The 62,118-nt window shown below is 34.6% G+C and overlaps 2 protein-coding genes across 5 annotated transcripts; both read right to left on the reverse strand.

Moving 5' to 3' along the window:
• Positions 1-10,392: 10,392 nt before the first annotated feature.
• LOC138705968 (uncharacterized) lies at positions 10,393-19,991 on the reverse strand. 2 transcript variants are annotated; one of them, XM_069834794.1, is made up of 5 exons: positions 19,662-19,991; positions 19,269-19,394; positions 17,462-17,713; positions 15,050-15,633; positions 10,393-11,136 (listed from the first exon to the last, which is right to left on the reverse strand). In XM_069834794.1, the coding sequence occupies exons 3-5, from the start codon at positions 17,702-17,704 to the stop codon at positions 10,752-10,754; spliced, it is 1,212 nt and encodes a 403-aa protein (XP_069690895.1). In that variant the 5' UTR covers positions 17,705-17,713; positions 19,269-19,394; positions 19,662-19,991; the 3' UTR covers positions 10,393-10,751. The 2 variants fall into 2 exon arrangements, with proteins under 2 accessions (XP_069690895.1, XP_069690894.1); XM_069834793.1 differs by having other exon boundaries at positions 19,269-19,438.
• Positions 19,992-24,246: 4,255 nt separating this feature from the next.
• Positions 24,247-54,213, reverse strand: LOC138705967 (uncharacterized). 3 transcript variants are annotated; one of them, XM_069834790.1, is made up of 5 exons: positions 54,011-54,188; positions 49,631-49,905; positions 34,239-34,502; positions 27,417-28,012; positions 24,247-24,872 (listed from the first exon to the last, which is right to left on the reverse strand). In XM_069834790.1, the coding sequence occupies exons 2-5, from the start codon at positions 49,883-49,885 to the stop codon at positions 24,488-24,490; spliced, it is 1,500 nt and encodes a 499-aa protein (XP_069690891.1). In that variant the 5' UTR covers positions 49,886-49,905; positions 54,011-54,188; the 3' UTR covers positions 24,247-24,487. The 3 variants fall into 3 exon arrangements, with proteins under 3 accessions (XP_069690891.1, XP_069690892.1, XP_069690893.1); XM_069834791.1 differs by lacking the exons at positions 49,631-49,905; positions 54,011-54,188 and adding an exon at positions 37,024-37,173; XM_069834792.1 differs by lacking the exons at positions 24,247-24,872; positions 27,417-28,012; positions 34,239-34,502 and adding exons at positions 40,601-43,242; positions 46,571-47,157 and having other exon boundaries at positions 54,011-54,213.
• Positions 54,214-62,118: the final 7,905 nt, after the last annotated feature.

Raw genomic sequence — 62,118 nt, forward strand, 5'->3', positions numbered from 1 at the left:
CTGAAGAAAGAATGATACTGAAATTGATCAGGAAGAGAAAAAGGAATTGATTGGGTCACCGGCTGAGAAGAAACTGCCTACTGAAGGATGCACTGAAAGGAATGGTGAACGGGATGAGATTTCGGGCACAAGAAGGTATCAGATAAAATATATGGATCATATACAGAGACTAAGAGGAAGGTAGAAAATAGGAGCTTGGAGAATGTTGGGTTTGCAGTAAAATACTTGCCTTTGGGCAGAATAGTGTGAATGAATATTTTACATTAACAGCTGTAATATTAATATTTCATTTTCTTCATTTAGAAAACGAAACTTTTTATATCCAAGGCCTACGAAAATGGTATGAAAACTGGGATAGAGGGGATCGTATTCAACACTGTAAGCGTACTCAATTCGATAGGAATAGGCCTACTCCATGAAAATAAAGGAATTGAACCGGAAGAGTTATTTCGAATACTGTGGACAAACGAGGTCCATTTTACTCTCAATGGTGGAGTTAATACGGATAATTATTATTATCGAATAAGGACAACAGACAATCCACATCCACACACTTAAAATTCTTAGCACATTCCATAGCCTCTTAGTCAATCTTGATTAGACCTACTCAATTTGTTCGGCAGTTTTATTATTTGAACTATGTTACCTACTTTGTAATAACCCTATGGAATTCTTGTGTACAAATTATACATTTTATACTTTAATTTTTTACAACCACCACCACCACCAGTAGCAAAGTTATAAAATTTCTATGCTTCTAAATATAAAAGTACAGACCTAGTATATCCCTACCTAAGGTAAGAATCAGGGTCCGCTTAAATACATAGAGAGAGTAGGAGCAAAGCAAAAGAAATACCAGTCACATAAATATAAATTGAAATATACGTACACGCATGAAAGTACGAATACACGTATATAGTGTTGCAAAAATATTACATACTATCAAATATAAATGTCAGAGTCATTAAAGTTAGCAGAAAAAAATGGCAATGTCGATAAATATTGGTGGACAAGAAAGTACTGGAACATTAAACACCATTAGTTCAAATTCCCTTTTAAACTATTACCAGTACTTAAATTGATTAAAACGGACGATTGAAAATATCGAATCCTACGCATGAATTTAATTTGATTCAGTAAAAAAACAGATTAACTTCTCAAAGATACATTTTCAGACTAATTTAAAACGCGAACTTAAAAAAATACTCCGATTTCTACTCATATTAGAATCTTACGACTTACCTCAGTGCTGTCTAAACTTACATTGCTACTTTCGAGCTGCAGCGGAGAGAACGGAGGGTAGTTGATGTCGCTAGTTGTCCCTCAACGTTATATGCTAAACAGAGTGTGTCGAAATAAAATATATTTTAAATTTATAAGAGTCGCGTGTCCATTAAACTTTACCTTTGTAATTCGAAAGCTCTGGATTTCTCCTAACACGGATCTAAGTGGAGAGCAGAAAAAAAGAGGATACGAAAACATAGTTCATTAAAAAATTAGGCTTACATATTATGAAACGCTTGGTAAATATTTTATTGGTGGGAGTAGTGATTTAGGATTAATGTAATTTTCTTCGAATTTGCGGGTTTGTGGGTAAATAAATAAATAAATAAATATGTAAATAAATGAATAAAACTAAATAAGCACAGAAATACACCCTATAAGCCTATAAGAAATTAAATGAATGTATGAATAAATAAATAAATCTATGAATGAATTAATGAGTAAATGAATAATTAGATAAATAAATAAATAAATAAATAAATAAATAAATAAATAAATAAATAAAATAAAATAAATAAATAAATCTGATTGAATGAATGAATATATAATTCTTCCCTGGAATACGTAATTTATTAAGTATGTCCATAGAATAGACAGATGTAACTTAGGCCTATATGCTGTCGCAAAATCCTGATCCTCTGGGAAACTGTATGAGGCAAAATATACAAAAATTATCCACATATTCTAGAAAAAATAAACAATACGGTAGTATCCGAGAAAAACATCTCAACAGAAAACGCAGCGAGTTATGTCACTTCTTAAAGAAGAGAAATGCGACAAATTTTTGGAACAAGAAAACAGAAAAGTTCAGCATCCTTTGTGCGACATCCATGGTGGGCAAGGGCCTATCAAGCGAATTCTAGCCTCACGATCATCTGTCTCAGCAGAGGTGAACGATCATTCCACCAGTAAGGAGATAACGTACATATAGTACGATGATCCTCCCCTCCGTTATAGTTGGAATTCGTATCTGGATTTCGCTACTCATTGTAACTCCCCAAATAATCACGAAGCTGTGTAGGCATCAGTCTCATATGCTGAGTAAAATTTGGGAAAAATTTCCCTCATAAGGAATTGAACCAGCGCTCATTCCGTTTCCATGTCTTAAGTCGTCTAAGGTACGACGTTTTAGACAATGCTGTACGCTGCGCGACCAATTTTAACAAATCTTTTCTTTATTTGACTGAGTGAAGGATTGCTTATTATTTATTTAGCAGTATTTTACATTAATAGTTTGTGGTGTGCCGAATTATCTGTAATGCACGGCGTATCACCGAAAGAAAGTTCTCTGTGAAAGAGGTATCTGCGAACGGTTCAGTCGAGATCTGAGTAGCCGCGTTGCGGTTTCTCTACAGTCTATTCACTCAGAGGAAAATTTTCCATGAAATTGGAAATGTTAGCAGTGAGAGATATGCCACATTCACGTAATTAAATATAATGTAATATGTTAACAGAACGCTAAAAGTAACTCAATTTTATTTTTTTGACAACGACATAGTTTCCATTCCTCAATAAACACCTTTAGAATATTGTAAGTCGCCAGTGTTATAAAACATAAGTTATAGTTCCATTGTTTCAAAGTTTTCTAACAGTAGGTACAATACTCATAATAGAAGTTCTCTAGTTTGTTATTAACATTAAATTCTTAATTATGATGAATGACACTCCAAAAAATACTATTTTCTTAAGAAGTGCGGTATGTGTAGATCTAATTATTTTTAAAGTAATATTTAATAAATTAAGTGCGTTTGCACCTCGGTACAAGAAAAAAGAATAACGTATGCAGCAATATTTATGGCATTTTATTTGAAGAATTTCATCTGCAAATTAAATATAGGCGGCATCTGTCTGCGGGAGCTGCACATGTCCAGCGAAGCGGAATGCGGGTGACCGGGTCAGTGTAGCTCCCTTGGATAGATGGCGCCTTGGTGAGTAGTGGAATCGCCTGCGGTATGTCCTCTGGTTGAGGATGTAGCAGATCCAGACACATGAATTGCGAACAGGTGCCATCGATATGAGGAGGCCGCAGAACAATGTCACAGGCAGGCGGAGGATCAGATCTCCAGTCAGAATTGGATGCTGTGGCTCAATCGATACAATGATACCACGCAGTGACTCATATGCTTGAAGAGTGATTCTAAATGGTCTCAACAATCATTCTAACATAAGTAGGTTGCACAATAAGACTAAGGTTGCGGGCCCTTCTCCGAAAAAAAAAAGAAAGTAATTAATTTTACAGCCAACCCTATTTTGAAATAAACAACGAAAAACTTCTTCATCGTAGTTCTGAAATTCTTGTTAAATTGAGCACTACACATCTCATAGCATATCTCATTCTCCATGATTTCTTCTATGTCATTGATCGCATTTGCTTCAGCTAAGACTTGAGATAGAACAATGCAAGCGATAGTGACTCCATACAAAGCATTCTTGTTGAAGTCACGCTTGAGCTCTTAGAATGAATGTGCACTATGTGCAGATAGAGAAGCACTTAACGCTGAGCGATACTCTTCAATGAGAATTATTACGTTATACTACAATTTTTCATTCGAATTTTTGAAGACAAAACGCATTATATCCACACCGGCGACGTCCAATGGCACAGCTGAAAATCTAGGAAGCTGAACTGAATGCATTTGAATCGCCGTTGTTGGAAATAATAAATATTACAAGAGAAGCTAGACAGAAAGCAACTACTTTACAAATCACACTGAACAGTTTAGAATTACAATCGTAATTTTTCAAGATATTAATCGAAAATGTATTGTATTGTATTCACAAGCTTCGAAAACTGTATATAATTAATTATATCGTACTTCTCAAGGGACGGTAGGACTGAGTTTTGAATTTTTTTTTGCAATTTTGATTCGATTTATTTCACTTTTTAACTGTTTGTTAGGAACATAAAGAATAAGGTGTGTGAAAATTTTGAGCTCAATCGGACTGATAGTTTAGAAGTTAATTTTATTTTAATTACGCAAATTAGTGATACAGCCTAATTAAAATGTTCCATACACATCTCATTATATTTAAATACATAAATTTCATACTTTTTCATAAGGACCCTGATTCATCTTAAAGTTGCGAAATCCATTATATCTGAGCTAGTTTAGGCACAATAAAATTTTTAAAATCAGACATTTATTTATATTGTTGATTTACGTAATAATTGTTTTAGCTCCTAATTTTCAAGTGACTTAACATTTCTCGAAGTCAGATCTCAGATAATATATGCACGAACATGTACGAGCATTTTCATTGAATTTCGTGCACGCGGAGCATTTTAACATAAAAATGTAGTTTCTAGAAAAATACAAATTTGTGAAAAGAGATACAATACTGACATATGGAGCAGTCGCTTCTGGATCTCAAAGAAGACGTAGAGGCAAAAAACTTCCTACTATCAACATCCAAATTGCCCAAGGAATATTATCGTACATAAAAACAAAATTGTTTATATTTTTTACTTGAAAAAACTCAGTCCTAGTGTTCCTCAAGAAACAACATGGTTTGCAGTACCGAACATTATACTGAATATAATAAATATAATATGAAATTTATTGGATAATATTCACTAGCTATTTTCAGAAGAAAAACAAAAAGTGATTGCAGTGTAATTTAGCAAACATTTAATTCTTTTATAGACAAACGAAAGTTGACTGGACCCTCTACCAAGCGTGGAAGTAGGTACAGCTGTCAAAAAAAAAATGGCCGCACTCGTGAACAGCGAATATTTTCTAAGTCCACTTCGGATGACGGTGATGTTACACGGTGCAATGCACTTGTAGAAGCAGTTTCGGAACTATGGAGTTATTCGATATCTTCGTCTCGTAAAGAAGCGGAAGACATCTCGCTTAATGATTCGAAAATTGTGAGTTCGAGTCTTGTTCAATTTATCATTTTATTTTGTTATCGTTCGTTAGCAATATAAATAATATCCAAGTTATTATTTGTATTCTGTTATCGCTCTTTAGCGATATAAATAATATTAAGTTATCATTTGTATTCTGTTGTCGTTCTTTAGCGATATAAATAATATTATCTGCGTATCTACTCCTACTAGCTGAAACCACATTTACAAGAAATATTAATCACTATCGATTAGTAGGGATCAGGTATCTTTTAACTCCAATGTACTACTACTACTACTACTACTACTACTACTATTACTACTACATCAGCGGCAATCGTTACACAAAGAGTGCTATGAACCATTTGAATTGTAATTCGACACGTTCTGCCTCTTTTTCTACCAGATATATTTGTCATTGTCGTCGCTAAAGAAACTGAAAAGAAGCGTAGATGTATTTATTATACTTTATTCATGAACAAATAGTTTTTATATATTTTAAATCTACCACATGGGGCCAATAATATTACCCCACCATTCGAAGGAAACCCAGTTAACATTTTTTAGCACAGTAACACACCGCTCTCAGACGCGACTGAAACTACGATTACAAGGTTAAATACTTTAATGAACAGACCACTAAGATAAATCAATGAAGCGGAGGATAAGTTTTGTAAAAGCGAAATATCAATAAATGTGGTAAATATTTGCCATGTGAAAGCTGAGTTATGTCATGTCTACAGTCTGGCGAGCAGACATGTTAACTGTATAGTTAAATCGTCTCTCTGCTAGTCTAATCTGTGAGTGGAAAAGGTTTCTGCGTTGAGGTGCAATGCACAGAACGGAAGGCATTGAAGTCATGTCTCCTGTGGCTGAACCGGACCTCACGATTCTAGAGCACGTGTTTCACAGTTGAGAAGACACTGCAGAGTTTAGTTATCTAATACGTTTAATATCAAATTATTGCCCTTTGTGTAAATATTTTACTTCCTTCTATTTTCATGTCTTTCCTTTATTTGCCATTATACATTTACTGTAGAGAATGTAGACTAAAGTGATGATCACACGTGTATTTACTAATAAAACTCGCCTCTATTTGTTTCGTTTATCCAATGTCAGATGTTTTATTCTTTGATCATTACATGGAATGATTGGAAATACCGAGACGTTGTGCAATTATTACTAAACTATCCTTAAGACAGAGAAACAAATTAATTACTTCGCTCTTATATGCAAGATACTATGTTAACGTCTGTATCTCTTAGCTCTGATTCAACCAGTGTTTTTTTTTTAATTGGTTATTTTATCAACTGTTATATTTATCTAGCGTGTGAGTGAAATGAAGGTGATAATGCAAGCGAAATAAGTTCAGAATCCAGCGCGCGAAAGTTATCCAGCATTTGGTTTTAATGGGTTAAGGGAAAGCCCCGAAAAAATAAAATAAATAAATGAGAAAAAAAAAACAAAAAATAGGTTCATTCATACAGAATGAAATTAAATAAATGAAAAAGGGATATTTTCATTATCACTGTTAATTTATCGGATATGACGTAATCATTTCGGTCGCAACCGAAGTCTAATAATTTCCGTTCCACAAAATCCCTCCATATTTTTCTGTTACTTTAGGATGAATATAATTATATACATCTTGATTACACAACTTTTAACACTATATCACTCGGAATATGTATTATATGTCTTTCTCGTGTTAAATTCTATCGTACCTGGTTAACATGTTTCGGCCTGTTATGGGCCTTCTTCAGAACTGGTTGTTGCTGTTCTTGGCGCCCCATAGGAAACAAAACAGAAGGCGCCAAGACCAGCAACAACCAGTTCTGAAGAAGGCCCATAACAGGCCGAAACATGTTAACCAGGTACGATAGAATTTAACACGAGAAAGACATATAATACATATTCGAAGTGAATATATATGTTACATATCATAAATAAGTGTTGTAATAATATATATATAATTTGCAGCTATTGAATGACAAGAGCTAACTTAAAAAAATGTTGGTCATATAGAGGTCTTCACTCCATAAATATTTTCCCACTAAGTTTTCCGTTGAAGGCGCAGTTCTGCAGATAACAAGTAGGCCCTAGTTTTCATTGAACATTTGAAAGAGGAAAAAGATTCGAAGACGATTTTAATTAAATCGAAAACTTGTGACATTTTAAAACGGATAATCCCTTATACGGCACAATAGAAGTATTATATTTGAAATAAGGAATTTTCTGTTGAATTAACTCGTTAATAATGAGTAAGATGCAATGTATGCTGGAACATTTCTAATAATTTAAAAGCAGCTATACACAGAGAGGTATTCAGTTGGCGAACACTTTATTGTATTCCTCTGAAAATCTGAATGACTTCATAATAAATTTCAAGATTTTATATATTTATATCCTCCTTCTTGATGCTCCATATTACACACGAATTACAGTTCATACTCAGTGCTTTCTTGTAACAGTTTCTTTTTTTAATAACGCTGTCCTTCCACAGTATTCTAAAAATGTTTTATCATTAGATAACAATGAAGAAATAAACATTAAATTATCATGTTGTGCACAAAAATCAACTGAAATGGTTTGGACTTGTCCAAGTATTGCCACTTCTTTAACCCACGAATAACAAAAAATGAAGGAAAGACCGCAAAAAAGCTTATTAGAGATATAACGGATTCCGGAGACAATAGATTATACTGATAGGAAAATTTCGACGGATAAGTGTATATGAAGAATCAAGGCATCTGGCATTTTACAAGACATCTCGAATAATGTTCATTTGGTGAACTAGTTACAATCAGGTTTGATTAATTTATCATATTTTTGGGGAGGAAATGTGTTGGGACTCGATCAACTCACATAGACGTACTAAAAAGCATTTGAATCCGAAGATAGGAAATGGGAGGAAAGACAACTCCAGACGTTGATGACCAACTATTTTTTACATGAAGATATATTTAATCTTATCTGAAATATATGGAATTTTTAATATGAAATCTCGAAAATTCTGAAATAACTGTCCATTTATGGTGCAATTAACAATTAAAATTAATACATTATTGGTTTTTGGATGGACCAAGACATGTGAAGCCGGAATAAACCAATCTTGGTTTATATAGAGCTATTATCATCATACGTCCCAGAAAAGAATGGCCGGCCAATCGGCTGCACACTGCGTGGTTTCCGCCGAGCGCATAACCATTTCTCCTGCGCTTCTCCAATACATAACAGTACTAACAATAATTGTTCAATAATTTGGACTTACCATGCTCACAGTCGCTGCTGAAAATGGCTCCCGTTTGCCGCCGTACACAACAGACATCTTCTGATAAACGAATGAACAACACTCTGAAGTTCCACATCATTGAAAGTTTGGATTTCTTCTCCTATATAATCTTTTAGTTCATCTATAGAATGAGGATTTTTCTATAAACCTTTTCTTTAGTGTTCCCCATTTAATAAAAGTCACAGGGTGTTGTATCTGGGCTTTGTGGAGGCCACAAATTATTACTGATTAGTCTCGTAACGAAAATACTCCCAATTCCCTCATTGACATGGCAGCTGTATGAGCAGTGGCGGAATCTTGTTGGAAATAAACTGACAATCGTTCCGCATAAGAACACTACGTTTTCTGCTTGATTTTCGATTCTTCACCGAGCCTGTTTCTTTAAATCGTTTAGCGAGTGGTCTAATTGTTTTGGCAGAACGCGTAAGTCTGTTTGGAAACTTTATTCGAAATTTTTTCCTCTTGTTTTCGTACACGACCTTCTGCCTTTTACGTACGTATTGTACATATACCCACGTTACACACGTTCACACAGTGAGAATTTGTTGCTAGGCATTACCTTAATACAAAATAATCACTAAACTTTATACACTAACATTGTACACTTGAAGAATCGAGAGTTTCATTATACGACTTCTAATTATCTTAAAGATTTTGAGAACCACGAGAAAATGTTCAGAAAAGAATTAACCAAATTTCTACATACTCATACCTTCTACACAATTGATGAATTGTTTATGCTTGTGAATTGAATTATTCAACTCAACTAAAATATGTTTTTATATTGACTTAATCTGTTTACTATGCATTGTATATTTTTGTCTAGCATTGAATGGTAGTCTGTATAGCTCAATTGATGAATTGTATATGCTGTAAATTGTATAGTAGTCTGTATAGCTCAACTGATGAATTGTTTATGATTATAAATTGAATTAATCTACTTGATATTAATTGCAAAAATTTGAATAGCTTAATGAAAGTATGCTACTTTGTATTGTATATATTTCTATAGTTTTGGCCGATGAATTGTATATGCTTTAAATTGAATAGTAATCTATATAGCTCTATTGATAAATTGTTTGTGTTTGTAATTCGAAGTAGTTTGCATGATATGTATTATCAATTTCTGTATATCACAACTGGTGGAATTGTTTATGCCTTAAATTTAATTAACTTGTTTTGTATTATACATATAGCTCAACTGATGAATGATCGTTTGCGTTTGTAAATTTAATAATCTGATTGGCTATGTATTGTATACTTTTAGTAGAGCCATCGATGTAGCTCAGTCGGCAGACTCGCTGGGCTGCTGATCCGGAGCTGCGTTCGGGCTTGGATTGGATTCCACCTTTGGTCTTCGGTTTCTTCCGAGGTTTTCCACAGCCGTGGGACTGAAGCCGGATGGCCTATGGCGAGTCCTTGGCATCAACCTCTTTGATTTGATTACCTGGTTGGGGTTTTTCCGAGGTTTCCCCCAACCAAAAGGCAAATGCAGGGTAATATTTTGGCGAATCCTCGGACCTCACCTCATCTCACTACATCTCGCCAAAATGTAAAAAATTGCAGAAAATTGTAGAAAATTACTAAATTGTAAAACTATAAAAATTTGTAAAAATTGTAAAATTTTGACTTGTTCCACATCTTAAAGGTTAGCGCGCGGCGGAAACCACGCAGGGTGAGGCTGGCTGGCCGGCCGGCCGCTCTTTTCCGGGACATATGATAATAATAGCTCTGTGCAATGAAGCTTATGATGATAATGATAAAGTATTGAGTTCTGACATGTTACACTAGAATTTCCCAAATCTTCAGAATAAGGAATAAAACATCAATAAAAATTGATTGTAAAGAAACTAATATAGTATTGTAAAAGAAAGATAGTTACTATGGTACGGTATTATGATGGTTATGGAAGAAAATACTACGAAGAAGAAAGGAGGGGTCAGAAGACCAACTACGATGGTAAGATTTACATCAACTTGAAAATCGAAGTTTAAAAGAAAATGATTGTATGGAAAGTCTTTTACACGTAAAATATATTGGAATAACATGTATTATAATCCATAGTACATCAGGTAACATTTACATACTATAAAATGTGCTCAGAAAACATATCGAATTATAGTTTTCACAGCCAAACTTATTGATTATATATAATACACCTAATTTTCTATGATAACAGATTAGGGTTTGCTTTATTTGTAGTACTTCATCACATCATCTAATAATAAGTTAGATTATTCTTAAGAACAGTAGATAAATTATAAGAAATGGAGGAAACAACAAATTACTAAATATAAATGAGTAATATATTAAAATGTCAAATTCTTAAAGCCAACCTTTTCTCTCAAATATAGGCAGTAATTTTCTCAGAACTTGCTTGTACTGATCACTGAAATAAACAGATTCTCCATCTTTCACCAGTTTCTCCATATCAGGAACTTTATTTCGATCGGAAAGCATAATGGGCAGCACAGTGAGAGCCATAGCTACTGTGTATCTTCCCTTCTTTTCCATCTGCTTGTGGAGTTGTTCTAGGGTTGGATGAAGCTGTTCATATCCAAGCAAGGCAAAGGTCTTCCCAAGAGTTTTGTGATATTCCCGTACAAGAATGTCGTGTTTGTCTAGCAGATCAAGCTCTGTACTTGTGTTCAGAAAATACTGCAAGTCCTGTGCTGCGTTGCTGAAGTAGGACAACTGAAAGTCTACAAATCTGAAATAACAATTTTAGAAATTAGGCTCTGCGTTTATATCATGTCACATCAACTTGTGTTTTCAGACAAGGCTTTGTTTCATTTCCATGGACATGTAAATATCCGAAACAACAGTTGTTGGAAATCCAAAAAAAAACTTAACTTTCTTTATGAAGAGCTTCCTAGCTTCCTCATGAAGTGACAATAGGAGGATAGTGCTAATATGATCCTTTTTTAACAAAATATTAATGTCGAGATATAAGTAGAAATTATTATCCTTCACTTTTGGGAGAGTTAATAGAGCGTAAGCATCTTTTACCTTTATAACAGAATTCTACGACAACACTTACAGCCGACTATTTCAATGAACAAACTTCATAGAATATTTTAGGATAGAATTATCAGTAAGAATGTGTGAACCTCGCGATCCCCGATCTAAGCCTCTGTACTTTTTATCTCTGGAGAACTGTAAAATAAAAGGTGTAAGCACAAAAATAATTAATTCACATATCCTGGAAGAACTAAAAGGTAGCATCCTAGAAAACATGGCCTATATCTATCTCTCAAGAAGAACTGCTGCGAGTTATGTATCACTTCTTAAACAAGTGTTGGCAGATATTTGGACGATGAATGCAGACAGTGTCAGCATCTCCTTTTTTAATTTGGGGGAGTAAGAGGTGTTTATATTTAGTAATGATTAATAGATTGTGGTATGTCCAAAAATTGAAATTGTGTAGCGTATCACCGATAACATGCTCTCTGTCTAACCGAAGCTTACGAGTAACTAGGACGAGAGAGAGGCACGTTGCCACGTTGCGGTTTCTCTATAAATAGTGATCCAGGTGTAAACTAGTTTTGCTATTCCTTCGCCTGAAATCCTGCTAATATATTTATAATACTTCTTGTGTTAGATAATATTTATGAAAATATCTGCACCTCTAGCTCTAATTTAATCACATTGCAGGTACATATTTTTTTTCTAATATCAAATCCGTTATTTTGAAACGTTTGATTATTGACATTAAAACAAAATTTAATTAGGAGAGAGAAATGGTGGAAATTATTGTAACTTTAGTAGCATTAGCAGTAGCAGCAGCAGTAGTAGTAGTAGTAGTAGTAGTAGTAGTAGTAGTAGTAGTAGTAGTAGCAGAAATAGTAGTACAAGCAGCAATAGTAGTACAAGCAGCAGTAGCAGTAATAGTAGCGAAGCAGTGGTGGTAGTAGTAATAGCAGTAACAGTAGGAGCAGTAGCAGTAGTAGCAGTTACAACTGTAGTAGTGATGGTAGTGGTAGTAGCAGCAGTAGTAGCAGAATCGATAGCAGTCGCAGCATCAGTAACAGTATTAGCAGTAGTAGGAGTAGTAGCAAAAATATTAGTAATATCGAAATTCAATTCGGACGATAAATGTTCCAGGAATCACAGTTTTCTTTCCGTGTCGAAGGATGTCATGCTTAGCATTTTATATCCCATTAAATTCTATTGTTCTAGACAGGATTTACAAGGCGAACTTGAGATCCAATGGTTAGCATGGAATTCTCTAGGCTGTCGAGGACGAACTAATGGTTTTATGAAACTTAATTTATGTTCACTTTGTAGCTTTGCTTTTTAAGATCTTATGTAACCTATTTCAGAGAGATTAAAACGTGTAACTTCATTTTCCAAATCTTCAGCCTTCGTGCAAGAAACGTGACAACGAAAGCAGCTCAAAGACAACTTTTTTAAGTGACTCAACCTTGAGTAATGAACTTCAGTTTCGTTTGTTACAACGTAAAACACATAATGATGGAGCATGCGTGCTTTACACAAATTATATAATGCCAACAAGCATTGTGGCTATCACATTCGTACTACAGTGGATAAAGCTGTTATATCCATTGGGACATAGGCCTACAAAGAAACACAGCGAATTTTGCATAATGTTACATACACTAAATCAATTATTCTCTCTCCAGCTAATGTATTCAACCAGAAAAGTTGGATTAAGATATTTATACAATTATAGAATATTAACTAGGACTATAATTTGAATTCGTACACATCATGTGAATTACACTGTGAAATGGAGTTGTTTAGTAACTGATATCATGGCTGCGTTTTTATAGATCTGTTGTAAATGTCCTGTCTTATTATTACAATACAGCTAACATAGATTTTTAACTGTTAATAAGATTTTGGAATAATTCTCTTGTTCCAATAAAGCAGCTCTCAAAGGGCGAACTCTTACCTCTGGTTTCGCATTCACATGTTAAACCCCCAAATAACAAGAAGAATCAACATCTCTCCCAATGTCATATACAAAGGTTGCTCACTAAGTAAATTTCCCTGTTTTGCTAAGGGGTTTATGTATTACTTATGCATAAATTACAGTTACAACGTTGAACTGCAAACTGATTACTAGTTTTGTACATAGTCTCCTAGGAGATTTACACATTTGTCTCATTGCGACATAAACTTGAAGATTCCGTTCCTGTAGAAACTCGAACTTTGATGTTTCAACCAATCCAGGAGAGCATCCTGTACAGTTGTATCATCCAAAAATCACCTTTCTCCAACACATTTCTTCAGTGGCCCAAAGAAATGAAAATCAGATGGAGCTAAATCCGAGCTGTAAGGAGGATGATCCACAATGTTCCAGTGAAAGAACCGCGAAAGTTCCTGTGTTCGCTGTGCAATGTCAGTTTTGACTATGGATAGAAAACCAGGACTCTTTTGTTGTAATGCTGCACAGTACCTGTCAGTTGTGAATGTTTCAGTCCCCATGGACTCAAGGTGAAGGAGAATTGGATTGTGTACATTAGAGGTGGGATAAACTGTTCTTTTTAAGAAACAGTTTCGACTGTAACTGTTTCTTGAACGAAGTTGTTCCAAAATAACAGTTTCATAACAATATGTTGACAACATCAGTGCCAACTGTTCCAACTGTTTCAACTCCTCATCTGCTTCAGGAACATGTTTCAAAGCCCTTGAATCGTCTTTAAATCAGCTGTTCAAAGATTATGACGACGAAAGTCATTTTTCGTAGGTTAATGTTAAAGAGTACAGTAAATAACTGCAATTCAAAATGAATCGATTTTAGTAAAAATAACGCATATAGCCCTACAAAAGTTTAATAACGATAAGACAATAACCGATAATATTTTCACGGTGTAAGCCTATTAATAATTAGCACTATGTTTGGGCACTATGTACATATTCTCCATCAATGGACGGCTAATAATAATAATAATAATAATAATAATAATAATAATAATAATAATAATAACAACAATAATAATTACTATTAATATCACATTTATTGGGGAATTTGATTCTTAAAATTGAATTGCGCTGTCCTACATAGGCTACTGTTACACAAAGGTAGTGTGGAACATCGAATTTGTATCTTCTTTCGATTGGAGGTCGATGATAGCTTTACACGTGCTCTTTGCAGCCAGCAAAGAACATGAATGCTGTTTAGAAATTGAACTGTTTATCCCTTGGAACCATGTAGGACGTTGAAGTGATCACTGGAGTAGTATAAAACTCTTGGAATAATTGGAATAGATTATTTCACGAAACTGTTTCGATACGAAACAATTTCAACTGTGGAACAGTTTCAAAAAAATTGTTCCAGTTTTTTTTACCCATCTCTGGTATATATCTTACACACAGGAAAAAAAAAGTTCTTCTAATATGAAAGGAACTAATTATTACCGAGGGAACCTTACATAATGATCAACTATCGTAAATTATTTATCAATTTACATTGTTCGATTAGCAGACTGACAATGCATTTGATGTATTCTGTATTTTCTTTGATACCTTGCAATTCCTATCTGTAAATAGTTGTTCAATGAGATATTTCACTACTTATCTTACAAATAATTAACCCATGTTGAATCTTACACTACTTTTAACACTTGAATATAAATGATTGATTAACAATAGACTACCTTAAGTCCACCACGTCTCCTGTGTCTTCAGAGTACCGGAACATTATGTTGTTCACCCAAAGGTCTCCGTGGAGAAATACGTTGAAATCATTTCCATCTACTGCAGCGTCCTTAATTAAAAAGTCCACAATTCCATCGGAAAATGCATGAAGTTTCCCTGAATAAATATTCTTATATTTAGGCCACTTGTCTACTTCTGCCGCCAAGTTTTTCGCACCCACTTCGAAAAACTGTGTAAGTGCCTTTCGACGTTTCTCATCAAACAGACTCTCATACTTCTGGAACAATTCGGGATTTTTTTGATGAAGAATTGCTGATACCGCGTGACATCTCGCTAGCTTCCTCATAACCAAAAGACAATGCTGCAAATCTAATCCACGTGTTCTTTCCGCAGTTCTGAATCCCTTTTCTTTCAAATCCTCCAGTACTAAAGCGAATGGGAAATTTGTGTGAATGTAGAAACATTTAGCTGCGAAAGGTTGGAACTCTGCCGATGATGTCTGCTCCAGGAGTTGATGGATGGCAGGCATAATTATTTCCAATGCCTCACTTTCTCGTTGAAAAGTTTTAGCCTCGGACATAACCTGCAAATTTAAAATAGAAATTACAGTCATGCAAGTAACATTTAGGCCTAAATAGTTTACAATAAATAATGTGGTAAATTATTATCAGATACTATTATGTATATTATTGTCAAATGCTAATGCTTCTAGTTACAAATCCAAGTTATCTGATTCGATTCCCAAGGAGAAAGCAGGCATTTATGAGACTCATAAGGGGTTGAGAGTACATATTTTGTTTCATTTTTCTCATTTGTTTTCTTAAACTATAGTGATTTATTAAGCAGATCACTAGACAAAGTGTCGATTCTTGTCAAAGGCTAATCTAAGTTTATGGAAACTATTTCGTTTATATGACGTCATTATATTTTCGACCAATGAAGTGTAATAAAGTTTCGAATTCCAACCAAACACAGTCATACATCGCGATAATTTCTGCAACTAAATTTACCACTATCAATTTATCGCATGGTCATTCTTTTGTTTAGCGTGAGTCACCAACTGTTTCCCCGTAAATCGATGAACATGAATACATTGTACGATGAAAGAGTAATGGAACGGAGAAAAATTCTCTCCGGCGCCGGGATTTGAACCCGGGTTTTCAGCTCTACGTGCTGATGCTTTATCCACTAAGCCACACCGGATACCACCCCGGCGTCGGACAGAATTGTCTCTGATTAAGTTCCAACTCTTGGGTTCCCTCTTGTGGCCGCCCTCTGCACTATGTCATAGATGTCTATGAACGTAGGACCGAAGTCCACACATGTGCTGAGGTGCACTCGTTATGAGTGACTAGTGCTGAGGTGCACTCATAACGAGTGCACCTCAGCACATGTGTGGACTTCGGTCCTACGTTCATAGACATCTATGACGTAGTGCAGAGGGCGGCCACAAGAGGGAACCCAAGAGTTGGAACTTAATCAGAGACAATTCTGTCCGACGCCGGGGTGGTATCCAGTGTGGCTTAGTGGATAAAGCACCAGCACGTAGAGCTGAAAACCCGGGTTCAAATCCCGGCGCCGGAGAGAATTTTTCTCCGTTCCATTACTCTTTCATCGTATGATGACGCAGAATATCTGCATGGAAATATCATATGTACTTCGGTACATTAAAATAATATATATGAATACATTGTAGGCCTACTAAATAAAGTAGGAAATCTAACTTTCACGTCTACATCTTCATCTTCTTATTCCATGTCCATTGTATCTAAAGAAAATGGCACTCCTTCATAACAGTTGTTCATTTAATTAATGTATTAATCAGGTTATTATTTTGTAATTATATTATAAAATGTTTGAATTAAATTATGATTTCACCAGATAATGAAAATGTATTTCTGTTACAATAACAAGAGAAAAGCGCAGTACATGTAATTAAAATTGTTAAACTTATAATCAATATGCATCTATGTATGACTTGAGGCTTTCCCGGCGTTTGATGTAGAATAACTCTTCTCGGGTTCTCAGGCAGGTGAGTTGGAGATTTGCTTCCAAGCTTTCGACGGCTAGCTCTGCCATCTTCTTCATCCCTTCATCGAAAGCTTGGAAGCAAATCTCCAACTCACCTGGTTGAGAACCCGAGAAGAGTTATTCTACAATATGCATCTATTTCAAGTTCACAATGTCTGAATAGTTTAAGTATTTATAAATATACAATTGTTAACATTTTGTGAGCGAATTTTAGGGATATATTATTTACATTTTTATTTTATTCACGAAATAGTCCTAACAAAAGGTCTCGAGGTCTGAGATTACTATAGATAATTTAGAGACCCAAATACCAAAAAATGGGCAGTTCAATGAATTAATAGTTTTTGTTTATATGGACATACATAAGATGGATTACTAACCTTAGATATTTCTTCTTCTTCTAATTCTGACTTGATAACTAGTGAGGTCTTATGTGATTGACTTCCGCGGGTGAAGAATATGGTGACTCTGTACATATTACTACCATAATTTTCTCCATCAACAGTGGCACGGGTGACCTCATATGAGGTTATAGTGATACTGTGGTTCTCATATCCTGACCGGAGAGCAGTCTCCAAGAAGGATTTGTTGATCCACTTCGGTGTGTAAATTGTTTCACTCATCGTTCGCACCTGTAAATAAGATTCAAGGAAAGATCAAATTTAAAACCACTTTAAGATCGTATTTTTATCCGTAGATTCGGGTTTTGTTTAAAAGGGTCCTCTTTATAGTCCCACATATATAGGTTAATCAATATGTTGTGTTTTATTTCGTAGGTTCAATTCCTTTGTAATACTTACCTCACAGCCCAGATATTTAAAATCCTTGGCTTGTTCAATATTATTCTTAATTGTTACTTCGGTTTTTTTTAATTTGTTTCCCTGGAAAGCCTAAATGTTTTATTTTTCTGGTGAAATTGTGAAATTATATTTTGAAACTGTCTTTTTTAGTTCACGAATTTCATTAAGTATACTTACTTACTTACTGGCTTTTAAGGAATCGGAGGTTCATTGCCGCCCTCACATAAGCCCGCCATTGGTCCCTATCCTGAGCAAGATTAATCCATTCTCTATCATCATATTCCACCTCCCTCAAATCCATTGTAATATTATCATCTCATCTACGTCTCGGCCTTCCTAAAGGTCTTTTTCCCTCCGGCCTCCCAACTAAAACTCTATATGCATTTCTGGATTCGCCCATACGTGCTACATGCCCTGCCCATCTCAAACGTCTCGATTTAATATTCCTAATTATGTCAGGTGAAGAATACAATGCGTGCAGTTCTGTGTTGTGTAACTTTCTCCATTCTCCTGTAACGTCATCCCTCTTAGCCCCAAATATTTTCCTAAGCACCTTATTCTCAAACATCCTTAATCTCTGTTCCTCTCTTAAAGTGAGAGTCCAAGTTTCACAACCATACAGAACAACCGGTAATATAACTGTTTTATAAATTCTAACTTTAAGATTTTTCGACAGCAGATTGGATGATAAAAGTTTCTCAACCGAATAATGACAGGCATTTCCCATATTTATTCTGCGTTTAATTTCCTCCCGAATATAATTTATATTTGTTACTGTTGCTCCAAGATATCTGAACTTCTCCACCTCTTCAAAAGATAAAGTTACAATTTTTATATTTCCATTTCGTACAATATTCTCGTCACGAGACATAATCATATACTTATTTGAAGGATTCATAACAAGCTGTTTTTTACGGTGATGGGTTGTTAGCCCTTCTCCCAACCCCCAAGCTGGAGGATGGATTTGATTAAGTATTAAATATAAAAATATATGATGCTACCACATCCATTGACACTAAGGCCTGGACCGATAGATGTTTCCTTAGATGCATATCAAAGCCGCCGCGTGGTTATACAGAGCAGGTTAGACTGAGACACCCGGTATAATTCTTTACTTTGTTGCAAACTCATTCTTACATTCCAAAACCAAAAGAAAGTTGGATGAAGTCCAACTATTTTAATTTATCAGTAGGTTCCGTACATAAACAGTACAGGAAAGTTTTAAATGTTATGAACTGCTAAACTTATATAAGCACCCGTGTGATAGAGCACAGTCCGGGAACTGAAGGTCGAATACTGTTTTGTTCTATTTTCAACGCTTTATTTAGAAAAAACATTTCCCCAAGACCTTAGTTCTTATGTACTGTAAATGAATTAAGCTACTCACCTGAGCAATTCGTTAACCTTGAGCCAGTGCCAGCAGGATCGACAACATTGAACAGCTGATATCAGTTACTTGCTTAAACTTAGTCTGTTATGCTTTCTGCAGCGTCGGCTGTCTTCATGTTTAACACTTAAAATCAAAATGGTAGAGGTTATCGGATTAAAGGCTATTACCTACGATACAAATAAGACACTTTATTATATTAAGAATAAAGTGTGAAAAAGAATAAAACCTCATTAAACTTCAGCGACTCCATAAATTATTAAGCTCATGTACCATCTGTAAGAGTTCGGTAACTTACAGTACAAGAATTATACTCTATACAAATATATGTGTATTTTATGTTTTCACGCATGCACTTAATACAAATAAGTAAATAACATACAAATTACTTACCTCTAGACGGAGCAAAATATAAACGTTCCGGCGAGTCTGAATTCTCTCACTCTACTGACGTTGTAGAGCCATATAAAGTTGTTAGAAGAGTTAAGTGTTTCGTAACAAGCAAGTTACAAGCGTTATGTCAACATCTAATAATAATTTGAATTGTAAATTTAATCTAACCTTCATTAAACGTAACACATTTTGAGACAAGACAAACAAGAAGGCTTAAGATTAACGATGAAGTAGGCAAAGGCACTGCTTATGAGCTTCAGAATTAATTCTTTGGTCGGCGAGAAAAGGCACATAAGTCGACAAAATTAATTTTTGAGGAGAGACTTTTTTTTTTAATTTACTCCTAACTAAATGTAAGTATAGTAATGAAATTCATGTATGTTGGTGAAAGTAAGACCCTTTTCCATTTGACGTATAAGAAATTTTATTATTTAAAAACTTAGAAGAAATACTTGACTTATGTGATTAGGTACAACAGTAAAATAGACTTTTTTTGACTTGTGTGCCTTTTCCCACCGGCCAAAGAATTTATCTCATAACTAAAGCTGAGACATGTAGGACTGCAAGACAATATCAAGTTAACTGTATTGCGATGTTTGTCGAAGGTAAATAGTATGAAGGGGTGGGGGAGGGTTGCGTACAGGCATGCGACTCAGGCAACAGAACACATTTACGTTGTGTAGTGAACAGACCTCCAGGGTTGTATTGTCTATCTTACGTAGCGTGTAATATTTATAATGGCAGAACCATCAAGTATATAGATAGTAAACAGGTTGATGGAGGAATTAGACACATAACATTTCGCAGTAAGTGGGGTAAATATTCTATGAAATTTATGTAGCACAGAAATTAAAGGTAAAAGACGTAAATTCGTAACACAACATTGTAACACGAAAAACATAAAGCACTGATGACAGTTTCAACTGAGGAAGAAGGACAAGAATCGCATGTAAGTTAGAATTCAATGTGTACCACACAAAGATTTTTTTTACGATTTATGTAAAATGATGGTATGTGTCAACATACCAATAAATAACGTTGAAAATACACACTTTAGAAGCTTTATGCGGAAATACGTGAAAATGAAACTCCCTAGTCAATCAACTTTACAGAAATACTATACAACGAAATGCTATTATAATGCTTTAGCCTATCTCGCATACGACTAAGTATAGGCTTAAAATTTGTATTTCATCAATGAAATCACACACGCTGCTGGACAATTTGTTCCAAACGTCGTTACGGACATTCTTCCACCACACAAACCCAATAAAACGTTTTTATTAACCTCTGAAATTCTTGAGAAAGTGGATCATTTAAATATAATCAAAGTTTTGAAACGCCTATTACCCTCTTATGGCCAGACGAAATAAAAAATGATAATGTATAGTTATTTTCAACACGGATGTTAGCCTATATGTTAAAAGTTGGTAAGGAACTTCAACTACTTTAGCCGAAAGTTATTCTAGCCCATGGACTACATCAAATAGTCGAAGAAGTTCGCTCCTGCTGCAGTGATGTGAGCAGTTTCATATCGAATGTCAAAGAAATATGTTTAAGGCACCAGGACCGGTTACTAAATTCAGTGAAATACCTCCTGGAGCCCCTCTACAGCTGCAACCCATTGTAATGAGATGGTGGACATGGCTGGATGCTGCAGTCTATTTTGCTACACATTATAAAAGGTTTCAAGACGTAATCAAAACGTAGGTAGTGTTGACTGCAACAGACTCGAAAATCCAGTAATGATGACATGATCTGAGCTCCAGTTTATTTGACATGTGAGTATACACCTTATTCTCTGTTGTTTACTCTATAGGACAGCGTACAAAGTCTGTACACTGACCTCCCCCGCTCTCTGTACTTGCTAATTTGCTATGCTATAGTTTGGGTGTACGTAACTTAACGACAAACGTCCTAGATGTCTCAGCTTTACTTATAACAAACTGTTGTCTGTTGAGAATAACGTAACTTCCTAAGATATTCCGAATGTAATAACGATTATGTCTATGTTTAACAACGATATATTATCTTGGGTGCTATTGATGATTGTTATTTAACCCTGCAGTGCTTCGTAATGAGACTTTAGACACAGCCCTTCGTATTTAATTTTTGAATAATTTTTTTTAAGTTTTGTAAGACTTCATTACGTGTGAGTGAATTTTTATATTGACCAGTAATGTTCTAAGAAACGATGAGGATTTGAAACTCGTAATAACAAATCATCTAATGAGGATTCTCCAATTACATTTTTTGCTCCGAATAGGTAGAATTCGCAACTAAAAGTAGAACTCAAAATGCACTATATTAACAGAATTACGAAAGACAACAGGCAAAGAGAGCACAATCTGAGGAAACTAAAAATGCCCCATTAGCCCCACGCGGCCGAGCGAAACAGATCCAGCAGAAAACGATGAAAACCGACCGATGCGATGCGGTAGCGCAAGACTGATGCAGCGCCATCCGTGCATTTCGAACTGGAGGCTCAAGGTCACATACAAACGTACAAACCACGCACGAGTCACTGAACTGAAAACGTGACCTGAAACACTGGTAATACTGGCTGTCCCAGCTGACTTTAGTTGAGGAGAATGGTCCAGGATTGGCAAATGCAAATGACCTTGCGTCGGTAGTTCAAAATGCACTGATAATAGTGGCGCAGGAATTAAGCAAACGGCGGAAGATGAAACCGTACGTGTACGAGTTCAGCCATAAGCGCTGTGGCATTACTGAACAAGCCAGCTGTTTTAATTATTTGGGTTGTCTGTCTATTACATAGTTCCCTTTGAGAAAAGAGTCACGGACTGGGGAGTGTCATCGCACGCAGGCCGCTTGAATGGGCCCATTATACTACCCGGAATGGAACGATGTGAATGCTCTAAGACCCTCCGAGGGTCGCCACTGAGCTCCCCTATTGCCTGCAGAATACCTTTTATCTTTCCACGTAGGCAACACTATGGCCCCTCATTTAGGGAGTCAGGTCTCTTACATGAAAAATGAAGACATTAATATAAAAATCAATACATTTAGTCAATATTGTGGTACATTAAGACGAACACTTCTAAAAAAAAAAGAGTAAGGAAAGGTAATTACACACACATATGTAAATTTGGCCATTCCTCTCTTTATATATAGATCTTATTTTACGACGCTTTTCAACTGTTGCGGCTAAATAGAGTCTGAATGAGATGAAAGTGATAATGCCAACGAGATGAGTCCAGAGTCCAGCGTCGAAAGTTACCTAGCATTTGCTCTTACTGAGTTGAATGAAAACCCCGGAAAAACCTCAACCAGGTAACTTGTTCAACCAGGATTTGAACCCGGGCCCGCTCGTTTCACGGCCAGGCGTGCTAACCATTAAACGATGGACTATAAATCTGGAAGTTGGACACCTTAAGAAAACTGAAATAAAAAGAATAGGAACTTAAGAAATTTGGTTCTTGAGGTCTGTAGTTGGATATACACTTTTAGAAAAAAAAAAAAAAAAAGGCAATGATAATCTAGTATATACAGAACTAGGTATAAATATAGTAGTATTAAAAATTATAGGAATAAATGGAAATAACATATTATCAAGAACGGAAAAAAACAGACCATGAAAAGCAATACAAAATACACCTCTCAAGGATACCGAACTATAGGATATCCAAAGATTTGATCGAAAAATAAATAATAATAAATTTAGAAACGAAATTATAAATACCACGACTAATGTAATTTGGACGCGGAATGGACCAAAAGGGGCCGTAATCGTGATTGATGTTGATGATAATAATAGTATTACTTATAATTATTATATAATAATAATGATTATTATTATTATTATTATTATTATTATTATTATTATCATCGTCATTATTGTTATTGTTTAGTCAACTGTCCAAAGACAGGTCTGAACCTCAGAAGTGATACCAACATAGCACCACTTATGAGGCAACTAGGCCAGGAGATTATGGGGTACGGTGGCCAGTTCCTTTCCTCCTCCATTGCATACATCGCCGATTAGCTACATATTACACTAATCAGACTTCAAATGGATACAAAAATTTGTTCTTCCTCCGACACACATCGTCAAGTGAGATGTACTGCCTGATAATAGATTTACATATCAGGAAGAATTTCAATCAGAGGTTTTTATTATTAATCTATTAATTTAATACTAATCTTACCCATAACTGGTGGTCTGACATAATCTGGAGGTGTAATTTCCTGTACTCTTCGAGAACGTCTTCATTCTCTGCTCATTTTTAATAATGTATATATTCTACATGAAAGCAGCTTTCTTAAGTTGTTTCAGTAAAACAATTATGTGCTACAGTTACTAAAATATACAATGAACTTCACTTTAATCCAAAGAAACTCTAAAACAAAAGTGCACATGCAATATCTTCAGAATATTAAAAATAATAGTACCAATACTGTCTATTTTCCGAATTCAACCACGGATGTTTCTCATTTCAAATTTTGAAACACATGATACTATTCTGGTGTACACTTTATTTCATTGTAAAATAATGACGAAGCTTCTAATATGGTTACATTATTTTTAAATGGCATCTCGATAATGTCTATAAAACAACGTGTATACACTAAATTAATAATTGTTTATTGCTTTTAATTTCAATCATGTTAACTATAAAAACAAATACTTACTCATAAAATTAATAAAGATACAGCTGAATCTCAACAATACTGCACACTCTTGTGAAAAAATGTCCCTTCTGACTTGTACAGGTCACACAAATACGTTAATGGTCACTACAAGCAATATAACATTTATTTAAAAAAATGTTCATCGAGAATTCCATAAAGCAACTCGAACCATATTACAACCAACCCTTTTCTTCAAAGAGCGGCAGGAGCTTCATTAATGCTTCCTTGTACAATTCACTATAATAAATGGTATCTCCATTTTTCATAATTTTTTCCATGTCAGGAATATTTTGTCGGTCCGCAAGGACAACAGATAAAACCGTGCAGGCCGTAATAACTGCGTATCTACCCTTCTTTTCCATTTGTTTATGTAAGTTTTCTAGAGACGGGTGAAGATGTTCATAACCAAGTAAAATGAATGTCTCCCCTAGAATTCTATGGTATTCCTCTACAAGATGGTCGTGTTGATCCAGAAGTTCGAGCCGTGGACTTGTATGCAGAAAATACTGCAGATCTTGCGCGGGGCTGGTGAAGTGACACAACTGTAAGTCCACGAATCTACAAAACAAGAAAGATGTTAAATGTTCTAAAATTTTAAAATATATGTTTTTAATGCATGCTGGCAAGAAACAAAAGTGATTTCAGAAAAGGAAGATCATGCATATACAATATGTTCACAGTTAAACAAGTAATGGAGAAAAGAAGAGAGAATAATCTAGAAACTCATATGGAATTCATCGATTTTGATAAAACTTTTGATCGAGTTAATAGGGAAAAACTTTGGCAAATATTAATGAGTAAAGGATATTCTCACACTTTATAAATGTAATAAGGAAATTATATGAAGAAACAAATATAATCATTGATACAGAATTTAAAAGAACAAAAAAAAAAAAAAAATAAATAAATAAAAAATAAAAACTAATTTAGGCCTAAGATCAGAGTGTAGTTTATCTCTCACACACGCACGCACGCACGCACACGCACACATACACGCTCTCTCTTTAAATAAATGGAATTTATTAGTAAACCCAAGAATTAAAATTAGCAATACTACATGCATAAATTAATAATCTGTTGTTTGCAGATGACCTGATAATAATCCAACAAAATGAGGATGATTTACAAAAATTCATTTATCAGCTAAATGAAGTATGTAAGTATGTATTACGATTTTGAAATATCAATTATTGTATACAAAAATTATAGCTTTTAGAGACAAATATCCTATGACATCGAAAAGTGTTTTAGAAGAAAATGTTTTAGAATAAGTTTCTAATTTTTAATATTTAGGTTGTGATGTAAGTTTTAACAATAATAGGGATATGTATGAAAAAATTAATAAACGTCAGACAAGTTGTGGGACAATTCAGAGAATTTTTAGAAACAAAATAAGAAGAGATACGAAAATAAAGAGTAATGGTGATACCTTCACTGCTTTATGACAATGTTGTGAACAAACAATAACTCTTCCAGAGCTCGATTATCGTTTCAATTTATTAGGTGGTTAGGTAGGTAGGTAGACAGGTAGATAGGTAGGTAGGTAGGTAGATAGGTAGATAGATAGATAGAGAGATATAGATAGATAGAGATAGATAGATAGATAGATAGATAGATAGATAGATAGATAGATAGATAGATAGATAGATAGATAGATAGATAGATAGATAGATAGATAGATAGATAGATAGATAGATAGATAGATAGATAGATAGATAGATAGATAGATAGATAGATAGATAGATAGATAGATAGATAGATAGATAGATAGATAGATAGATAGATAGATAGATAGATAGATAGATAGATAGATAGATAGATAGATAGATAGATAGATAGATAGATAGATAGATAGATAGATAGATAGATAGATAGATAGATAGATAGATAGATAGATAGATAGATAGATAGATAGATAGATAGATAGATAGATAGATAGATAGATAGATAGATAGATAGATAGATAGATAGATAGCTACTTTATTGCTTGGACATAAATACATTATGCATTAGCAACGTCAATATAAATAAAATCATACAAAATTGTTTGCCAAGTTAAAATATTCGTTAATGCTACACAAACTGTATTCATATAATTTTCTTTTAATTAACGATTTGAATGAATCGTAATTTAAATTTTTAGTTGAGTTAGGTAAGCTATTATAAAACTTAAGAGACATATAATAAAAACTGTTTTGTGTAGTCTTATATCTGCATAAATCAAGTCTTACATCGTTACAAGTTCTCGTATGGTGTTCGTGAAATTATCAATATTCACTTTGGTATATAACAAACACTGCAATACATATAGCGATGGAAGAGTGAGAATTTTACAGGATTGAAATAACGGTTTACAATGTTCTTTTGGTCCAACACCACAAATAATTCTCACTGCTTTCTTCTGTAATTTAAAAATATTAAAAGATGAACTATGGTACCCCCATAATAAAACACCATATTGAAGATGACTATGAATATATGAAAAATATACTGTTAATAGCACTGTTGTATCCACAGTTTTAGACAAACATCTTAACATAAATATTCCTTTAGAAATCTTACCCGAAATCATATTGATATGGCTATCCTAGCCCAGACCGCATTCAATATAAATACCCAAAAATTTGATGTTATTATGAAAAGCATCACTTTTTCTATCTAAGCTAAATTTAAGATCTGTCACTTTACTTTCATTAATATATAAATAATTAGAAGAACACCATGACTTAATTAAGATATCATTCTCATCTAACAAATCTTGAGAGTCAGAATAACAATCAGCAGCTAGCTGAATAGCCACATCATCAGCAAATAGATAAGGGTTTATAGAGTTACTATTAACAACACTAGGTAAATCATTAATAGAAATAATAAACAATATAGGGCCTAAAACAGATCCCTGAGGTACACCATAAACTAAAGACTTGAACTGTGATACTGAACCATTATAAGCTACACACTGTAATCTATTATTTAAGTAAGAATTTATAAGATTCTTTGCCTCTGAACTAAAACCATAAAACATTAATTTGTCTGCTAATATATCATGGGATATGGTGTCAAAAGCTGTTATATTTTACTAATTTAAATTTCAAACAGTACCTCATATCCACAGGTTCTTCTGTTGTTCCTTCAGAATATCGAAACATCATGTTGTTCAGCCAAAGATCGCCATGTATAAGTACGTTGAAATCATCATCTTTTCTTTTGCAGCTCTCAGTTATCAAGTCCACACTCTCATCAGCGAGGTTGTGGAGTTTTGTGGCATAACGATTCCCATAGTCTGGCCATTTTTCAACTTCGGTGGCCACGTTTCTTACATTTTTCGCGAAAAAATTCTCAATATCTTCCCGAAAATCCTCACGAAAAACGCTTTTGTCGAAAGTATTAAACAGCTCAGGGTCTTTGTGGTGCAGGACGGCGGAGGCGGCATGAAACCTTGCTATGGTCCTCATGACCAGAATGCAATGCTGCAAATCCAGTCCGCATGTTCTCTCTGCCATTCTGAATCCTTGTTTCTTAAGGTCATCCAGTATTATGATACTTGAGGAGTCGTCGTCATCGTTATTGTACAGATATTTAGCCGAGAAGGGTTGGAATTGCCCCGGTGACTTTTCATTTAGAAGTTTATACATGGAAGGCAAAGTCGACTTTAAGGCCTCACTCTCTCGTTGAAACGCCTTTACCTTTGACATGACCTGAAAAAATAATTGGAACTACTTTATTTGCATGATAATATTCAAATATTAATAATGTGGCCATCAAAATTAGTTTCTTAGATATAATATTACAATCACAGTCCTCACAACAACATCAGTATTGGACTGCCGCTACTGACAGAAGAATTCAATTTTCCTGTATTCATGTTGGAAGTAATTGCTACCTTTCGTGACCGATTTGGAGCTCGAAAGACAATGAATGTATAATATGCTCAATTTTCAACTCAAATACCGATAGATGAGAGTACAATATAAAGTTAATGTACATATTAAAAGTCATGCACAGGTAACTGAGCTCTGATTTACTAAGTTTTTTTGTTTCTGACTGCCTCTTTTTGGAAGATATGACACAGAATATCCACGTACTTGCTTGTTAGGCTCACATTAACCCATTCCGAGCACTATATGCGATAATTGTTCCAGTTCGATAATGGCCAGGTGGAATTCGAGAATTCGAAGCTGACAGACGGGCCATCCTACCTCAGCCTTGACAGATACAAGTCCCAATCGCATACGAGTACGTGACAAATCCTATGGCCCGAAGCCCTAAGCAGTTAAATCCTAAATCAACACTGAAGAACCGTACTACCCTAACACTGCACACCAGCCTATTTTTAACTATTAAAGATGATAGATGAAATAATGAAAGGGCTGTGAAGAAAGAAAGGAAGAAACGAGAGTAATTCGCGAAAAATCGTCTGCAACACCTGCATTGTCCATCAAAATTTTCATCACAACTAAGCTGAAGATCGAACCGGTACGCCAGAATGAAAGACCAGCGCGTTCTTCTACCAAATGATTATAGCAGACTTACTCACAGCAGGCATATTGCCCACTGGGCGCCCGGTGCAGGAGACGGGCGAAACCTGTTGTACTTGTAATCAGACAGTGACGCCTCTCAGACCTTTCATAACGAAGCAGTAACGTCGCTGGTGATATGTAACATGCATAGGTCTACTGATGCAGTATTTAATATTTAGTGTTTAGTATTTATTTATTTAACCTGGTAGAGATAAGGCCATCAGGCCTTCTCTTCCCTTCACCAGGGTATTACAACTACAATATCAAGAATAAAATTCAAATTCAAATTATAATTAATATTAAATTTACAACTACAATAAAATCAAAGTAATAAAACATTACCTGATTAATAAAGACTGAAAAATTTATTATAGAGGTTAAGAATAAAGAAAGAATTAGTTGCTTAAGTACAAATTAAATGTAGAATAATTTTATATGGATGAAATTACTGAATACCTGTTTAAAAAGAGAACAGAACAAGTTCAGGCATTAAATTTAAAGTGATTCTTTTTGTACAATCTGACGGACGTGACAAACGCTTAGTATGTGGATACTCTGTTATAGGGAAAAAAAATATAACGTTGAGCCACATTACAACACCAGAGATGCTCAAACACATAATGATACTGTTGTAGATGAGCGTATGCAAGTAATAGGAAATTTAAAGCAATTCGTCGTCAATTACTGTAGGTAAATTTTCAGTACAGAATTTTTCCAGAGATTCACCTGCTTATTGCAAAACTTTACATACAAGAAAATACATATGTCTAAAGGAAACATTTCGTTGTGTACATAATGTAAATATATTGTAACACAACTCTCTAACTTGAAAAAATAAATAGAAATGAAGTAATAAAATATTATTGTCAAAAATTATAAAATCAAATGCTTACAACAAAATATTTTGTTGTGTTTATGATGTAAATATATTATAAACATCTACATATATAATTTGAACTGGTAATGGAAATTACGGGAAAACGGCTGGACGGATTTTAATAAATGACCCCTCATTTTGAAGCTTGGAACTGAAAGTTTTTCGGAAAAAAAGTAGTTTTCAGCGAAATGTCAATTTTTAAACATAATTTTCCTATTTTCCAAAATCGATCTGTCGTCAGTTTTGAGAACTAGCTAATAGCATTCACGGCCGACTTGATATACCCTTCTCTTTATTGTAAAGGAGAAGCGAAGCGAGCATCAAGTCGGCCGTGTTGCATTTCAGAATAAAAAAAACACATACTACAGTAAACAATATTACACGAAGGCCATGCAAGGCCATGATCTGGAAGAATGCTTAGATATTTAGAGCTCAAATTAAATTGGTTATTAAAAACTTAACTTACTAAAAATAATTTACAGGTTCGATTCTGTGGTGTGTAATTTTGTGGGTACAGCTGTGTATTGTATATTAAAAACTACAAAACTTGAGGTGGTTTGATGACATTATTACCATTAGAAATGAAATATTATTGTAGTTAATGCCATGATGTGACTATTTTTCATTAATTATACATATTAATGCTATATTGATGATATGAAAGTGAAACGTTTTGGGGTTATATAAGTAGATGTAGACAACAACTTAAATTAGATTTTGATTTCTATATTTTACTGAGTGGCGGCTATATATTATATATAGTATATGTTACTGATAGCTATAAAACTTACGTAAGATAATAATATAATTAAAAATCAAATATTTTCATAATTATTAATCAAGTGGGATTGGGTCTTTTTCATATATTTAATGGCGGTGTGGTGTATATATTTATATGCGTGGTTCTCTTCAGTATTGGCTCGAGAGAGAGCATCTTTCATTGTTATGGAAGCAAAAAACTTTCCGAATGTCTGGTATTCTTCATTGAAATTAAATCTGAAAAATGTTTATTTGAACGTCTAATGAACTTAGTTTGCAGCATTTGCTGCACAAGCCACTAGTAATTCTATAATTTGAAGAGACATATTGTAATAAAATGATAAAATATTCTTGTTAATCCGGTTAGGACAGTGGTTCTTAATCTTTTGGGAGTCAAGGGTCCCTTTTAAACTATGGGCCCTCTCCATAGAAAAATGTACTCGTGGTTGCGGGTTCGATCCCGGCTCAGATCGATGGCTTAAATGCGACAGGATTATGTCAGTAGATTTACTGGCATGTAAAGCAACTATTGAGGGACAAAATTCCGGCACACCGGCGACGCTGATATAACCTCGGCAGTTGCGAGCGTCGTTAAATAAATCATAATTTAATTTAACCTTAAGGTAATGAAAGGGTTTACATTTGGGTAACAGTGTTGGCAAACATCCATTTCCCAAGTGATTTATTAATAGCTGAAGTATTAACATGCTATTAAACCGTAAACGTGACAGAAAATTATTTGTTTGAACTAAGAACTCTAATACAAAGCCGTTTATAAAATTTGAAGTTCTAAATCTGTTAAAAAATATTGACATAAAAATTATCATACTAAGGCATTCGATAAGTAGCTAATGGCAACAATACTGTAAATCAATGCTCCTAGCAGTGACCATTGAAATCTTGTAGTACGTAATACAACAGCAATTATTTCATAAATATGCAATATTGAAAGACTCGAAGTAACCATATTTTGTAAATACAGTGACTGTTTCTGATTTGTAGCATATAATACAGCCCTAACAAATGTTCAGTAGGTGCTCCATACAAATCCTAGTTGCAAGAGGGAAAATATGCAGCTGGGTGCTTTAAGGGGTTAGGTACAGCTTACAGCAGTAAAATTCTAGAAATATTCAATATTTATTTCCTCCATTACTGTATCTTGTACTAAAATGAAAATTAGTATGTGTAAAACAGTGTTGTTCTGCTCTATGAAAAAAATATTTTTACAATTTAAAAAAATTATTTAATTTTTTTTTTTTTAATTCAGTTCACTGTGCAGTAACGAAGCGTTTCCCACGTAACTCAAAAACTATCCAATATTATGTAATGAAATTTTTTGTGTGTATTTATGCATGTCATATCTACAATATGTTGTAAGATTACTTCTCTACCATTGATAGATTGTCTGATAAAAAATAAATTCATTTAAAAATTGTCAAATATCAGTATTTTCTCTTAACATAAAATTAAAAAAAAATATTTATTAAGGAATATAGTTGAAAGAGTATGATACTGTAAACATGAGTTTCAGCAATAAAATAAAAGAGAAAGAACACCAAAAAGTTAAAAAGGTTATGAGTTATGAGGGAAACGCTTCATCACTGCACAGTAAACTGCCACCATTTTGAATTTTGAAAAAAAAAAAGACATATAAATAATTTTTTTAAACGTAAAAATATTTTTTCATATAGCAGAAGGACAGTGTTTTACACATACCAATTTTCATTATTGTGTAAGATATAATAATGGAGGAAAAAAGTTGAATATTTCCAAAAATTTTACTGCTGTAAGATGTATCTAACCCCTTAAAATATTAAGAGAAGCTTATGGGAGAGAAGTCCTACCACAATGAACTATTGCAAGAAGGGTGGAAGCGAGGCATTCACTTACAATCACGAGCTGACAATGAAAGAGCTTTAGATCAATCAGTGAGAGAGACATCTAGAAATTATGCTGCAGATGGAGTCCGCCAACTTCCGAGGATTTGACAACGTATTTTTGACATGATAGGAAACTATATTTGAAATATGTAATGTCAGAAGTAACGAAAATAAATTTAGTGTGAAACAATAACTATGATATGCAAATGTGGCTTTCAAATAGAAGCTCTCTGTGAAGCAGACTTGAATAACTTCAAGGGAAAAATTGTTCCAGTGCCGGGTATCGATCCCTTGAAATTAGTCAAGCCTGCTTCACAGGAAGCTTCTACCTGAAAGCCAGATTTGCATAATATATTCGTTACTGTAGGTAATAATAATAATAATAATAATAATAATAATAATAATAATAATAATAATGTTTTATTTTCGCTGGCAGAGTTAAGGCCATAAGGCCTTCTCTTCCACTCAACCAGCCTTAATCAATACAATACATAAATTTAAATTACAAATATTTTCACTACACTTAAAAGGTTCTCCAGCAATAATCTTCACTACACATTTATTTAAATTTAGATAAATCTATAAGGTAAAGTAGTAACTTAATTTATGAGCTAATTTAATTCAATGAATTATAATTAATTTAATATTTGAGATAGCTAGTAAAATGATGAAAATTAATTTAATATAAGCTTACTAGGACTATGTTACAGGGAGAATATATATATTTCTATTTCTATAATGAGAATATTAATGTAATTGTCATTAGAGGTTTTGTAAATCTATTTAGAGAAATTAAAGATAATAATAATAAGAATGGACAGATGTTAGTTTCATTATAAGTAACAAATATTAATCAGCAATTCATCTGTTAAGTAAGAATTTATGTAATTTTGACCTAAATGAAGCTATTGTCCAACAACCCCTTATATCACTCGGAAGCGAGTTCCAATTTCTAGCAACTGAAACTGTATAGGATGAAGAATATAAAGATGTCTTGTGGTAGGGTATAATGAGTAAATTGTTATAATGAGATCTTGTACTTAGCTGATGATATGCGGATAAATTTTGAAAACGAGAAGCCAAATATATTGGGGTAGCGGTGCGCAGAATTTGAAACAAGAGAACAGTAGGTACGTTAACAGAAAGCCACAATTTAAGTCACACAGAATTGTGTGCACTCAAAATTGGGTTCTGGCGTCTTGTCAGCCCATTTGAGTTTTGTGGATATAAAGGGAAGGATTGTGACGGTGTCGTGCATGGTTCCTGAGGTAGCTCAGTCGGTAGAGCATTCGTGTTCTAAGCTAAGGGTCCTAGGATCGATACCCGGCCCAGGAACAATTTTTCCCTTGAAATTATTCAAATAACTATGATAAGTATGTTGCCATTACTTTTTAAATGCCTTGATTTTATTATTTAAAGCAAATCTAAGCGTAAGTGAACAAAATTGTAGAGGACTTTCTATTCATGTTATGCTAAGGATTCGTCCGCTAAAAGACTCGTTATCTAGTTTGACTGTTGACTGATAAACTACTATTTCGTCATATTTTATTAATCATTGAATACTAAATGAAACGCCCCATGCAGAAAGTGCTTCAGCTCACAAATTTTGAAAAAAAAAAAAAAAAAAAAAAAACCCGACATTTCGATGGAAATCATATCTTTATGGGTGGCTCCATCGGCCTGTGCAGAAAGGTATTCAGTCCATGCTTGGAAAGACAGAAACTGAAGCGTCAGGCTCAGAGTTCTATGCAGAAAGGAATGTAGTGTACAGAATGTTCTTTTTAGTTTTCTCAAAACTAGGCGTAATGGACTGAAGCCATTTCTGTATGGGGCGATTCAGATATTTTGTAGTACAAATAAATAATATTTTGTACCTCCCGTATCTTACCTCAGACATTACTTCCTTTTCCAACGAAGCTTTAACAATAAGATATTTCGTTTCTAGTTGACCTCTTCGGCGTAGCTGCACAACTATTCTGTATATGTCGCTAGTGTAATTGTCTCCCGCCGCTGTAGCACGACTAATCTCATATGAGATTATGGTTACAGTTGATTCACCATCTTCGGATCGAAGAATCGTCTCCAACAACGAATTGTTAAGCCATTTTGGCGTAGTTGATCCACTGGGTATTTTCTCATTCATAGTATCAATCTGAAATGAATTTCATTCTAATTCCATAAAGATTAATTACAGAGTTATTTATCTGATTTATGCATTATATACAGGAAGAACTGTAAATAAAGTCGTTAATTTTAGGAGGTTATTCTTTGAGACATTTAAAACAAAAAAGTTATATACAATTTTGCTCTTTTTTGCTTCCTTTTCGAAATAAAAGTTGTTTTACATGAAACACTTCATAGCGTGTTTTGGGAAAACCATTGACTCAATTTCCAATATGTTCAGTCAATTTAAGAGAGCAGTGTATTATGATAATAAACGATTGAAAGAATTCTAGTTTTGTTCTTTAAATGTGCAGAAACCGAGTGAGATGACTCACGCGTTCCGCATATAACTCGCATTCGGGACGTCCGTGGTTCAATTCCCGGACTGACCAACCTGACTGTGGATTTTCTGTGATTTTCTACAGTTACTTTGGCAAATGCCTTGTTGGAATTTTCATTGCCACAGTCCCTCTCGTGTAAAAAAGGTATCCCCGTAACATGCCATGATGGCACTTGGGGGGCATGGAGGTAGAGCCCCATGCTTTCCATGACCTCGGCACTAGAATGAGGTGGTGTGGTCGGCACCACGCTCTGACCGCCTTTTACCCCCGGGAAAGACCCGGTACTCAATTTTATAGAAGGCTGAGTGAACCTCGGGGCCGTTCTGAAAGTTTGGCAACGAGAAAAAATCCTGTCACCACCTGGGATCGAACCCCGGACCTTTCAGTCCGTAGCCAGCTGCTCTACCAACTGAGCTACCCGGCCGCCACAGTCCCTCTCGTGTAGAAAAAGAATTTAGAGTTCACATCATTCATCTTCTTCATCTCATTCCATTGACATATTGGGGTCAATACGCATGTCTTCGTCCGCTTACGGGGGGGGGGGTCCTCTCTGCAACCGTTCCTGGGTTCCGAGTCTTCCGCAATATCTCTGTCCAGGATTCATTCCTTAAAAGCACTTCCAAAGGCGCTTCGACACCTTGGAAGGGCCGTTGGACTCGATCCTGTGCTACTTGGTCACCTTGATGGTATGAACTTAGGGTGAGAGGTAAAGGCTCACATGCGGCCGGTGGGCTGGTACAACTCATTCTCATTCATCCCATAAATTCGGGGTGCACAATAGGCCGACATGCAAAGGGTCGCCCCTAACCCGCTCCTAGACACCATTATCTAATATAACGTAACCTAAATATGCAGAAATTTGATCCGAACAAATATAACTTTTCAGTTTGAGAAAGAATTTTAAAATGTAACGTTTGTTGAGTTCAAATTTCTGCACATTTGAAGGAAGAAATTGAAATTATTTCAATTATTTCTTATCATAATACACTGTTATTTTAAATTGACTGAGTATATTGGGAATTAAATCAATGGCTCTCCCAAAACGCACTATGAAATGTTTCATATGAAACAATTTTTATCTCGAAAAGGAAGCAAGAACGGAAAAAAATTGTATTAAACACTTTTGTTTGAAATATCTAAAAGAATAACCCCCTGAAATGAATGATAGTACTCATGGTTCATCCTGTATATCTTTGCATTATAAGGGTGCCAAACGAAACTTCGTTGCATTTTAGTTTGAAATACAGTTTTTCTTTATTTTTCGCAACTTCACGTATTTCTGTTCGCAAAGCTAGCATAACAAGGTAAGCTCTGAAGAATAAATCATATTTTGAACCAATGCCTACTAGACGTCTGCAAGCAAATAGGCCTACTGTAATTCTGTTTGTCTATCTATCTGCCTGCCTGCCCCAATATGTCTACAGCGACAATACCGAAAGTATAGAACGAATTTGGTTTTATGCAATATATGCAGATCAATTCGACATGGTATGATATAATTGTATTATGACTTTTGCGATGTAAACTTATTTTAAGATACAGAATTATGCTTTCGTGCCAAACTTTTCGTACATATAAATTTGATTTGGTGAACTTCAGACAAATAGCAAATTTTTAATTAGTTATTAGTTATTATGTATGTGTATTATTTATATAATAATAATAATAATAATAATAATAATAATAATAATAATAACAATAATAGTAGTAATGATAATAATACGTGGCGCCACAGCCCTTGAAGGACCCAGACCAGCCGGCTGCTGGCCTCACGTTGACATGCCGAAGCAGAGGTGGACGATCATCCAAACAGAATGGAGGTATCGTGTGGTTAGCACGATGATCCCCCCAGCCGTTATAGCTGGCTTTCGCAACCGGATTTATCTACCTATCGTAGCTCCCCAGTGCTGGGTGGGCACTGGTCTCACACACTGGCCGAAATTTCATGAGAAAATTTCTTCCCCCATGAGAATTCGAACCAGCGTGCATTCCGTAACGCGAGTCCTAGGCAGGATGCCTTTGACTACGGCGCTGCGGCGCGGGACATAATATTATTTATATGGAAGAGTTTAATGTATTCAACATCAACTGTAAACAAATTGGCACTATATGCATTTCATGAAACAGAGTACACACTAACACACTGACATGTATTGAATAGAATCTTACCACTTGACCGCACGTACACCCAGTTGACTGGCAAAGCGGCAGTACATCCGCTGACATTCAAATCCAACACTTAACTGAGTGAGAGTGCTGGTATTTCCATCATCTCGTGATGTGAAGGACAAGGCGTTACCGCGTGCCCAATTGAAACTATTACCACTTGTTTTGTTGTTCGATAATTAAAACATTAGAACTTTTTACTGTATCTGTAGTTTCTTTTAAACTACAAAGGTGATTAAGAGATGATGGTGATGATGATGACTGGCGACTTATGACTAGATTTTAGACGATTTAACGATGCTGTATCAACTACTAGGTTATTTAGCATCGATGGTATTGGTGATAGCGAGATAAAACCGAAAATTCGACATGTAATTACATAATATTCACTCTACTCTTGGAAAAACGTCGGGAAATTTGTGAATATTTATTATTATTTTTGTAATGATTTAAAGGGGAAAGATTTGATGATGAAACAAATAAAAAAAAAACTTAAAGAATTACGATATATACATAGTGAAGGAGTAGTAGTAGTAGTAGTAGTAGTAGTAGTAGTAGTAGTAGTAGTAGTAGTAGTAGTAAGGTTTAAGAAGGGCGCGTCAGCTACTATGGCTAAAAGTCTTAATATAACAAAGACATAAATAATGTAATAATCAGAGTGCTAAAAGAACTAAAAAGCGTTGTCACGATAAAACGAGGCACACAAATAGTGAAGGATGTTATTACGGGAAGTACTTGTGGTAGGAAATGAGTGTATAGTCACTAGATAAGATGGAAATAGGTAGACAGTATTATAGTAAGATACACAGTAATGGCGAGCACTAGAACAAGTGCTTAAATAAAGAGTATGTAACTGATTGAAAAGATAAGAGTCCTGAATATAACTGAATAACTGATTAAATGGGATGAAAATATTAAGAGGTTAACTAATGATAAATGACAGAGAACGTTAGATTGTAGCAGACGCTAATTTTGTTCACTTTATGGTAAGAGGGTTTAAATGTAAAATGGTAATTATACAGAGTGAGTCGTAAGTATGTTTGGAAAACGCGTGAGCGTGCTTCTGAATAAAACACAAGAGCAATTCCTTATATGGAAATATTACGGAAAATGCTTAGTTTCTGGAAAAATTGACAAAATGGTTTTAAATAGTGACATGTTTGGAAACTTGATGAGAGAGTATTTGCGACCTAGCCTAGTTTCTTTTTTGTAGCAAAGGCCTGGCATTGTCAACACAGTCACTCTGTCTGCATATAGAGCAGTGGTTCTCACCCTCTTTATTGGCGTACCACTATTTTAAACTTAGGACATTTGCTCTACCACTAAATTTATTATGGGAAAACGACATGTGTGACTCCCAGGCTCAAAACAAATATTACTGTACTCCAATACCAATAACTGATTGCTTCATGTAGAAGTGTTAATTGAGGAACAGTTATCTTTGAATTTACTTTTATTCCATAAAATATACATAAAACAACTATAAATGTTTATATGTATGATAATTTATATTTTAACTCAAACTTTAAGCATGGATGAATACATAATTGGGTGCAAAACTGCGGTCAGCACCATCTGACGGAAGGGGGTTCAAATAAGATGATCAGCGCCCGACGTCGTGGGCGATGAACATTAGAACTACGTGTTGGGTAGATTACCCACAGAGTTCTTTATTTATCCGGTCGTTCGAGACGAATGTAAGACGAACAGACGATGCTCGAGAAGACAAGATGGCAGCCAGAAACTTGCTAATTAGTGGACATAAAGTGATACTAAGTGTGTGTATAAGCAGTGTATGTTAAACAGTGATGTTTATGGACATTGTAAAAATAGTGTTGTTGACTGTATTGTAAGGTAATAGTAATACTATAATAAATTGAACTATCTAAGTAGTTTTTGCACACTTTTTCCATTGCGCTGTACATTAAATATCCAAAGAATACAATCCCAGTTATCTAATCTTTTGCTTTATTTTCTGTCTCTGTTCGGCTATATTTTAATTGGGTAGTGTAAAATATAATATCGTCTCTTTTTATCTTCCTGTTGACTCCGGTAAGAATTTTCAGTTGTAGATGCTGTGAGGAATAAAAATGTAAATGTTTTATTTTAAATTGGGTTAGTTGAAAATATCGATGAGGGTGGGAGGGAAGGAACATTTTCTGCATAGTTTAACATTTTCGTCACCAGGTGTGCTGCTAAATGCATAGAGTAATTAGGTTTTGTTTTCGCTACTTGGTGCTCTGCTAGATGTAATAAGTTCTCCACCGATCAGTTTCTACATTAGCGCCTCTATCATGTGTTACGGGAAACTCAGTAAGTTTCGCATCCTATTATATATTCGTCCATGCTTTAAGTATCACCCAATAATGGCTCGTGTACCATCAGTGGTACGCGTACCATAGGTTGAGAACCGCTGATCTAGAGAGTAGTAAATTTAAAGTGAAATATAATTTTTTTTTTCCAAAACTGGGTATAAACGGAATGGAGAGATTTAGCATAACTTATCTACAAGGATATGCGGCATAATTCATTAATAATAGGTATTGCATATTATTTTTATCTCGTGGCCAAACTGGTTAAATTTTTTGTGGACTTTCGTTTCCTTTCTTTGTTAGCCGTTAGTAACACGCTGATCATTTTTATTTTTTGTCTGTCTGAATATTATGTGATCTGTGCTGCAAGTGTTTTTTTTTAACCTTTTGATGTCGGAATTAAAATATTTCTGTGACCGGGATTTAAAAACCAGTGTCCTCATTTGAGAACTGGTTTATTGTCATGAAAACATACACTTCCATTTTTCAATGCACTCCAACAACAATTTTATTATACGTTAAGCACATGATAGAATGCTTCAAAATAAACAGATAGAACCTTGGTAATGTTCGTGAGAAACTGGACATAAACGTATGTTATGACGCAACATGGCATCGAATACATTACTAGAAATATCTATAAAAGTAAATGCCGAAAACTCTAATGAAAGTTTAAATCCTATGAATTGAAACAAAATTTTGCAGAGGGCTCCACAAATGCAGCAGAATCCTAATGACAATGACGTATACATGCTTTTGGCTCTAGGCTCCAGGCAGAAAATCTTTCTCCTTAGTATTCCATTGTTTTCCACTAAAATAGGTAGCAATGGAAATTTGTGTTAATATGATTGGCACTTTGTGCATTATACACATGGTAATAATGTATAGCTTATAATAAGATTACAAAGATAAGTTCTGACGAAATTCATGAAAGTGATTAATTTTCTTCAATGATATTGTGTTATAAAAATGTACAAAACACTGTAACCTATGCCAATTTCAACTGCCAATATGTAATAATTTTGGAGGATGAAATTTCATAACTATATGGATTATTTTGAAAAACATTCCTCCTGAGAAAAAAAAAATTAATTTAGAAAACAGGTTTTGTGAAAACGTCACTCAATTAGATTCTGTTAATTTAACTTTGCCTTTATTCTCCTTGCATTTATTAGTAAATTATCTCCATTTGTACAGGGTGACTGCACCATTAGTTAGCCTGTTAACAGTACTGTAATACACTAGAGTAGTTTCTGATAAGAAAACCATTTAACATTATTTCCTTTATTAATGACCATTACAAACAAATAGTCTAGTTTTGAAATTTCACATAACATAACATTATAACTATACTTTTTGGACTAAAAATAATACATTTTCCTAGTAGTAACAAATTCTCCAGTATTCGGCCATAAAAATCGTTTCCAGCCAGTTTAAAACCAGTACTCAGCCTCTAAACCAAATTTAGGTTAAATTAAATTTTACTGTTAGAATATGATAAAATAAACATTATACATGTACTTTCATTATACAGTATTACAAAAAAAATTAGAAGGAATTACAGAAGGTATTTCTGAGATAGATACTATTGAAACAATATTCGTTTTACAAAAAAAAAAAAAAAATAAATAAATAACAAAATTGACAGTGAAATTCTTTACCCACTGCAATATCATACGGCAATGCATTAAGCTCAGTACATTTGAGATGAAACCAGTTTGAACAATTATCACACCCAATATTTTTCAAATCTTCATCTTCAACGTCACTAATAAGTTCATCATTATAAGCAGCACACAGTTGTCTTAAATGAGCCGTTCAGAGCAGAAGTGGTGTAAGTCAAAATTGGATGACGAGGTTTAAAATGAAACTTGTGTAAAATACAGCGCAAAGTTGCAATTAATATTCAATTTAGTTGAACTATTATTAGTCAGTGGATAGCACGAAGGAATTATTAATTGCTGCTTTGCTCCGTGTTTTACAGAATTTTTACTTTAAACCTCATCACCCAATTTTGACTTACGCCACTTCTGCTCTGAACGGCTCAAATAATTGTCCTCTTCCTGGGATTCATCATCTGGATCAGCATTTGCATCTGAGATGAATGTAGATTTCCTTTTTTGTCTTTGCTATTTTTCATAAGAGATTTTACATTCTCCCTCTCCTCTTTTCTCTGTTGTTTTAATTTTGTTTCCTCGATTTTGGTCAAGTTCTTTTTATGGAAGAACTCACGCCATGTTGCTGATGAAATAGTACTTGGAACTCTCTCTTTAACAGGTCGTTGCTTTTTTGTATTTGATAAGGGACCTGGCCAGAACAGATCCTCTTCAAAATTTTGTCCCTCTTGCAATGTCCTTTACCAATGTTTAAATTATTTTGCCGAATCTCAAGCAAAGCTTCCACTAACTCCCTCTCTTCATATTGGTGAATCGGTCGTTTCACCCTTTTAGTCGAAAACATTTTTATTTATAGGCCTATCTGTAACATATATATTTATGGAGCAAGTTGTATGTAACATCTCATGAGTTCTACACTGTTATCATTACATTATTTTATTTAGATTTTAATATTTGATATGGTGGCTGACTATAGGTTAATCAAGATACCAATAGTCAGCCTCTATCTCTCTTACTAGGCTCACTACTGGGTTTTATGTATTTAAACCAAAATACCATGGTCTGACATTAAAGGCCAGGCTTTAAGCTTGCAGATGACAGAAAATGGTTTTTAAACTCAGTGTGAGCCATAGTTCCAGTAGTCAGTAGCCTAGGCTGACTACTGGCTTCTATATCTTACTGAAGTCTCCTATAGTCAGCTCCATTGAAATACTTAACACTTTTAAAACATAAATTCAGTGCTCATTTAACTATTCTAGAATATTTCAAGTCACCCAATCATTGTTTTAAGTGGCTATGACTTATAATAACGAAATACTGACCTTGTAAAAATGAGACTGCACGTTGTTCAACGCACAAGAATATCACACAACAACAACATGGTGCTCTCCACAACATGTTTAAAGGTTAACTATTGCTTTATATTTCTCACATAAGAGGTTACTAGAGGTTCGAGGGCAGGACAAAGAATGGCAGAGTACTGGTGAGCCAACAGAATATGTACATATTCTTTGATGTACTTATTTTTTTCATAATTATGCCAAGATGGCTGACTACTGGGAGGTAGCTGATAACAGGGTGAACTACCCTACGAATAATAAGGTTTGGGTAGAAAGAAATTAAGAAAAATATTTCGTTAAGTTTTTAATATTTAAAAATTAATCAATTAAGATGTCACATTCTTTCTTACTCCTTCTTGTTTTATCACGGCTGATTTGATACGAAACTGTTTTAAAAACGGCATATTTTAATCATTCAAGGCCTACTTTAATTAATGGCGTCACTGTATTAACAGAGAGTGTGACCGGGTCAATGTCAAGCTCATAAATGTTTCACGTTAAAAAATAAAAACTTAACAACTATCTTAAAAATGTTAACCAAATGCCAAATGAACTTTTGTTTAGCAACTTCATAGCCATCCTTTCTGTTCAAAAATGGGTAGAATCTTAAGCAAGGCTTCCTTGTACTGTTCACTTATGTGAAACGTTTCGTCTTGTGTGAACACTTTTTCTATGTCTAGAGGTTTGTTGTGGTCCACCAGGATCATGCACAACGCTGAACAAACGATTATTACGGCATACATGTGCCTTCTCTCCAGTTGGATGTTCAGTTGCTCCCATGATGGATGCAGATGTTTGCTTCCCAATTCCGTAAATGTTTCTCCCAAAGTTTTATAGTATTCCTCTAAGAGAAAGTAATGTTGATCCATTACATCTATTGACGGATTCATATATAGGAAATATAGTAGCTCAATTGCTGGTGACATCCAGTGACTTAGTTGATAGTCTATGAATCTAAAATTATGAAACAGAATTCCATAGATTATTACAGCTTTCAAATTCGAAATTTGATTAAAGAATTAGTAATTAATGTGTACTTCACGGGTAGACTTAAACGAAACTAAGTTATGTGCATATTAGAGATGGAAAACTTGTTATTTTTCTTAACAGTTCCAATTCTCTCAGTTCCTTGAAACTAGGGTTCCAAATAACAGTTCCGAAATAACACTACTATATATAACTACACAGGTGCACAGTGGTATCTTGGAACATGCACTACGACTATTATGTATGGATTTCGACCTGGAGGATCAAGGTCACGTATAAACGTACGAAAGTACAAATCACGCACGAGTCACTGAACTAAAAACTGTGAACTGAAGCACTGGTAATTCCGGCTGTCCCAGCTGACTTCAGTTGAGGAGAATGGTCCAGGATTGGGGTAAGCACACTTTGACAAATGCAGTCCATTGCTTGACCTTGAGCGCCAAGTTCGAAATGCACAGATAATAGTATGTAATGGAACAGTGGTATTTTGGACGATAAATGACCACATACTTCCCTGTATGCCATGTGATGTCGTAGTATGATGTCATAATGAGCTGAGACACACTGAGATGTGAATTCGTGGAAAATAAGTGTTTTCTAATACCAAACTGAATTCGTAGATCAGGTTTTTTCGTGGCAGGAAATTTAATGTAATTTTAAATTATTTGTAAATCAGTCACGAAATAGGAGTGGATCAAAATTATAAATAAAACATAATCTGTTCTTCCTCTTCTGCCCAACTCAAGTTCACAATGGTGTTCAATTTCTCAAGAATTGAATAAATGAAAAGCTATAATCATTTCTCTCGGCCTACAAAAATTCATAATGCCTTCATAAAGAGAAAAGATATCATTGTAATAACACAGGAAAATTTACAACCTTTGTATTTTTGTTAAATAAAAACTCTTCGACTATCTCTTCTGTCTCACTATGATTACAATAAAGTCACGTTAGAACAGAATTTAGTTTAATTTCAAGAATTGGTAATGAAACTAAAAATGGAAAATGTTTATAAATAAAATTTGACCTATATATTTTCATTTCCACAATGCAGTTACTATACTGTAATACAGGCATTATGTTAATAATTGTTTGATAGAATACTGTACTCAGTAACAACAGTTTCAAGATAATTTGTACATTTAAAAAAAAAGTCCTTCGTTATTTTACTATATGCAAATCTAGTCTTTCAGGTGAAGCTCCCTGTAAAGCAGATTTGAATAATTTCAAGGGAAAAATTCTTCCGGGGCCGGGTATCGATCCCGGGACCTCTGGTTGAACGTACCAGCGCTCTACCACTGAGCTACCCGGGAACTCCACCCGACACCGTCTCAACTTTTTCCTTTATATCCACACAATTCGCGTGGGCTGACGAAACGCCAGAGACCCACAACGAGTGCACACAATCTCTGTGTGACTTGGAATTGTGGTTTTCTGTTAACGTACACAGTAACGTATATATTATGCAAATCTAGTCTTTCAGGTGAAGCTCCCTGTAAAACAGATTTGAATAATTTCAAGGGAAAAATTGTTCCGGCGCCGGGTATCGATCCTGGGACCTCTGGTTGAACGTACCAGCGCTCTATCACTGAGCTACCCGGGAACTCCACCCGACACCGTCTCAACTTTTTTTACTATTTTTTACTATTTTACTTTAGTTTCTAACATTTATTTCAGTGTGACGAAAGAATTTCCACTTCTGATTCGAGTAGCGCCAAAGATGTTCCGTTCTGTCGAACAGGCATTTTCATAATGCAGTTCTAAAGTGAAACAAGTATTTTGTAACAGTAAGTATTTTGTACACCTCAGAATAGTGCTGTTCGGCTGCGGAGGAATCGAATATTACGAATAAAGCTCTCCTCCGGTGATCTCCAGTACTATCGAAGGTGGTATAGGTAGTATACGGAAGGATGCGGAGCTCCGGAGGAAATTGAGAATCGAAAAACGGAATCTCAAGGAACACCGCAGGGCGATCAAGCGACGAGACTGACGGTAGTTGTCAGTGTGATCAAATGGCACTGAAGCTGATATCCGACACATGGAAATTCTTTCATTTAGTTCGAAGTAGTAGAATTTTGTCAAGGGGGGTTATTATTAAAATTACTTACAATTTACATTATCATTTTTTTTTAAATTTTATGTAATAATAATAATAATAATAATAATAATTATTATTATTATTACTTATTTACAATGTAACATTAATACAAGAGAGTGAAGAAAAATTGCAATATGCCATTCACAAACTACACCTACTAGGAAAAGAAGACTATAATTTGAGCATATCAACTCATAAAACTAAAGTAATGGCCCACAGTGGTAAATTTCCAATTCGTACAAAAATAATAGTTGATAATAAGCCCATAGAACAAGTATCTCATTTTGATTATTTAGGTTGTAATATAACTTATGATGTAGATAGAGATATTGACAACAAAATAAGCAAATTCCAGTGGATATGCGGAACAATAAATAGAACACTAAAAAATAAAACTAGAAAAGAAACAAAACTAAAGTTCTGTAAAACTATGGCAGTACCCGTGTTGACATATGGAAGCGAATCATGGATAATTAAAGAACGAGATAAAAGTAAATTACAGGCTGCAGAGATAAGGTTTCTTCGCAGAGTAAAGGGATGTAGAAGAAGGGATCTGATAAGAAATGAGGATATCTGTAAAAAAAATTAAATATATACAACATAAACGATAAAGTTGAAGATTATAAAGAAAAGTGGAAAGAACACCTATCTCGAATGGATATGAAAGAATTCCAGCACTGATACAACAATACCAACCTAAAGGCAAAAGAGATGTCGGACGTCCTAGGAAGAGGTGGAACTGAATAAAATGTGAAGACGGAACAGGCACTGAGCCTAAACCATGAAGTGAAGATGATGATGACTTATTTACAAATGGCTTCTCAGAGAACCTGGAGGTTCATTGCCGCCCTCATATAAGCCCGCCATCGGTCCCTATCCTGAGCAAGATTAATCCAGTCTGTACCATTATATTCCACCTCCCTCAAATCCATTTTAATGCTATTTTTTCTCCATCTGTGTCTCGGCCTCCCCAAAGGTCTTTTTCCCTTCCGGCCTCCCAACTAACACTCTATATGCATTTCTGGATTCACCAATACGTGCTACATGCCCGTAAAAAACCTGAACGATCTGTACTCACTCTTAGTTACTACATACAAATCAAACAAGTGAGTAAACTAAGAGGATATGGAATAAATCAATTCCCTAACGTATGCAAATATAAAATCTTAAATATACATAATAATGATAATTACATACCTTACATCTGCCACTTCTCCTGTTTCGTCAGAATATCGGAACATCATATTATTTGACCACAGGTCTGCATGGCACAGAACATTGAATTCGTTGTCGTCTCTGGTTAGCAACTCTAAAATTTGGTCTGCAACAGTTTCAGCTAGGTTGTGAAGCTTTTCTGCAAATCTCACACCATATACAGGCCACTGAGCAACTTCAATTGCCAATTGTTTTATATTCTTTCCATAGTAAGCGTTCATATTTTCTCGCAGTTCTTCACAGTATATACTTCTCATAAACAGTCGAAACTCATGCGGAACTTTCTGGTACAGCACTACAGATGAAGCGTGGTAACGCGCAATGTTCCTCATGACGAGGAGGCAGTGGCTCAGATCCAGACCGTGAAATCTTTCTGCCATTCGGAAGTCTTGCTTCTTAAGATCTTCCATGATGATTACCCTTGTGTTTGTTGTGTGAGTGTAGAGGCATTTAGGTGAGAATGGTTGATATTTCCCTGGTGACACTGCTTCTAATAGCTGGTGTATTGCTGGTGCTGTACACGTCAAGCTTTTGATTTCCCGACCGAACAAGTTGCCAACAGATAATATCTGAAAACAATATTCTTCTTAACACTCTATTAAGTTCTCGTATAAAGCAAAGAAGATTTCTGTATATTTGATACAAATTGTGCGTTAGGATATTAGTGTGCTATGTTACTATGATGAAAAGGAAAGTGTAAGTAATTTATAATAACTGTTGGCATTTAATGGATATTATGTTGAGGAGACATAGTTTTCATTGTATTTATTAACAGTACATTTCAGAAAACGACAAATTAAGTTTTCTGTAGTTTGTCTATATCTGTATGCTTTCTGTCAGGTTTGAATGACTTGGTTGATATTTATCATGCATATGAAAGCAGCTCAGTTTGGCGCAGGTCGGCGAAAAACATCAGTCCTTTCGGGTCACTATAGGACTGTTTGACGTCACGTGCAACCACATTGCCTGTCTGCTTGTGAGGGAAGGTTGAAGGCAGGCGCGCGATACCTTGCATACCCCACTCACGAAGGAAAACAGCCATGGGCAGTAGAGACCGGCAAATCACACAAGACTCACGCCCGTACCTGCTTGCCGTCAGGCTTGGGTTCCGGTGACGCTACAAAGCAAGTTAACTTTTAGCCTGAACCCACTGAGCCCGGGTTTTATAGGTTCAGTCCAGGCGGGACCCAAGAAAGCCTGCCTGTTTGCTCGTATTATAAAGTAGAGTGACTTGCATTCACGGAACAGTTTGCGCTGCTTAAGATGAAACAGTACTAGTTTGAAACCTAAGTTCGTTGGCTATTTAGTCACTTCAAAAAATCTTTATCTTATGGTCCAACACGGCAGATATTTCTTGATTCAAGAAACACAGTTTTACGATTTATTGCGCTACAGAATTCATAAAGTAATAAGACAATATTATACATTTCATATTCCTGCAAAGTGTATCTGACTCAACAAAATAGTAACATTTCATAACTTGTGACTAGTTGGGAAGGGAAGGGAAGGGAAGGGAAGGGAAGGGAAGGGAAGGGAAGGGAAGGGAAGGGAAGGGAAGGGAAGGGAAGGGAAGGGAAGGGAAGGGAAGGGAAAAGGAAAAAGGGGAAAGGTTAAAGGGAAAAGGTTAAAGTGAAAAGGGAAAAGGAAAAGGGAAAAGGGAAAAGAGAAAAGGGAAAAGGGAAAAGGGAAGAGAAGAGATTATAGAAAAATATTTCATTTTAACTTTTTCCTTATCAACAATTAAAAACCTCATGAATACCTGTAAAATGTATAAAAGTTTTTCGTTCTTTAGAATATTGATTTACAATTTAACTCCTGAGGGACAGATTTCTTTTTATTTATGAAGCTGAAAATTTGAATGGTTTGCATTAAATTTATATTGCTACGATGAAAAGGAAAGTGCAAGTAATTTATAATAACTGTTAGCATTTAATGGATATTATGTTGACGAGAAATAGTTTTCTTTGTCTTTATTAACGGTACGTTTCGGAAGACAACAAATTAAGTTTTCAGTAGTTTGTCTATATCTATAGCCTTCTTGTCAGGTTTGAATGACTTGGTTCATATTTATCATGCATCTGAAAGCAGCAGTCTGGCGCAGGTCGGCGGAACCCAACAGTCCTCTCGGATCACTCGTAGGACTCTTTGGGAGTCACGTGCAACCACACTGCCTGCCTGCTTGAGAGGGAAGGTTGCAGGCGGGCGAACGATACGAAGCGTAAGCCCGCTCACGGACATAAACAGTCATGGGCAAGCCTGATCGACAGTTTGCCTGTCTCTGATGGGCAGGTCTGAATGACGATTCGCCGGTCTCTACTAGGCATGTGTACCCTGTTTACCTGCGTTCTTACGTTGTACCTCAGCAGTAGCAAGTCTTATGCCAGTCTGTTCGTAGAATTCTAAGTGTGAAGGCAATTAAGGACAATGACAAAATTTACTAATCTTGAGTAATTTATGGGGATTCAAGCATTGCGCTGTTGCAACGTATCCATTTCCAATTTCTAAATAGAAACTCAAACTTTTTCATAACCATTATAGATAGAGAAACGGTTATTCGAACTTATCAGCTAGTTTTATTGATAACTGTTACTAGTTGAAATTAATGCAGTTATACCCCTTTCACTCTGTATAGTATGTATGTATGTATGTATGTATGTATGTATGTATGTATGTATGTATGTATGTATGTATGTATGTATGTATGTATGTATGTATGTATGTATGTATGTATGTATGTATGTATGTATGTATGTATGTATGTATGTATGTATGTACGTACGTACGTACGTATGTATTATATATGTATGTAAGTATTTAATGTTGAAAGTCACTGTAAACATTTAAGTTAATTCGTAATATTTAATAAAATAATACATTATCTTATTTTAAGAAATATTAAACTTGAGCCGTACTTTCCCATCTGCCAGCATTGTTTATAATAATTATTCTCGAGCAATATAGAGTATAACTTGTAGCTTTGTATTTTTTTAAATACAGTAATTTCAGAATTTTTCTGTGAAAGAATTTATGGATACAACTTACCTTAGCCATTTGTCCTGTCTTCAGTTCCACCTTGACAATGAAAGATCGTTTCTCCACTGCCCCCATTCTCTCTGTTTGCACAGTGACTCTATACATATCACTTGCATAATTGTCTCCAACTTCCGTTGCCCACGTGATCTCGAAAGACGTCACTAAAGTCGTCGGATCATCTTCTAACTTCAATACCGTTTTGATTAAGGACTCATTTAACCATTTTGGAAAAGTGTCTTCATTGATTCTTCTCTCTTGGGTCATGTTGCTTGTAAGTCACGTTTCTGTTAAAGGCACAGATTGAAAAAATTAGGCACAAATGCAACTCGTCTATCAGATGAGCAGCACAAAAGCACGTATAATAAAAATGTAGACTCCAGAGTATTAAAAGAGAGCAAGCAGAAAGAAATGTAAATTAAAGTGATGCTAAAAACAGCAATGAGCAACATTTATAATGAAGATTGAGGTTCAAGAATGTCTAATGCGGAAGTTTAAGAAAAAAATATTCTCTAGGTAACAAGCAGAGTACGAAAACGCTTTCTCTTGATGTGTCATTGTGGAATAACAAAATACCTAATAAAGACAGAAAGGATATTATTGATAGAGAATAGGAAAACATCCCCAATTTATTATCTTATTTTCTATGGGAAAATATTAGAAAATATTAACAGGACTTCTTGTTCCAATATAAAGTTTATTATTACACTAGGATTAGAATTGAAGCGTGTGAAAATGTATTTATTTACAAACATGGTTCATGAAAGATTCGTCGATTAGTTCATGTAAATATAATATAATGACTATACCATGTCCAAAGTCTACAACTAGTAATTACATACGTTACGACATAACGATAAGTAGCGATACACTAGTCTGCCAATAACACTGATCGTGTTAAGTTTTGGTATTTGTTGTAATGGAAGAGATAAGAACAGTTTAAGATTTATAAAAGAGTGAAATATGATAGACTGTCATTATAGGAGGGTTAAGTCGTAAATACATTTTATAATTATCGCTATTTTTACGTTGTTCCTTACATCATGTTTACATGTATATTTATCCTATTACACTTTTATTACGTCATACTACTTTTGACCAATAAAATGGTACTTAACGACGTGATTCAACCAATCATGGCTGCTTATTCTACAATTGAAGGGTACAGAGAAAGAACGGAGTCGCAATTCTCATAAGGGTGACGACATCATCTAAGTCAATATATTACTGCAAAATTTATGTGTTTTTCTTATCAAAACTGATAAAGGAGAATTATCACTTCCTTCATTTTCATTAGGAACAACAGTAATATACTGAATTAGATGATGACATCACCCTTAAGAAAATTGTGACTGTTCGTTCTTTCTCTGTACCCTTCAATTGTTATTACATCCCTAGCATTTTTTATCACCTCCCTAGAATTTGTTTTTATCATCTCCCTAGCATTTGCTTCTTTGTTTGCCAACACTGTATTTTCAATAATTTATTGTAACTTTTAAAATTATGTTTACTTCGTCATCCCTAACTAAAAATTTTCTATCATTTATCTTGTTTATATTATTTAGGTTATGTTATAGTTTCTGCTGTATGAGATTATGGATGAATAGTCATGTATCAGAAATTGTTTAATATATATTGATAATTGAACTGGAATTCAACTATTTTAATAAAAATGACACTGAATCAACAAAGCCTTCTTGACTAGTAATCGTGTATAGAGTTTAATGAAGATTGTATAGTTGACATAATTGGTAACATGAGAACAGCTGCTCATATCACACTACAGCCATCTACCGGAATATTTATAATGATGAGATAGTACAATAATAAATTTTCAAGACAGTTTAGTATTTTAGTAAGTAAATTAATATTTTATTGTATTAAAGTACTTTATTTCTTCTAATCTTTATATACTGTTTCTAATTCTGTAATGGTCAATTAAATCTCACTCGAGTTGTTTTTCTCTAAATAAATCAAAACCTCTACTGAGATTACTGTAGATCAGGGCCGGGCATGAGAGCGGCTCAGTCTAGTCGGCCAGAGCTGCTCTCGCTCCGCAAGGCACTTCAATTCCAAGCCAGAGCCGAACGCTCACGCAGTGGCGGACTCGCATTACAGCTACCTTCCCTGCATTAATATAACAGGAGCCACGGTTGTTCTAGTCATTCAGCCTGTCAGTACATAATAGTTTATAAGGATATTACATCAATCCATTGTACATTACAGACTTTATAACACTCATTAATTTTAATGAAATAAACTTCGCTCTATGCACACACACAAATCATTAGGCTTATTTACATAACCCATACGCACATACTGCAATCTCCTCACCACGGTTCTACGAGACAGGTGTATGGCTTCCACTTCCCCTACTTGCTGTGGACAGAGTTCGTCTGCCAATATAATTAAACATCGCTTGATGAATTCACCTTCGTTGAATGTTTTCAATTCCTTTGCAATTTCTTGGCAAATTTTGTAGCTAATTCTCATGGCCGATTCACTAAGTGCATTATTGTCATCCTGTTAATGTATAATATGATATGATATGATATATGATGTGATATAATATAATATGATATGATATGATATGATATAATATAATATAAAATAATGTGATGCGATATATATATGATATGATATATGATATGATATGATATATGATATGATATGATATGATATGATATGATACGATATAATATAATATAATATAATATAAAATAATGTGATGCGATGCGATATATGATATGATATATGATATGAAGCGATATGATATGATATGACATGATATGATATGATATGATATGATATGATATGATATGATATGATATGATATGATATGATATGATATATGATATGACCATAAATTAATACAACTTAAAGAAAATGTTTCTCAGGTACAATATATTAGAGTATCTATTCGATATTTATATTGCATTATAAGTTATTATAGTACATTTAGTAATATATAATTTTAAATTATACAAATATTATGATATATCATAGTATAGTACATTACAGCGAGACACGCTCTTTAAAGCACACAGCGCTCATTTCTCAGAATCACGTAATGTGCCCAGCCCTGCTGTAGATCAAGCTCGTTAAGTGAAAAATAGTCTTAATTTTTCTTCTTAGACTTTTGAGTAGAAGGATTGACCCCGGATAATGTTATTAACAGAGCTAGGAAGTTCGTACCAAAGCAGCAGATGTCAGTTGAGTACAGTAAGAAGTATAGATATTAACCGCACCTTGCCCTGCTGCCGCTCGCTACAAATGATACACAGTATGTTCACAAACAACGCATAGTGGCATTCTGTAGAGTCGTGAATAGTTTGAAGAACATTGTTAATTTATATTTTAGGTTGTGAACAAAGTGAGATATTTTGTCATTATTGTATTATTTACGTAATGTGAATATAATGTATGATTCCAAAAAAGTAAACTCATCTGTTATTAAATAATTATGCAAACAGGAGTGTGTAACACGTTTATTTATTTTCACGATTATTCTTCGTTAAATGTTAACGTCTCGTGCTGCTATACATTCAGTTGCGTTACAGTCCAAGTTCAACATCGGATTTACAATACCAACTTCCTAGCTGCCATTACAATAGGAAAGAAACATTTTCTTGAAAACAATTATGGGTTTAATATTATGTGTCACATACTAGATACACTATTAGATTCACAAAGTAGTTGTTCACTTGATGATAGTAATAAATAATGTATCATATTTCAGATTTGCTCCAGTAACGTCTTGTGACGTAGAACGAATATTTTCAGAGTACAAATATCGTTTTTTTTTCTAAAATGAGTATTTCTTTTGATAAAATGAAAATGTTCGTTGTTATTTGTTATAATGAGGCTAGAATCAAAATTATACTTTGTATGTTATTTTTACACGTATGGGTAAATTAATTTAGGCGATGCATTGATTAACCTCTCAAAGGGAACTCACCTGAGTCTGAAGTAACTTTCGTAGATTTGTTTTCAAACAAGAAGTAAATGAAGTTGAAACATGACAAAGAACACTGTTGTATTTTCGGAACAAAAAACATTCAAGTCCACCATTTAAAAAAATTCTATGAATGAAAGAGAACTAACAAGAATATTGGTAACCACATAAAAACCTATTAATTTCCTAAATTATGGTGGAAAAAAAATCAGTTTGAAATTAATGCACATTTATTTTTTGTGCAGAGTTTTCTTTTTATATTCTGTATAAATAATAATCAAACATCTACGAACTGTGTATATCAAGTTGCAGTTTCGAAGTCGAAATAATATATAAAACATATAACAAAACAAACAATATTGTAGGAACAATGTAGAAAAGTAAATTAATTTAAATATATAATAATTTATCATAATGAGTTACCGAGTACTACTTACGAAGAACTTTTAACGCAATATCAGCTGATTTTCTGGAGACATGCAGTACAATATTGACTAGTAACCAATGAAGCTTCCATCCATCGTTAAAATGAATATAGAAAATGTCATACTGTAGTTATTTCAGCTGATCAGCTCACAAAGCAATGTTTATCGATATAGGTCTGTGAATGTTTTCAGTACGTAAAGCTACTTTGAACTGGCTTAATATGAAGCACGTTGACTGCGATATTTCTGCGCATATAAAAAGGAATAAATAGAAGAACTTAAAATACGTGCCCTGCTTATGACCTCCATTATCAGTTTATGACGAAATCAGCCAATGTTTGAAACGTACACATCATATCAGAATATTTTATATAACCTGCTTCGATTCGTAACTTTTTAAATCTGAATATTCTTGGAAAAATTGGCAGGATATTTGAATGTTACATGAATATTATTAAAAAAAAAACAACCAATAAGTGGTTTCTACCTAGTCGCAAAAGTTATAACAATATTTTAAAATGGAACTCATGATTTCTCATTGTCTGTAGTTTACATTATTTTACTGAAGTACTGTAACAAAAGAACATAAATTGAACGGGATCCGAAATTTTCGTCACCGATTTTTCGTCACATTACATTTTGTCACCCATTCACTTTTGTCACCACCATATTTTGTCACCAAATCATTTCTGTCACCGCCATATTTTGTCACCAATTTAATTTCCTCATCACTATTCGCCACCACAATTTTTCTTCCCTTCGTGTCGCTTCCTTTGATGATACATATATAAAATGATACGTATTTAAACAGAGGGGCTATGAGGAGAATATCTTGAAGAAGAAAACGCCGAACTAAGAAGCCAGTTTCATTCCTTGGTTGCATTGCCCTTCGTACCAGAGAATAATGTAGTTCACGCTTTCGATATTCTCCAATAAAATGTATGGATGAGATAACCCCAATTTTCGATTGTTTTGAGGATAATTATGTCATGGGTCGTAGACGTGGCAGAGGTAGGCCATATTCCCTCCAAATAATGGAATTGTTACATTCGTTCAGGGAAATCCTGCCAGAACAACAAATTTGCGAAGTGTGGCATAGACGTCTCAGTACTCTAATGGGCAAAGCACATCCCTCCTTCGGTTGCTACAGGAGGAGACTGCAAGGATACATCAGGACATTGAGAAATTAGAAGCAGGTCTGTCTCCACTCAGAAAAAAAAAGAAATAATGTCCTTAGATAACAGAATTGCATGAATTATCGATAGGTATGAAGCCTATAGAACAGAAGATAACATTCTTAGTTACCTACGTGCCATAGGTCACAACTTCAGTGGAAATTTTGGTTGAAACTTCATAAAAGCAGGATGAATGTAATTAACTTCAGAATCCATGTTAATACAAAGCATTAAAATAATTATATAGTGATGGTTTTGGACTCATAAAAAAACAACCTAAATGTAATTTTCTATATTATTTTGGTGACGAAATCCCTTCAGTATCCAAAAAAGATGACAAAATGTATGCGATGAGCAAGAACTAATGACGAAAAATAGGTGACAAACTATAACGGTGACGAAATTTCCGTTTACGAAATGCCCTAGACTCAAATTGAAGTACGTCAATATCATAATTACTTTGAAGGGAACCCGGACACACCTATCTGAACGGGTGATTCTCGATTCCCTCCCGCAGTCAATTTTTATTCCCGTTTCCCTCCGAAACAATAAATTATTGTAAACATACCGATTCACTCCTCGCCAAAAAAAAAAAAAAAAAAAAGCTACTACATTTAAACACGCCGATTCCCTCCAATAATACTCTTTCCATTAGATGTTTTACATAAAGTACAGGCACACAAAAATAAAAAGTAAATTCTGCCGTTATCAACCCAACTCGACTACAAAGACTTCCAAACAAAAACTCAATTATTTAATTAATAAAACTGAAGAATTAAATAACAGAAAAATTAATACTGCACAGTATTGTAATATCACCCATCCCAATTTTTTCTGGTAGAATAAAAAAAACTGTTTTAATAACTTTTATACAAACTTAAAGGGTTTTAATTAATTGTAATATCTGGCAGGGAAATGATAATCCTAGTTTAGAAATATATATTTTTTAAATACAACAAGGGTATTTCCTATAATATGATTTGATTATTTAGTTTATACCCTTGATAAAATGAAGACTGTATAAAGTGTGAGGGAAAATTGTATGCATGATTAAAGAAAATATGCTATGAAGGGAATAAGACTACACTCAATATGAAAATATATATAGGGAAAAGGGCTGTGTCCTTTTTGGGGAGGGAATCAGAACCTGATTTCTTGGAGAGATTCGGCGTTACCCGATCTCAACCTATGTTCAATTAATGGCTTTAACGCATCTTTTCTCAGAAACAAATTTGAGAACAGTAATGGATATTTTACAGTTCATTTCAGGAATTTTAACGTTAATTCAACAGGATTTTGTTTTGGAAAAATATAATTCAACCTCAAAGTTACGTTTTTTTTTTTTTTGGATAAATTTGAATATAATTTTTACTACATTTTTAGGGTTAACGCTTTTGCAAATTTAAATTTGGTAAAATGCCTTTATTAAGTTATGCACCAAGCTATAATGAATGTTCCCTGAAAGTTTGAAATAATTTTGGAGGATAGAAACTGAGAAAAGATGAACTTTTTACAGACAATATTAACTTATGGAAATTTACCTTCCACATTTTTAGTACGAGTACAATTCAACTGCATGTGGCGGGTTGTTATCTTTTTTATAGCTGTTTAGAAGTGAGTAGTGTATACGTTTCTTATACCGTTGGAAAGAGGAAATTTCAGGGAATATAATTAAAAAAGAAACAAAAAATGACAATTTATCTTTTTTCAAGGTGCCCTTCAAAATTTTTAGTAGCTACATCCCGGCTGCATATGGCGGGTTGTTACAAAAATAATAGCTTTTTAAAAGTATGCGCAATATCAGACACCACAAGTAAGAAACTACGTAATACTGAGTTTACTGTTTTCGAAGTGATTCATGGTCTATCAACCACCGGCAGCATTCGTAGGACAGATATGATCAATTTCCAGGACCCTACAGTTCGTTTTGACACTTGCAAGAGTACACATAGGAGGCAAGACCCGTCCTGTGACCTTGTCATGTGCCGTGGCTATATCAGCAATGGGTATGGAGGGAGAAGATAGATTTCAGTCTCAGACAGTAGATTCCATTAGAAACATAATTATTTAGAGTGTAACGGAAATTTAATCACTTAATTTTGCACGTTAGGCTATTATATAAATGAAGTATTTTTCCAAAACATGACAAAGGAATTCTTTTCAGCTTGTTCTTTGCATTTATATCTTACCATTCATACGTCTCAATACACAATAGTTTTACGGAACCATAAATCGGCGTGAAACTTCAGACACAAATTTTTTTTTCGGCAAAACCGTTATTAAAATCGTAAATGACATTTGACTTTTTGGTTACCTATAACCTAAAATTCTCTTCTTAAATCATCCTGTATATTATTATAAAAAAAAAGCTGCATTTTCTTGAGATCTACTTGTTAATTACTAATATTTTAAATACTTATAAACTTAAAATAAATACAAAACAATAATAAATTTGATAGTAACTTAACTCCTAAGTTATGAAAGGTGCTTCGTGTATTAGCATGGTTAAAGCAAGGAAGGAATGTCTAATATCAACCCGCACCTTCTAATGTTTCTTAATTATCTAATAAACTCAGTTGCCTATTTTCAATAAAAAGAACAATTATTCAATTCCCAATATTAAAATTAAAAATCTAACTTATATAGAAATCTCCCAAATCCAAGTAGGCCTACCACAATCTGAGAACTTTCTATGATGAGAATAATTGTTGTTAATTTTTTTTTTCAATGGCAGGGCCCTTAACTTGCCGTTATTCGCCCAGAATATACGAACATGCTCATATTATATGTATATTGCTAGTCCTCAGTAGTATATCAGTTAGTCCAAGGAACAAGATAAACATTGTGTGTATGTATGTATGTATGTATGTATGTATGTATGTATGTATGTATGTATGTATGTATGTATGTATCTATGTGTGTATGTGTGTATGTATTTATGTATGTATGTATGTATGTATGTTTGCATGTAGGCCCTATATAGTGAGTTATTTTACGAAGCTGTATCAACATCTCAGGTTATTTAGCGTCTGAATGAGATGAAGGTGATAATGCCGGTGTAATGATTCCGGGGTCCAGCATCGATAGCTACCCAGCATTTTCTGATATTGGGTTGAGGGAAAACCTCGGAAAAACCTCAACCAGGTAACTTGCCCCGACCGGGATTCGAACCCGGGCCACCTGGTTGCGCGGCCGTTACTCCGCAGGTGTGGGCTGTATGTATGTATGTATGTATGTATGTATGTATATATATATATATATATATATATATAGAGAGAGAGAGAGAGAGAGAGAGTGGGAGTGAAATAACCTTGCAGATTGAAAGGGACGATAGGGTACACGTAAATGAATAGAAAACCTGTATTACCTTTTGTGATTAAATGCACAGTTAACTAGAGAAATAAGTTTGATGTTTCAGCAGTTCGGCAACATCGTCGCTAACACACTCTACTCGTGACAAAGATGTAAGAAATCAACGAACTCGATGAGTCTTCGTACATAAACTGATACATGCCAAGACGTTGCCACTGGTTGGCTTCGTGCAATGGCTTGAATTTAGGGGATTTTAAAATTAAATTTACACGAAAACCTTGCATGCTATTGAAACACGCCAGAGGGATAAATTATTCTTTATTAGATTTTCTATCGATGTAGACAAAATTCGCAATCCTACTTGGAACAGTTATAGAATACGAGATTGTTAAACATTTGAAAAAAAAAATTCTGAAAAAAAAAAAAACTATGAACATTTCACCGATATGATATTACAGTTTTCTGTTACATATAACATGAGCTATTCGCTCTGGATATCTGAAAGGCTATTTCACTTCTATTCTGTATATATAAGCTATCCTAAGATATTATCTCGCATGCAAAATAGTAAAAATTAGGAGGTATCCAAGAAATTGAACTAGACTGATTAATAAATGTATTTGTAGCATATTGAATATCTGGCTAGTTTTCTTCTGCGAACTGTCAACTAAAAATTCATATTAACTAATTGCGGGTCGTTCTTGATGATATCCTTAGCATGGCGTATGACTGCCACTTGAGAGAATAGGTATAGATGAAATGCAATAAAAGAGCTAATATCAAATCACGAGTAGGAAAAATTTCTTTTTTCTGCTGGGAATCGAGCCCGTGGATTTATGGCTATAAATACTGAGACTTCAGCCATAGTAACGAACCATCAACAAAATTAGCAGTAATCAGTGTAAGGAGTTGCTACTAAATGGTACAAAGCTTGTATAAAATAAAACACTCATCCCCATGTGCTGAAAGCGATGCAATAAAAGAGTTGAAATATTGTAACATGATACAGTGGCGACTTCAAATTACAGTTTAGATATCGCTATCCAAGTCAAGGACACGGGGAGGTTTCTATGTGACAGTAATCATTTCGTTATTACGTAATAAAGCAATTTGTTCAGCAATGACCTTGTCTTCAATTTATTCTTTTTAAGTTTACGTAATTGAACTCAGAGCTGGAAATATAGTATGTTAAAGATGTCCTCGCAAAGTATAAGTCATTAATGAGAAGAATTTTTTAGTTTTTCATAGAAAGTTGTTTGGAAGCTATGCGAAATTAATTTCAAAAACAGAAAATCAATTTTTTTTTTATTTTATATTATACAGAGGGTCGTACTGAAAGTCATGAGTAAGATTGCTATAATTTCAATTTCAACAATGTAACAAAAACGATTATATGATCATATTCTACAGACTTTATCCTATGTATTGACATATTGTGACGTTATTAACTTCTATCATGTGACCAAAGGCAATGTTTGCAAAATGGTCAACAACGATGTTCGTTTCGACAGCTTGCTGTCATTAAATTCCTGTTAAAGAAGAAAAATCTGCTGCTGAAATTCACCTCAGACTTAGCGTACATACGGAGATATGTGCATGGGCGCCAGCAGAGTTTGAAGATGGGTGAAACATTTCGAAGATGAAAACTCGAGCATCCAAGATGAGCCTCGTAGCGGTCGCCCTCGAAATGCCTCCACGGAACGCAACAAGGAAAGAGTTGATGAGTTCTGGGATGCATTTTGGTTGAATTTCTTGAACCTGGACAGACCATAAATGCTTTCCGCTATATTGAGACACTTTTGAAGTTCCGTCAAGCATTGCGCGAGAAACGCCCTGGAAAGAAGGTTATCCTGCAACACGGTAACGCGTGGCCTCACATTGATCGTGTCACCGTGGAGAAAATCAGAACATATGGGTGAGAAACTCTTCCGCAAACTCCCTACAGTCCCGACTTGGAACCCTCCGACTACCATCTTTTCGGTTCTGTAAAGGAGCAGTTGTGATGGATACCACGAAATTTCTAATCTACCAGTACCTATAAGACGAGGAATCGAAATATGCAAACCTATTTTACAATTCTCTTTCACTTCTTAGCTGCGAGGCCAAAGCTACGAGACGCTGGAGGATATCCGGAAGATAGATGCTATGTTTCTCACCGATTTTTCACTCTTCCCCTATGTTTTCGCTATTTTTACCACAGCTCTTGTCCACACCTGTGGAGTAACGGTTAGCGCGTCTAGCTGCGAAACCAGGTGGCCCGGGTTCGATTCCCGGTCGGGGTAAGTTACTTGGTTGAGGTTTTTTCCGGGGTTTTCCCTCAACCCTATATGAGCAAATGCTGGGTAACTTTCGGTGTTGGACCCCGGACTCATTACACCGGCATTATCACCTTCATCTCATTCAGACGCTAAATAACCTAAACTGTTGATGAAGCGTCGTAAAATAACCTACTAAAATGAAAAATCCACAGCTCTTTTACAGGAATACCTAGACCACTCTTTTTTCTTCTTTACAGAATTTAAATACATTATATTTTAGCGGTTACATTCTAGGTGGAGTTTCCATGTTTTAAAATTATACACAATGCTACCACTCGTATAAAATATTTCCGAAACAGTGTTGCCAACCATACGATATGGACCTTGCATATGCAATAATTTGGTATCATGTACAGGGACATCATTTTATTTTTACTAACATTTTTAATATTAACCTGGCTATACCTTTCTATTAACGATTGAAACAGGAAACACCGTTTGCTACCCTTTCCACGACGGAGTTCGATGATACTGGCTTAAAATACAAATCACTTTACTAGGTATAGGAGGGAAGAAAAGTGGTTCATCCATTTATGTAAACTAGGAAATATCGCAATTTTGAGTTTGATAATTTTCATTAGGTTTTGTTTAATCAAAATACAGTACTGTATTAACACTTAGTGTTTTACACACGAATTGAGCTATCCATTCGGAAGTATTAATTATGCAGTGTATATTGTACTGTTACAGCACATTAGCGTACTATATAGAGAATGAAGTTAAATTGAAAAATAATTATAATATGGATATTTAAACACATTTTATAAAATGGTGGTCGTTCATTTCGATACAGGCTTCAGTTCTTTCGTGCATATTATCGCACTATAGACTATTGTACCTAATTCCAATTACCAGTTTCGTCCTTCGTACGAGTAACTCATGTTGAAATAATTTTATACCTACTCTATAAAAGAGTGCCTTACGTACTGCAAATTCAATCTTCACTTCTGCCCGATCCGAAAAGATACAATCACTCAGAAATGCTATCTACTGTCCGTTCAAGTGGTTTTGTCGCAGGGTTGTAGAAAGGGGGGGGAAATCACGTGACAGTTAATTACTTGGAGGCCCTTTTATTTAAGTTATTTTAAACACTTGAATAATATTACGTAGACGTCCAATTCCTAACAGAAATTAATGTTTTCAGAAAAGAGCTAAGATAGCCCAGCTACTAGACTTTACAAAGGGGCGAACAGAAGCAGGTGGGGGAAACCAGGATGCGACATAGGGAAACGGACGACAGTACCCATACGAAAATATGATTCAATATTGAAAGCTCTTTCGTCACTTGAAAACGCGAACATATTTCTGAAACGTA

Source organism: Periplaneta americana, chromosome 9, assembly GCF_040183065.1.
Source record: "Periplaneta americana isolate PAMFEO1 chromosome 9, P.americana_PAMFEO1_priV1, whole genome shotgun sequence".
Taxonomy (NCBI): Eukaryota; Metazoa; Arthropoda; class Insecta; order Blattodea; family Blattidae; genus Periplaneta; species Periplaneta americana.

Coding starts and splice junctions, on each gene's coding strand:
- LOC138705968 (XM_069834794.1), bottom strand. CDS start 17,704: ATGAGTGAAACAATTTACACACCGAAGTGGATCAACAAATCCTTCTTG. Junction 15,634..17,461: donor AAGAAGAAGAAATATCTAAG/GTTAGTAATCCA, acceptor TTAAATTTGCAG/GTTATGTCCGAGGCTAAAAC. Junction 11,137..15,049: donor GGAGACGTGGTGGACTTAAG/GTAGTCTATTGT, acceptor TTGTTATTTCAG/ATTTGTAGACTTTCAGTTGT.
- LOC138705967 (XM_069834790.1), bottom strand. CDS start 49,885: ATGACCCAAGAGAGAAGAATCAATGAAGACACTTTTCCAAAATGGTTA. Junction 34,503..49,630: donor AGACAGGACAAATGGCTAAG/GTAAGTTGTATC, acceptor AATTCATTTCAG/ATTGATACTATGAATGAGAA. Junction 28,013..34,238: donor AAAAGGAAGTAATGTCTGAG/GTAAGATACGGG, acceptor TTATTTTTTCAG/GTCATGTCAAAGGTAAAGGC.